Source organism: Taudactylus pleione, unplaced genomic scaffold (assembly GCF_031769625.1).
Source record: "Taudactylus pleione unplaced genomic scaffold, aTauple2 ptg000703l, whole genome shotgun sequence".
Taxonomy (NCBI): Eukaryota; Metazoa; Chordata; class Amphibia; order Anura; family Myobatrachidae; genus Taudactylus; species Taudactylus pleione.
Window position 1 is genome coordinate 4,968,040 of NW_028285105.1, and position 54,487 is coordinate 5,022,526.

Below are 54,487 nucleotides of genomic sequence, written 5' to 3' on the forward strand. Positions count from 1 at the left end.
ATTGCCACACAGTAATGGGGCCTCTTACCCATTATACTATAATGTGTAAGGGGCATTACTGTGTGGCATAATATATAAGGGGCACTACTACTACATGAAATAATGTGTTACAAGCGGCACTACTATTGTGTGGCATATTGTGTATGAGGGGTACCACAGTGTGGTACAGTAAACTTATGAAGAGGGGGCGTGTAATTTTGAGTGTCCACGTCCCTTTTGTCTGGAGTATAAGTACGACCTTAACTTTTCCATACCTCCAATTCAAAGTTCCCACATTGACCACTTTATATATGAACATGCTTTAGGTATGTGTATGGCTTTTCCCACGAGACCATGCCCCATTATCTTTTTTCGGTCGCAAGCCTTCGGTGCGTGCAACAGTACCCCTGGGGGTAGCAAAAAAATATTTGCTTACCTAAAAAATAGGGCTCAGGCCGGCCCTGGTGGGTGTCCTGGAAGTACAGTATGTGCCTGCTGGAGATGACTTAGAGATGTCCCGGATGTGCAGTTGTGCTAGGCCACATGTGGGTGTGTCTAACGTGTATCGGCACTGGGTTGGCTGTATTTCCCCTTCGTGCTAGGGACCTGGAAGTGACGTGAGTGAGGGCGGAAGTGCAGTTCCTGCCCATGACAGCCAGCTAAAGAAGTACTTTGTCCCCACTTAAGCAAGTTTGCTGTCCCCTCACGGGCTCGCTGCGCTCGCCTTGCTTCGGGCACGGTGGCTCGCTATGCTCACCACATGGTTATATTCCCCATCTATGCCCACTTGGATGGCAGGGAATGACGCTGGACACTGGCTGATGATGTCAGGGTCCTCTCCGTGAAGGGGATATAGACATTACCATCAGCACTGTGGGCCTTCCTCTTCATGCGTGCACATTGCGCAGTTCCGCTGTCTTTCATCCACTAACACATTCATCATCACAAGTATCGTCACTTACACCTACCTCTGAAATACTGTAAGCATCTCATAGGCATATGCATGACTCAGAATAGGATGCAACTCTATATGCCTACAATACTCCCATGACACTCGACATGAGACCATTCTCATCCTTGTTAATGGCCAGATAACACCTGGTTGACACGCTGAAATGATCATTTCCCTGTGTGGAGAGAAATGAGCGAGATTGGTCCTTCGCACGGAGATACACAAAGATGTGTGAGTTTGCTATGGTGCATGCACAGTTTGCTCAAATATGTTAGACGCATGCAATTCTGAATCAGGCTGATAATGTCAATTCATTAATACTAGCAACATTTTTCACTTTCACACTGGTGTAAGTACATGAAGAATTTCTCATTTCTGCAATTATCAAATTATTTATAAGCAGCACAGTGGTGACCACGCCTATAGGCAGTTTGGAGAACTTGAATATGGCATAAGGATAGGGCACTATGAAACCTGTGTATTACTGCCAAAAGCCAATAATCGTGAGAGGAGTCTGAAGAAACTACTCGACAGCCAAGTGAAGGGCTGAGGCAGGAATGGACTGGGGCAAAAGTTCATCCTGGGCATTCTTTCCACATGGAAAAGGGGGCATTGCCCTGTGTCATGGGGGTGTATACACATGTCATAGGGGTGAGAGAGAAAAGGAAATACAGAGATTACATTCACTTTAATCTAGGTAAGTGCATGAACAGTATTTGTTTTTATAAATTACTATTAGAACTAAATTATTGGTATTTTATAGGAATAAATATACTTTCAGGTGCAAAATATTTAAAATATGGATAATATAAAAGTTCTACTGTATTATATATTTTTAAACTTATTTAAAGTTGTTTTTCTTTTGTTAATTATACAGATACAACTGTAACTCTTCAGCACAGCGCCATTTCTTCCATTTGAATATTTTTTTTTTCGTATCACCCGCTGAAGGTCACATGTCCTCACAGTCATTCGGTGTAAAATTTGAAAACAGCAGCTCAAGTGGAAGAAGCAGTGCAGGGCTGGCGGGCTAGAGTGGCGTCCGTATAATTAACAAAAGAAAAGAAAACTTTATTAATTTAAATAAACATAATTTTTTAAATTATAATTTCTATATTCTCTATTTAAAATATTTTGCACATGTAAAGCTATTTTTAATCCTAAAAAATAAACTTATTTATTTATAATAATGGTAAAATATACAAATACTGCGCAAATACTTACCTAGATCTAAGAGAATGCAAAAACCTTCTTTCTCTTCTCTGAAAGCGGTACAGGGTGACCTGCTAGGGGAAGACAAAATGCAGCGAGTCCACTAGTAGAGGCTAAATGATGTGATTCTTGTCACCCGCCAATTCCCATATGGACTAGTGATTTCTGGCATTATCTCTCCATCCTGCCCACTTCACTACGAAGTGAGCAGGATGCAGGAGATCCACCCATTCTTCTAGGGGTGCCAAGAACTACCCAAAAATACAGAAGTCTCCCACACCTTCCGGGGGAGAAGGTAAGTATGATTTACTGATATGTTCAGTGTGGCAGATGATGGCCTGGTAGCAGGGAAAAGGAGTGTGGAAGATGGGGTGTCATGTAGCAGAAAGTTGGAGTGTGCAGTGTCGGACTAGGGCATTAAGGGCCCACCAGGGGAATTCAGTGGTAGCATTCCATACTTAAGGGGTTTGGCCAGCTACCACAGGGGGTGTGGCCAGCCCCCACTAAGACTTTCCAAGCCTTTAGAGACTATGGGCTCTATTTATTAACATTATTTTTACTTAAATAAAGTGAAAAAGGGTGTTTTCACTCCCTTTTCACATTATTATAGTTTCACCTAAATTTACTACAGGGCAATTGGAGTAGAATAAGTTAAATTCTACTCCAAGCCCTAATTATCACATATTTTTAGTAAGATCGCATTTCTCATAATTGTAATGGGAAATGCGATCTTCCTGAGATTTACTAAAAATAAAATGTGAAAAAATACCGGGGGTCCTGTGATAATACCACCTGGAGGTGGCATTATCCAGGCTTCCCCAAGTTCCCCAACTCCTGCTCTGCCCTAACAGGCAGATCAGAGCCTGGAGCTAGAACCAATGATCAGCTGTGTGGTCTAAACAGACCACAAGCTGATCACTGCTAAAATGAAAAACTTACCTGAGTCCAGGGCCAGTGATCAGTGCTCCGGTGATGTCCTCCGGCGCTCCAGTCAGCTGGTCACAGTGCAGGATGGGAGACTAGCTGACCGGAGCCCTGGAGGGAGGACATCAACTGACCAGCGATGACCACAGGTAAGTGAAATTAAGGAGGTCGCATGGGGGGATCCGGGGGCTCCCGGGGGGGGGGGCTGGCACGATGGGGATGTAGCGGTGGCCGGCGCATGTGCGGCAACTTGTCACTATATTTTTTCTGCTGAATATAGTGATAAAGCTGCGGAGGGGATTCGCAGGGACAGAGCGTTATTGCAAGCTCTGTCCCTGCAAGAGATTTTTAATAAATCCCTGTAATATTGCCAAAATTCAAAATTCTGAATTCAGTTGGAAATATCACACTACAATCTCCATTCTAATGCGGATTGTAGTAAATAGGGCCCTATGAAATTAACCCTCTTATATGAGACTTATAGATTAACAATGTTTAATATGAGTGCACATTAGAAGAAGGGGTGGGGCAATGAGGTCCACCAGGGATTTCCCCTGTACCCCTGTGGGTAAGTCCAGCCCTGGGAGTGTGACAAACCAACTTGTGTGCAAACTATACCTCCCAACATCAGGTAGAGTGCCTATCACATTGGAGCACACCGATTTAAATGATTCTGTGGCCATAAAGTAGATAATAATTGTGCCACACAGAACGTGCATTTGAGAAATGCAGTTAAAGCCTACATAAACAACATACAATTTGAACAATGTCGCTAATCATAAGTCTAAACTACGTATATTAATTTTTACTTGCAGTTTTATGGGTAGTTTTACAAACACATTGCACTGTCACAGACCGGCATTGCAGTTTTAGTTCTGAAATAATGCAGTTTGCGGTTCATGGATGGCAAACTGCACATCAAACCTCAAAATGGTGGTTGTACATCCCGGTCAATGTATTCTGTGAAGATGAGAACCACATGGCTAAAGTGAGTAATATTGGCTGAAAAAAATTATTAATACCAAGCAATGTCACTTTTTAATTGTTTGAAGATAAATTGGCGTATACAATACGGAGATAAAATGAAGGGCTTTTCAGCTATTGCAAACTGAATAATATGAGATAAATTTTGAGCCCAACATTAGTTTTTGGTCCAAGTCACGTTATGTTTTATCATAAAATAGGGTGAAAATCATGATATATTTAGGAAGCTGTGGGAAGAATATAAAGGGAAGCTGAATTATGAGAAGATCCTGTTACAGTTCTCCAAATATTATACAGCCATGACTAAAGGAAATGTGGGCAATGTGTCAAAGTTCCATAACTTAATTAAATTTTATGCAGGGCTGAAATTTAGGGAACTTTACTCTACATAACTCAGTTTTTAACTCCTTTAATGTTCAGAAAGAGCATAAGGCAATTTAGTACAAAATATCATACCATAGGTATGCAGCAGCCTGATCATCCTCAACTAAATTGAGGCATAGATTTATCTTGCTAAACAATATATAGTCTTTAACAATCAAAGGCAGTCATATTTATGCAGAAGATATATTTAACATATAAATTCTAACACTCCACAAGTCATTTATCGTCAGCCAAGCACGGTCCAGTAAGATTAATAGACATGAATCACACTCTCCTTTCCAGGTAGTAAATGAAATACCGGAACTGATTTACTACTTCAAAAAGTAATAAAATAAACAAGGACATCATACTGTAGACACTTAGGGCATGATTTGGAGATGTACGTTAACCCGACATCAGGATGCGGCCTGGGATCGGCCGCTACTCACCACCGCGCCGACATCCTTGGGCTTAGGTGTTCAGTCGTTGGGAGTGGAGTTGAGTGATGACTGAGTATTCTCCCCGGGGTCTGCTAGGGCTTCTGTGCGTGCGTCCTGGTGCAGGGCATGGGCGCAGCCATGTTGGTCCATATCACCTGACTAAGTCTGACTCCAGGAATAGGAAACTGCTGTTTATCTTCGCTTTCCCTGTGACTACGATGCCAGTACTGTTTCAGACTCAAGGTTACTTTCACAGTGCATCCCACAGCTAGTCTGTGTCTGGCTCTTCAACACCATTGGAGCCATCTCGCGTCTCTGTCTCCTGTGCCTTCCTGAGCATTTCCACGTTTGAATTTGTAGTGTCTTATTTTGTTTAAACCTCAAGCCTTGCCTCAGTTTATCCTCCTGTGTTTACCCAGATCTGCCTAATTTGCTAAGTTTCCTGTGTCTCCACCTGTACTGTTCTTAAGCACTAGCTTTGGTGGCTTTCCCTGTGTATGCTGGCCATACACCTGCATGACCAGCTTAAAGATAAGATTCACATATGACTCCCCGGAGCTCCCTGGCAGTCCCGGCGGTACGATTTGTTGTTTTCCATTGCACGTGATCTGTCATACGATCGATCGTGTGCCTCATGCGCTCATCAGGGAAAAGTCATTGAATTGACATGAATGGACGCACGATGCATCGCATGCACAAAATAAACAGTACGATCTGCACATGATACGATGCATAATATGGGCTGCACATCTGATCATACGATCCGTTTTAGGAGCTGCAGGAGCGCGCATCGGATCATATCCTACTTTAAAAATGCATGATTTCCACACGATCCATCGTACAGTGCGTCGAAAGTCGGGTACTTGGCCCGAAATCGCGTAGGTGTATGGCTAGCATTAGAGTACCCTGCACAGCTACTGTATCCTGAAACTATCTCCAGTGTAACAAGTACATTCACCAGCGACTGTGTTCCCTGCACTGTATCCTGAAACCATCTACAGTGTAATAAATTCATCAGTACATCATTTCACCCAATATTGCAGTGACATTTTCTAGTCTCCTCGTCTCTCCCAGGTACCTAGCTCTTGGGGAGGTTAGGTTGAGGAAGGGGGGGGGGTCGGGATAGGGTACTTACCTGCCCTTTCGGAAACTTCTCCCTTCAGGCTGCTGGCATTGGGGTATAATCCGGCAGCTATTCAGCCACCGGGACTTCATACCCATTCCTTAACACTGCACTAATGCCTGGGCATACAGGGGCATGCAGCATTAGGAGATGGCATGAAGTACTTGCCCGGTCCTGGCATGGGACTAGACAGTAAAACTTTCATATTCCAGAGAGTCCGTAAGGCATCAGTATATAGTTGTAGATACAAAATAAACATTTCTTTGGCGTACAGTAAGTTACTCCCGTTTTATTTCCAGCTCTACATTGGCACCAATGTGTCTAGATCCAATAGCTTTGTGTGACAGTAACTTTGCTTTTGTTTTATCTTTATCTGGTTCAACACAGCTACAATTTAGTAAGGTTGAACTTCATGAACTATATAAAGACCTATCGTCCATGATTACACTTCAGACCACTCACTCTGCTCTGTTATGAAGAAAATGCAGTCATTAGCAGTGGTGTCTCCGGAGGAGGGGCTGGAGCGCAATACAAAATTCAAATAAAGAAGCCACACCAACTGCCACTGCAAACGCTGCCAAGCATCACCGGGCAGTTGGTGTGGCTCCCCTATTTGAATTTTGGACTGCGCTGGAGCCCCACCTCTGTAGATTGTCAGTCTTTCCTCCACCATCTTCTCCAACTCAAAACTGGTTTCGATGTCATTGCATTGACTACAAAACATTTGTTGTGTACTTTGTATTGTCCTGTTCCACTGGAGACATAGGGCGGTATTCAATTAGTTTCGCACCTGCGAAAAAGTTTCACCTGACCGACTTTTCACCGTCATCGCGGGTTTTGGCCGCGCAAACTTATCGTGCAAGTCCCCGCTTTCCGCCGTATTCAGTTCCAAAACAGGCGAAACCAGCAAGCGGCGAATGCAGAACAGGCGGAAAGTACTGTCAGACTTGGGGAAATCAGCCTTACCCCCAAAAAAGATGCAATAACATTGGGGATCAATGTAGAAGTGTTCCAATAGCCCTAGTAAAACTAATTGGGGTACTGAAGTTGTTTAAAATCTTTGTTATTAGCGTCCTTGCAAAAGTGGTGAAGAATGGCATTAAGCAGTATTTTTTGGTGAAAGTAAGTAGTTCCATCAAATGTGGGGTGCATGAAAATGGGTGTTAGCATATTTGAATGTCTCTAAAGTGAAGTTTTAGAAAAGTAAAATTCCTCCATCATACAAGCACATGCAATACCAAAAACACTTGGCCCCTTCTTGAGGCACCCCCAGAAGCTTATTTCGCTATTTTTTTAAGTTGTCCCCCCATTTTTGCCCTCAATTTCAAAGATGTTTTTTGGGGGGGTTCCTGGATTTTTTATATTCTTTTTTGAGTGAATTGTCCTTTGGCGGGTGTACCAAGGGTTCGGAGTGGTTTCCCAACATCTACACCCCAAAATATAGATTTTACACTTTTTTTCACCTGCTATTCTGTGGAGAAAAAGTATTGCCTATTTCAGTGCCTTGACTTTCCGCATTAGGTGAAAACGGAATGGAATTGAATTCGGAGTAAAAAAAAAACGTGAAATTATCGCTAAAAAACACGCAAAAACGGCTTTTCGCTTCTAATTGAATAAGGCCCATAGACTGACATCAAAACATCAGTTTAAAAAATGGCCTTTTATTTGTATAAGCAGTAAGAAACAATTTCAAAGCTGATCACATAACAATATTAACAATAATAGATATGAAAGTCAGGATCTAGTCTGTATAGAAGTATACAAAATAAAGACAAAAAAATAATAAAAATAATAATACATCATTTGACATCTTTGAAATGAAAAATTGTGATTTTTATTTACCAATATACTGTAATATGGGCTTAGTGACAATATTATTTAGATATTCCAGACCCTCCAACATGACCAGTCCAGTCACCTGTGTTGAAACACCTGTCTCATCAATTACCTAGTTCAACACAGATGACAGCAATCATATATTATGTGGAAAGTCCAGGAGCAGAGCATTTTTTACCTAATGGAAGGGGTCATATGTTGGAGGGTGGGATATTCCAATATGCTACAATGCAAAGTCCAATGATGTGGTCACTACAACTCTGATGATCAAGGGTATAATATAAACCACAGGTTCTCAAACTCAGACTTCAGGACCCCAAACAGTGCATGTTTTCCATGTCTCTTCACAGAATCACAAGTGAACTAATTAGCTCCATCAGTGGAACTTTTAAAATGTGTCAGGGAGTAATGACTACACCTGTGCACCTGCTGGGTGACCTGCAAAATGTGAACTGTGTGGGATCCTGAGGACAGAGTTTGTGAACCTCTGATATAAACCAAAACAGATGTGCCCTCTAACCAACATGATCCACTCCATTAGGTACAAAATGCTCCTGGACTTACCTCTTAATTTATGATAGCAGTCACCTGTGCTTAAAACACCTGTCTCATCAATTACCTAGTTCACACAGGTGACTGCAATCATACATTAGGTGGGAAGTCCAGGAGCAGAGTGATTTGTACCTAAGGAACCGGGTCATATTGGAGGGTAGGCAACAACTATTCCCTGTGAAATTGCAAGCAGCATACTCCATCTGCCCAATATGTCTCAAGCTTCAAAAATATGTCTCTGAAAAATTTGTGCTTAGTGAGAAATTCAATTGTTTTTTTTGTGGCCGAAGCTAAACTGCCAGGAGCTATTCAATTGATTGTGCTGCTGGGCGTGAATGCCAAAGGCACCCATTATTTATTGCAGATTTCTGCTTGCAGTCTCCTGAGGTGTGAGGAAAAATCCCACCAAAGTAGGGCTATTGTTCTCCTTAACCTTCCTGAGCCTGGCTTTAGGGTCTCTTTAGATGGCTTTAGTCACTTTACACAACTAATCTTCTGCATTTATGGCGAGACATCTGCGATAAATGATGGGCAATTACGGCACAAACAATTGAATAGTTTAGATGGGAGCAGCAGCCACAAAAAAAAACTATTGAATTCCCTCCCTTAAAAGTTGACCAACTGCACAATAAATTCCTTTTTCCACCTGCAAGTTAGATGCAATTCTCACAGTCAGTTCTTGCTCTCTAGGATATGTTATTTATTTGGAGAACTCAAGATACAGTACACTTATCATCCAGCACACCATGTAGCCACCAACTACAGTACGTCTCTATAGTAACCTGGTCGATATCGACCATACGTGCCCGTGCATCGCAGGTCGTTGGCGGGCGAAAAATGCACGATATGAACGATAACGCTATGATCGATATCGTTATCGTTCATATCGTCCATTTTAATTGTACCGTGTGTACGCACCATAAGATCCACTCAGACTCCAGTCAGACTGTATTGTGGATACTTTCCTTCGATGCCAGGGGCATATCCATAATGGGTGTAGGGTGTGCAGGGCACACAGGCCCCTGGGTCCAGGGGTGCCCCGCACCGCACACCCTGCACCCATAGTATTACCTACCTCTCCGGAGTCCCACGTCGGCGCGGGGGTCCGGCACTGTGAAAACGATGGGAAAATGACCGCCGCGGACATTTTCCCGGTGACCTGCGCATACTCTGTAGACTTTAGGCGCACTTTAATGCCCAGAGGCTATAACTCTGGCGCTGGCTGCGCACAGCTCAGTGCGCTGCCAGCCGCCGGACAGAGAGGAGGGGACCCTTGTCGGAGACTGCACACAGGCCTCCTCCTCTTTAGAAACGGCCCTGTTCGATGCACTTATGCACTGGCTTAGTGATAATGCACTGTCTATGATATTAATAATAATAATACCTATAGTATAAAATAAGTATTCCAACTTTGCTACTGTGCAGGGAAGCCTAACTCTAGTTTTTTCTCTTAAAGCCACCTGTCACTTTCCAGATGGAATACAATAAAAAAAGAAAGTGTGACTACATTAGATGTATTATTTAGGGCTCTGAGTTTGTTCTCCGTGACATGCCTGACGTTGGACAATAACTGATGACGTCAGGGTCCTCTCCGTGAAGGGGATTTAGACATTACCATGCCGGTATGTGACAGAGTACAGTACAGTGTGAGTGTGTGGTGTGATGTGCATGGTTCTTGTACAAAGTTGTATGCTCCTCCCTCCCTGGGGCCTGGGTCAGCTGCTCTGCGCCTCCTCAGTCACTTTGTAACTAGTACATAGCGCTGGCCTTGCGTACACACACAACACACTCCTTCCCCACCACCGGTGTCACTACGTCTCCTGCTGTCACTGACATGGCTTGGCTGCCGTGCATGCTCCTCCTGCTCCTGGGCTCCTGCCCGCAATCCTCCGATGCCCGGGATTACGCTGCACCCCGCTATAACATCAGCCTGGATCTGCCACCTGAGCAGCGCTGGGAGCCGGTCCTGAGACACTACAACTACACATACCTGCGGCAGGCTATGGATCATTTCTTTCTGTGAGTGTCTGAAACACATTGGTAGCTGTCAGAGTGATTTCATTACATTATTACAGTAACTAAAGTGCTGATAAATGTTATACACAAGTGCATGAACAAATATAAATTATTGTAACCCACTAAGAGCTAGATTCAAATAATAACAGTTTTGTTATGTGCAGGATAAGCAGCAATAACTATTTTATTAATGTATCAGAGCGAGGCAATTTTTAATATATTTTTGGCAGCATTTTTTTTATAAATAGTATTTTACTGTATATGGATATAAAAGTCAGTGATGAAAACAGAAAAATAAAATCTTTATTCTCATGAATATTTTTAAGCACTTAGTTTGCCCCTGAAATATATTCTATGGGGTATATTTACTAAAGTGAGAGTTTTTGAAATAGAGATGTTGCTCATAGCACCCAATCATATTCTAATTAACATTTGACTAGCACCTGTCTAGAAGATAATAGCTAGAATCTGATTGGTTGCTGTGGGCAACATCTCCCACTTCTAAAAACTCTCACGTTAGTAATTATTGTTCCTTTATTTTTCTTGTTTATTTTGATACCTAATATCTGTTCCCTCCAGTTCTAGGAAAGTTATTGGGCTGGAAATTACTGTGGGCAAATGTAAAAGCCCACGAGTTGTGGCAAGTGCCAAGGTCTCAGAGATTTCGCCGTAAGATTTAAAGTGGCACTTTACTTTTAAAGGCAAAAACCAGGTTTTAAATCTCACGGCTAAATCGCCAAAACCTTGGCATTTACCACAACTTGTGAGCTATTACATATGGCCCACTACGTGTTTTTTGTTCTTTTTTTTTAATTTTCTTTCCAATTGGCAGCATGTGGCTGCAGTCCCTATGCACTTTAAAACACGGTGTATCATTTTAACGGGATGTAGTTACCATCCCAGCGGTTGGGATGCTGGCGCTCAGAATACCAGCGCCGGAATCCCAACAGCAGATGGAATCCCGGCTCCAGAATCCCGACCGAAGGCACCCCAACGATAAGTATTAGGGTCAGAGGGAGGATTAGGTTTAGGCACTAGGTGGAGGGTTAGGTTTAGGTTGCAGGAAAGGTGGGATAGGGTAAGGGTTAGGGGTTAGGGTACTTACGTTCAGGCATCGGGATTCTGACTGTTGGGATTCCGCTGTTGGTATTCTGATAGTCGGCATCCCGACCGCCAGGATCTTATACCCAATCCATTTTAACAACCTAGTCTGTCTGCCATAAAAAGGTTGATAGTTATTAAGGGGTTAAAAACCTTTTGTAAGCAGCCAATCAGAAGTTTTATTTCATTTATCTTAGTGAAAAAGCAAACTGACAGTCAAATCAGAGAGATTGCTATATATAGTTACAGTAAGTGTACACCACTTTTTAGTGTCAGGCACATCATCTAGTGTGTACCCGCTACGTCGCTGACTATGTGCGTTCCCGTGCATCGCTAGTGTCATCGTCCAACGGGCAACATCCATAGCGAGGGCCATGCTGCCGGATGCAGCATGACCCCGCCGTCGCTTTGTTGCTTCCAGCATCAGCAAGTGTATACGTACTTGCCAATGCCGGCACCCCACCGGGTCCCGTCGCTAACGAGGTCGGTACACACTAGACGGCCTTAATGTCGGGTACACACTAGAGGATTTGTTGTCCAATCCGGCCGGATCGTACGACCTATTGGGCACATCGTACCTGCTATGCTGCTGACGATGCTCGCTCCCACGTGTCATCAGCAGCATTGCCCAGGTAAGACAGGCGACATTGTTAGCAAGGGCCATGCTGCCGAATGTAGCATGGCCCCCGCCCTCGCTTTGTCGCTGCTGGCATCGGCAAGTGTGTACCGGCCTTAACAGTTACTTTATGTAGGTGGGTGACTGGTTCAACACTGCAGGACATTCTTTTTTCCTTATTTTTTCCTCATTAATTTTATTGGACTTATTTACAGCGTAGGGAGAGGGATAAAAAAATAAATAAAAGGGGCAGGTATGGGTACTAAGTCATACTCCAGCCCTATACATGTAGAAACTGTCATAAGTACATAGCTAGGAAGGGTATACTTTCATTGTCAAGACAAGAATCCGTAAGGTAATAGTCAACCAGTATCCAGTACCAGGTCTTCCATAGGGGTTTCATTAAGGTAAGCCCGGCAGTTTTGCACCATTGGTTTTGCCCATGCATGTTCAACAGAACTACTCTTAACCCAAATTAATTTCTTGACATATCTCCACTCAATGTTATTATGTTATTATTGTTCCACTTAATTTTATTATCTTTATTTATCCTTCTCAGCATTGATTTATCTTCTTTATTACATTTTCCATTTTGAAAGTTCAGCTCTGAATTAATATTAATATTAATATTACATGAGGCATGCGTCTATAGCACAGGTTCTCAAACTCGCTCCTCAGGACCCCAAACAGTGCATGTTTTGCAGGTCTCCTCACATAATTACTAGTGAAATAGTTAGCTGCACCTGTAGATCTTTTAAAATGTGTCAGTGAGTAATGAATACACCTGTGCACCTGCTGGGTGACCTGCAAAAAGTGAACTGTGTGGGGTCCTGAGGACCGAGTTTGAGAACCACTGGTCTATAGGATAAATGATAGGATAAAGGTACCTTGGCAATGATGGCTTCACCCATTCTATCACTAGCTCCACACATATACCAGCAAATCATGAGATTTCAATAAAATTTGAACTTAACATCTTTCAAACATCTAGTACCTACCTACACCATTCACTGTACTGTGTCCTCCCCATCACAACTATAGCCTGCTTGCTTTTTCCAACTATAGCGAGTCGCTCTACCCCATCTTCACTTCCCTCATACTCCACCCTGCCTTTGGTTGTTTCTTTGTGTCTAATTGTTATCCTTTGTTATCCGAAGTACTGATGTATAATTGTGTGCTGCGGAGACCTTGTGATTTCATATAAAGAAAAGATATAACATGTCAAACATTAGTTGCCTAATGGTACATATAGTGCAAATGGGATGTAGTTATTATCCCAGCGCCAGCATCCTGACTGCTGACATCCCGACGGTAAGTATTGGGGTTCGGTTAAGGTCCTAGGGAGAGGGCTAGGGTTAGGCTGCGAGTTGGGGAGAGTTAGGGTTAGGCTATTAGATTTAGGCTGCGGGGGAGAGGGTTAGGTTTAGGCTGCAAGGAGGATGGGGTAGGGATAGGGTTAGTATACTTACGTAGTTGTGTCAGGATTGTAACCAAGTCAGGATGCCAGCGTTGGGATTCTGAGTGCCGGCATCCTGAGCGCCAGGATCCTGTACCCAACCCGTGCAAGTATATTCCATCTACTAACACACGAATCCATTCAACTGTGCCTTTGACCTATATTATTCCACTTTTATTTACGTTAGATGAACTCCAAGGCAAGCATACACACCCAGGCATAACTGGAATAGACCCTCATAAATTGTTGTTGGGCACAAACAAGTCATCTCTAATCTACGTTGATATGTATTTTCTTCATGAGTTTGTGGTCTCTGCATAAAACCTATCCAATTAAATAGTTGAGTACACTAAGTATGTGTACATCTGTTTTACAGCACAACGTTACCTAAATGGGTCCATGCTATCATCCGTCCGCTGGCAGAGGCGGACTTGGTATTTCTAGTTCATGAACCGTATGCTGGAGAAATAAAGAGTATATCCAGAACACTTGGAGTTTGTGTTGGTGATATAGTTGCCTTAAACCTTTGCTATGAAGCTACAGCGTAAGTACACCTACAAATTTCTGGAATAAATTGAATTTTTTTAATGTGTGACTAATAATATTATACTGTAGCTGTAAAATGCTGTTTTGTGAAGGTTGTGCTGTTGGTAGTTCTTTTTAAAGAATGGTGATGCTTTATTTTATAGTGTGTAGACATGCTTTAAATTTGATTTGGCACATTTGTTTATATCCTGTTAAGTTCAATGACATTTCTAGTTTACCTAATATAGCATGTCATTGCAGTTCAGCAGTTCTAAGACACTAAGGGGTCTTTTTACTGTATACAATCAGGAAACTGGCTGCCTTAATACCGACAGCCGGCTTCCCGATTGTCATATCCCGGCGAGGGTGAAATGCCGGGCGTCTAGATGTAGACGCCTGACATGTTCCCGACGCTGGGAGACCGGCGCCCGGCATCCCGATTGAAGGGACGCCGGGCGCCGCGAGTGGACAGCCGCTTTGGGGGAGGGTTAGGTTTAGGGCACCTGGGGTGGACTTAGGGTTAGGCACCCCCCTGGGAGGGTTAAGGTAAGGCTAGGGGGAGGGAGGGTTAGGGTTAGGCACCCCCATGGGGAACTTAGGGTTAGGCACCCCCCCGGGGGACATTTTAGGCAGCGGGGAAGGGGGGGTTAGGGGTAGGCACTTAGAGGGGGATGAGGGTTAGGCACTTGGGGGGGAGGTTAGGGTTAGGCACCCCTAAGGAGGGTTAGGGGGTTAGGTTAGTTTATACTTACCTTAGCGACGATCGGGATTTCCAGCGCTGCCGGGCTCTGCTCATCTGTCAGCCAGGCGTTGCCGGGATTCCCTTTTTACTAAGCAGTGTTAAGAGACAGAGTGAAAAGTAATAAGGTGCCAGCTAATAAGCTCCTTACTGCCATCTCACAGGCTGTGTTTGAAAAATGACAGTTGGGAGCTGATTGGCTGGCACCTTATCACTTTTCACTCTGTCTCCTAACACTGCTTAGTAAATAGACCCCTAAGCCCCATTTATCAAGGATCGCTTTTGCAATGCGATCAGGGCATGCCAGTAACGCCCCTGATCGCATTGCAAAATGTGATCCTATCTACTGTATTATCCGGTACATGCAGGGAGACGGGCTCCGAAAGGAGTCCATCCTTGAGATGTCTCCGGAGGGCAGTCGGGGCTGCTGTGCATGTTATGTAAAGTCACACCCATTACTCTAATAACCCAGGTACCTGTAATGCTAAGATAGTATAGCCTATCACCCATTGTTTCCGCACCCATACTTCAGTCAGTTGGATGTATATCTATGAGCGATAATGATATCGTTCAACGATATATCGTTAATTTTTCTGCAGTGAACTACCAACGATGTGCGTTCCTGCATGAATGATAACGATATCTATGATCGTCCGTACATGCAAGCCAACTTGCACAATATTGTCAACTTTGCCTGTTCAGAGATGTGGCAGGATGACTTCACTGAAAGATATCTTTCAAGCGGTTGGTGGTACAGATCGTACCGTGTGTATGCAGCTTTTTACACATGCCCACCAGGATCACAATGCAGAATTTGGCAGCATTGGCTAATTGCTGCAACAATAACTACAATGATATCTGTGACATTTCAGATAACTGTCACTTTTAAGCATTACGTTGCAAACAGATCTATTATATCTATTGTATAATGCTGCTGTTGTCTGTCTAGAGCAGACTCAGTAGAGAGCTCCAGTGAGGCCCACCTACTCCCTCCCCTCACTGCTTTCACTGGCTGAGAGACAGGACACAGGCCTCCCGCACAACACGTACACACACACCACATCATCCCACTTCAAGTGCCGAGGCCTCAGTGTGTGTGTGCTCAGTGTCGGCAATTGAGGTACAGTGGGACACCGGCAAGTGGAGGGATGACAATGCGATTCACCGGTTTACAGATACAAGAGAAGAGACAGAGGGGTGAGTATAGTGGGATAGAGAGGAAAGAGACAGAGAGAGGGAATAGGGGGAGACAGAGAGGGAAAGATTGGGCGAAAGAGAATATGAAGAGTTGGGTAGAGGGGGACAGGAGAGGGGGAGGTTTCAGGGAAAGAGAGAATAGGGGGAGACGGGGAGAGTGATAGGCAGGTAGAGAAAATTAAAACCTTGCGCAAAAGCTAGCAACCCGCCGAAGGACAGTTCCAAAATACTAGTTAATACACAAATACATTAATGCCAACAAAGGTATGTAATGGTGTCATTCCGAGCTACAAAATATTAATGACTAATCCACAAGTGCATTTTTTGATTTGCTGTTATTGAAACATTTTGCACACATCTAATGCAGGTAAACCTGATTCACTTCCCAAGGCAGTTCATTAGAATATGAAAACAAGCACCAGGCATACATGTGACGTTCTGTTATACATGCCGTGTCATCCGTCCCTTACTGTGTGACATGTGATTGCACATGGCATCAATTCTATTTAACAGTTCATCTAGGGGTCTATTCATTATGTTAATTATCTGGGTCCGAACGGACCCCGATAAGTAACATACTAACTCCCCGCGAGCTCCGGAGCAAATAACCATTGCTCCGGCATGGAAAAAGCTGATCCGATAATCATCTGTCTCCGCGAGCGGCTTTACTGCGCAAGCTCCGTTCATGTCAATAACACAGTCACAATAGCTTTGGAATGTCTGTGTCATTACTTGTTCAGACTACAGTACAGTATGCTTCTTACCATTCCTATCTTATTCAAGGTTATTTTCTGGACGTAATCAGGATCATCCCAACAATGGTGCTAATCTTCAGCTTTTATCACATCTTTGGCAGTCATCTTTAAAGATAGTGTTAATAATATGCAAGTTAAAGAAAGTTACTAATAGAACAGTTTAAAGGGCAACTTTTTATTTTTATATTCTATCCAGATAATGCATTGTAATAGTTCCAATGTCCTTAGGACCTGATTCATGCCCACTCGCTCACTGTGTATCGATTTTTCGTCCATCTGCGCATGCGTATAATTCGCAGTGCGCAAGCCATTCATTGTGATCTGATTTTGGTTGCTCGTAAGCCACTATCAAGTCGCTAGTTTGAGTGACAGTGCCGTTTGTGGGTGATAACAGCGGAAGGTGCTTGTGAACGGGGGAGTGGTGTTGCAAATACAGGCGTGTCAGGCCGGTAAAATGCCATTTAAAGGGCGTGCATAATTAGCAAAGTAGCATCATTGTACACGTCACATGCATGTATTTCAGCCCGCACTGATCGCAGTGCTTCCAGCGGGGAAACGCAACCCCAGGGGCTGCGAGCAGCTCCGATAGCCCCGATTAATCATACATTTCATGGAGATGACGTGTTGCGAGTGGCAAGGGGGCATCTTCAGACACTTGCGAACGCACTTTGCCGTAGCTCGCAAACACATAGTGGGATCCTTACGTGACGCAGTGCGATCGCTTAATTTAAATATCCGGCCCCTTTTTGCCAGCGAGCGATCGCATCTTGCGAGTGGGTCTGAATGAGCTCCATAGTGTTTATATTTAAGCCTTTATGTGCCAGAGCTAACATTATATGTAACATGCGGAAATCTATGGTTGCACCAAAGAGAAAGGGCTTACTCATATGGAGAATTTAACAATGTTCTTAGATTTATCTTCTAGACCTCTAAAACACTAGTAAAAAACATCTGAATTTCTTTCCACAAGTCTTTAGCGAATTATATGAAGTGTACCTAAACATTTAAAATACATAAGAAAAATCATTAAACTACAAGTACAGCCCAAGAACACAGCGGTAACAGGGTCTCCAATTGGTAATTTTTGGTATATATGTAGTCAGATTACCGCCGTCCGGAATCCCGACAATGGAGTCCCAACCCGGGACTAAAGATAGGCGTCGAAATCCCGACGCCTATCTTTACCCCCACATCGAAATCCTGACGCCCGGCATCCTGAATGAAGGTAAGTGAAGCTTTGTAGCTGTTAGCCGCGGGGGGGAGGGGAGGGTTACGTTTAGGCACCACCAGGGGGACTTAGGGTTAGACACCCCCCGGGGAGGGTTAGGACTAGGTTATGGGAAGCGTGGTTAGGGTCAGGGACCCCCCCCCCGGGAGGGATAGGTTCAGGGTGCAGGAAGGGGGGTTAGAGTTAGGCATCACCGGGGGGAGGTTAGGGTTAGGCACCCCGAAAGGAGGGTTAGGGGGGTACAGGGGAGAGTTAGGGCACTTACCAGACCCAGTCAGGACGTAGACCCTTCAGGCTTCCGGTGTCGGTATTTCATCCAGAGGCTAATGAGCCGCTGGCATTACATACCGATTCTGTATATATAATTATTATCTTTATGTATATGGAGCCACAAGAGTTCCGGAGCACCTAACAAAGTACATAAACAAATAAGCAAAAACAAGAAAACAGTGACTTACAGTACAACAGCACTGCTCATGAAAGCCCTATTCTCTTATAGAAATAAATAATTCCCCTTTGTTCCTCTAAATCAGTTTCTGATTTCCTTAACACTGTCTTTCCCCATCTCAGATCATCAGCTGCAAGCTCTTCTCCATTAGTTAAACTTATTTGCTGTCATAAAGCCTCTACTTACCCGCAGAATTCTCAGTTCTTTTAATTGTCACCAACCTTGCACTTTTTGCATCAAATTCTCAACCCAAATTTTACAATCTTCTTACCATGGACAGACTGGGGCTTCAGACCAGCCCTGGCATGAATACATGTGAGCACGCCGAAAGTGTGCACTTGTGAAAAGGAGGCGTGACTTCGCCAGACGCGGTTTTTTCGCCTTGCCACGCACCTCCGTCTCTAAGTATCCCGACCAAGCAATGCGCCAGAAGGTGTAGCCAGGGTTTCAGCCCGGACCAGCCCATCAAGGCCATCGGCCCTTCTGGCATTTGCCAGAAGTTCCAGATGGCCAGTCCGGCCCTGCTTCTCCCCTGATCTGGCAGCACTACATCTTAACCAAATTCTATGAACAGCCCTTAATAACTTGACTTTAGCTTCTCTTTCCTCTCCACATCAACCACAATGTCATCTGTGGCACACTAAAGAAACACAATGCCATAGAAAACTTTCTAAGCAGAATAACATTGGAGAGCATCTTGTACTTCTAATGACTGTCATATATACTGTATCTACGATTCATATTGAAATGCTCTGGACACAGCCAAACAGACATACTTCCACTTTCATCTCTGTTAACCCGAGCAAATTTTAAATATCTTCTCAATACTCCCAAACTAACCTTTGTGACTAAAATCAGTGCTCAAGATCTTGCGTCATATTTTCTGGTCAATATAGATTTGATCTAATTGGATCATGCTTCCTCGATCGACAATTTATTCAATTCATTCTCTATACCCTCTTGCACCTTCTCTTCCTTTTATCCCCACACATGAAGATGAAGTCACTTCTCTCATTTAACTACTCTACTAGCTGTCCACTTAACCCTATACCATTACAGTTGATCCTTGGCTTCTGGGCTCATCCCAGCCTTAACTAAAATCTGTAATCTCTCGCACCCTGAACACTTAGGTGCAAATATCCTCTCTTGTGTATATCACACTTCATTACGTTACTATATAGTGTACAAATAGGGTAATGCCACTGCTGTACAAACTAGCATATGCTTCAGGTGTATGTCAGGAGTACCTATTCTGTATACCTTTCTCCATGTTAATGTAGAGAAAGCTTAGAGATATGCTTTCAGTGTTAGAGGTAAATGCCAAGTGACATTATGATCTCATGTTTTCAGGATTTCATGCATAGGTGACATGGCTGGGGAAGTATTTATCCTACAACATACAGTAAACTGTACACAATATAATAATGTAATAACATTTCATATATACAGTACTGTCTGGCTAATGGGCTGATTCGAAGGTGGGGCAGTGCTAATGGTTGTGTGATTGTTTGCTAAGCATCAAAAGTCTAGGAAACCAATGTGTGTGATGGCGTATGCATTTACATACGGCATCGCCATGACTTGAGACGGCATCTGCGATCCATTAGAGTTTCAGGGTGGAGACTGGGAAGTGTCCTGAAGTGATCGCAGGTGTTACGGGAGTGTCCATGGTCGTGTTACGGGAGTGTCCATGGTCGTGTTACGGGAGTGTCATGGGCGTGTTTTTAGGGGGTGTTATGGGCGTGTTTTGGGGGCTTGTTATGGGAGTGTCATGAGCCTGTTTAGCGCAGTTGAGCATTGCTCAGATATGCGAAGTGGGCGTTACAGGGTTCGCTCAGTCCGTCGCACAGAAGTACACAATAGGAGTGCTCAAAGTTTTGCACATGATTTGCGTCCAACTCTAAATCAGGCCCAATGTTAGCAATAAATGCAAAGTAGTATGTTACTTGTAAAATATAATTAAATAGAAACACAGAGTTAATATGAACATGTGCTGTATTTCTCCTTTTATGCTGTAGTCAAAATGGAAATATCAAGTATTTGTTTTGCATAAATAAATGTCTGTCTGCCTATGAACTGCTTCTGTGTGTTAAAATAAGGAAGTATTTGAGCTTATATTTAAAGTAAGAATCAGATGTACAGTTTATACAGCACTGAGTACACTCCTCTTCTCTAGGTGAGCATTTTGCACATTCCATTCATTTCGTTGAAACAAATGAAAATCATTTTACTTCTTTCTGGAAAGAAGAAGTGACTTATTTATTTTTTCTAGAAGAGGATGTGAAACTCCAGAGTTCAGTTTTACAACCTTGAACATTATACATATGAAAAAACAGTTATTCATATGAGGCAATTCTCACATCTAGGTGTGTTGATTTGAAATAAATGGGAGGAACCTGTTTATTATGTCCATGCAGGAAGGATCAGTCAAGCTGGCCATACACCTACACGACCAGCATAAGATCCGATTCATCATACGATTTCCCTACAATTCCCCAGAGCTCCCTGGCAGTCCCGGCAGCATGTTTGTTGTTTTTCTTAGCACAGGATCTGTCGTATGATCGATCCTGTGTTCATTAGGGAAACAGTCATTGAAATTACTTGAATTGCTACACGATGGATCGCATAAACAAAATAAACGGCACGATCTGCACACGATATGATGGAACATATGTGCTGTACATCTGATCATAAGATCTGATTATAGAAGCTGCGGGAGCGCGCATCGTATCTGATCTTACTAAACAAATACACGATTTTCACAAAATCCATCTTATGACTCATCGAAAATCGGGCAATCGGCCCGAAATCATGCAGGTGTATGGCTAGCATCACAATACAGAAATAGATCTGTAGATCTGCCACAGTTACAGCCCCCCGCCCTCTACTAAATATTCTCCTTACTAGCTGCAATAGGGACATGTTTTGAAATGGTTCTACTGAACTGAAGCAGCACGAGTGAAAGCAGTTCTAGTTAATGAGCAAGTTGAGCTGTCTGATAAATTACTTTAATACAGGCAGAGGTGAGTTAAGACTCTATGGAGCCCTAGGCAACATACTGGTTTGGGCCCCCTTACACCATTTGCTTGTAAAAATAAGGCTAGGGTTTTCCAGGTCTCTCATTGCCCATTTGGCTCCACTAGAGATTAGGGTGCTGAATGGATGATCCCATTTATATTTTAATATATAGACTGTTTTTAGCTAGAAACCAATAGAAATAAAAGCTATGGAAGCTGGTGCTAAGTAACAAAAATAACTGTATCAAAGTTAATATTCATTACTGTTCATTCATTACATGCATACTGTTAAGTGGCTTCTGTTTAAAATAAAGAAAATCACCTTATATAGATCACATCAGGTATGCCCTGATTTTCTGTGCATAAAATATTAGTAAAAGTGTGATAAAGCCACCAATTATAATAATCTGAATTTATGAGCCTACACAAGTAAGCTCATACATACCTAAGTGCTGAAATGCATATACAGTACCACAGCCACTGTTGACCATATGACAACTGAAATGCAGACAAGGCCTTATTTCAGTGGTTCCCAAACTTTTTCAGTTCAAGGCACCCTTAGGGTCTCCTTTATTTTTTCAAGGCACCCCTACACCATATTAATTACCTGTAGTACTTCCCTTTTATGTAGTACCCCCAATAGTACTGCCCATTATGCAATGCCCCCAGTAGTAGTGCCCATTATACAATGTCCCCAGTAGTAGTGCCCCTTATGCAAAGCCCCCTCAGTAGTAGTGCCCATTATGCAATGCCCACTATAGTAGTGCCACTTATTCAATGCCTCCAGTAGTAGTGCCCTTTATGCATTGCTCCTTGTAGTAGTGCCCCTTATGTAAAGACCCCTGTAGTACTGCCCTTCATGTAGTGCCCCCTGTAGTACTGCCCATTATACAATGCCCCCTGTAGTAATGCCCCTTATGTAAAGTACCCTGTAGTTGTGCCCTTATGCAGTACCCCTTGTAGTGCATCTTAGGCAGTGCCCCCACTAGTAACCCCCACAACCCTGGGCAGAACTAAACTGACCGAAGTTCACTCTGGGGACCGTTCCTCCTGCTGTCATGACTGCTGCCGCTGCGCTGACTGGATCAAGTAGGATGGGGAGATTTTCAGAGAAATTTTCGGGTCTGTAGATAGGAGATGGGGCTAAATGACATGAATCACGACATTTAGTTGGTAAATATGGTTTCAATACATCTTTTCATTTCTACAGTAACTCGTGGAGGATAATTTGTTTAAATCTAAGCTGTATTATACTGTATAATATATATGTGCCATCTCAATAGATATGTTTTGTCTGAATCTCTGTTAATATGACTCTGTTATATACTAAAAGTTTATGTTAATACTCTATGGGGGGGAATGCAATTAACCATTAAAAGTTTTGACAGGTGAAAAAGGGAGGTAGGTATTCAACTGCACTCTTTTTTTTTCACCCGACACCTTTGGTAACACCCGTTAAATGAACATGCTAAAGGGCGTTAACGCGGTTTAATGGGCGATGACATACAGAATCCGTGAAAAGTTCACAGATTCGTACGTTAGCAGGGTCGTGGCACCCGTTAACCACCTAGTTACCTGGGATTTTTTTTCCACTGTTTGTGCAGTGCTGAAAAAAAAATCCCTGATAAGAGCTGCACTTCTGGGCTAATTGAATAGCTTTGGGGGATCAATTAGATCGCAGTAAATTACCAAGGCTAATTAATTTCCTCCTTATGTAAGCAATATCCATGTGATTATTTTTGTATTGTAACACAGGTTTTGCACTAGTATAATTGCACAAGATGAAGAAGGAAATATTTACCATGGAAGAAATTTGGACTATCCCTTTTCTGATCTATTAAAAAACCTAACTATCGATTTGGATTTCATAAGGGATGGAAAGGTAATGTGCTCAGGTCCTAAGCTCTCTTTGTACACTGTTGTATGGAGAAGCTAGTTTGTAGCCTTATATTACTCAGTATAGAGAATCTACATATCTCACATATTATCGGAGTATTGAAATGTTATCACTTCTTTTCTAGTTTGCTTATACAGGAACCACCTTTTTAGGCTATGTTGGACTGTGGACTGGTCAAAGCCCCTACAAGTTTACTGTGTCTGGAGATGCAAGAGGTATATAGCAATGATCAAATTATTTGAATTTAGAAATAGCACAAATGTATATTTCTTGTTTTGAAAGGAGATGTGCTAAAATCAGTATATACATTAAAAAAATAGTGGTTTGAAAAGTTGCATTTAAATGTTTAAATATAGAATAAAAAAAAAAAAAAAAAACAGAAACTAAAACAGACAAGTTAAAACTGTTCTTTGTATTCATTTGTTCTCTACTTTCCTTTGCCCTACATTGATTAATATGCCACTTTTATTTGATTCTGAAATGTGGCTTATACAGTACTTGGATGTTTATGAATCATGAAATAAATCATTTAAATACACTTTCTAGGTCCAAATTTATTATTTTAGCCCTAACAAAATAATTCGACCCTTTCTACTTCAGGGTCCATAGGGGGTCCACAGGGTTGACCTTGGGGGTATAGCTTGGATCTGGATCCACGGGCACCATACAGTTAAAGCTTTAGCTCCCAGGATGCACTTGGGTCCTCCTCTATACCCCGCCCCCAAGCCACAGGCACCTCAGTTTCAGTTTGGTGCCGGCCGAAGTCGGTTGCACTGTGCAGTGGGGCTGCAGCAGCCCCATAGCTTTATTTTTACAGAAGAAAAGTTTTTTATTTTTTCTCTCGTGTTTTACACTTAATGCGGCAGCATAGGACTGTCCTTCTGGACGTCCACGCTGCCGCTCCAACACCCCGCTGGCGCTGCGACGCCAGTATTGCTCTGGGGATCGCAGCGGGACCCCGGAGTTAGTCCTAGCATGGCTCCGGGACCTCCCTCTGACTGCTGCCGGACTCTACGGGGAACAGGCAAGCCGCGAGCAGCGCTCTTAGTGCCGCTCGCGGGGATAAATGCAGTCAGTTGCCGCCGCTCTCTGGGGACAGACCGGCGGCGCTAGTAGCGGCGGCGGGCTCCCCCTCATGCAGGCATACCCCGCGCTCCGCTGGACCACCAGGGTATAAGTTCCGGGGGGGGACCGGCATCCCTGGGGTTAAATACTAGCCAGGGGAGGCAGCCTTCCCTGGTTTAGCGGCTCCTCCCCTCAGCTCAGCGCGCCTTTTCTCATGTGTACTGGCGTCGCTGAGCTGCTCCTCTGCTGGCCACTCCTCCTCAGAGCTCTCCGGCTATAACGCAGGCTCCCAGGCAGGTGCATGGTCAGGTCCCCCTGTGTACCTCTCCCCACCAAAAGGACAGTGTACACGGCGCTATAACTCCCCCCAGACACTGAATCTGGGTGGTTGAGGGTAGTGATTGGTGCAGTAAGTGCAATCTTCCTGCATTGTATGTGACTTTGCTAGTGCTGCTGTCTGTACTTATTTTCTAATTGCTGTCAGCTTATGTCTATCCCTCTGCTTCTCCTACAGCCCGAAGGTGTGTGGGGGAGGGGCGTTTTTCTATTAAGCTCACTTTTATAAATCATGTATTTGTGAGGTCAGTCACATACTGTTGTGTGCTACACAGTACCATATTTTTGGGCCTGTTTGTGTTGCATGCTGGTGAGTGCGGGGGTGTTAACACCGTATGTCCTCTGCTGATAAGTATTTATTGCATAATTACTGTATCATGTCTGATGAGGAGACTGAGCACTCCGGGGCTCCTGTGTTGCTTTCCTGCAGACGCTGTTCTGCTGGTGTTAATGGGGGGGATTTATCTCAGGATGGTCTTTGCGGGCAGTGCCAGCTGGCACCAGGCCCCTCTATACCCCCTATGCAGCAGGACCCCCTTGGGCGATGTTTTCACAAGTGCTGACATCTATTGCAGATGTCGATCCCTACAGTGACCCCTTCTGGGGCATTGTCCCAGCACTCTATCTCCCATTCCCCGGATATTCCGCAGGTATTGCGGTCTCCCTCCGGGGCCCAGACTGTGAGACAGTATTCGGGGCTGCCTGTGTATGTCCAGCCTCCCCCTGTATCACAACAGTCTGTAGTGCCTTTTCATCTCTCCAACTCGGTACAGAGTTTGGCGGCCTCATCCTCAGCTTTTCAGTCATTTTTGCAGGGTGATGTGCCACAGAAGGCGACCTAGCGGCCTGTTGTGAGTTTACTCACTGCGCAGGTATCAGAATCGGATGGAGAGGTCCATGAGGATTCTGATTTGGGTGCTGTGGGACAGGAGGTTGAGCCTAGGTCCTCCATTAATGTTCCAGCATTAGTTAGGGCGGTGCGGGCTATTCTCAATATAGAAGAGGAGGCACCAGTCCCTAAGTCGAAGTTTCCTGACTTCAAGAAAGCAAAGGTTACTTCTAATGTGTCTGTCCGATCAGTTGGCGGATCATATGTCGGCGGCCTGGCAATTACCTAGCAAGAGATTCCAACCGCAGAAAAGGTTGGCTTCTCCTTATCCCTTTCCTGAGGATCATTGCAGGAAATGGGAGACTCCACCGGCGGTGGATTCACATGTCACTCGCTTGGTTAAAACCGCTACGCTACCATTGCCGTCTATTTCCTCTTTAAAGGATCCAACATACAGGAAAGTGGAGATTTGTTTGAAGTCCATTTACTCGCTCTCCGGAGCGGTGGTGCGCCCGTCCATGGCCATTTCCTGGGTGGCTAAAGCCATTGAGAACTGGGCCAATGCCTTGGAGGATTCTCTTACAGACGATGTTCCGGATGTTCAGAGAGCATTAGTGGCACAAATGAGGGATGCCGCTTCCTATATTGGGGAAGCGTCATTGGACGCAAGCATGTTAACCTATAGAGTTTCGGCTGCGGCTGTGTCTGCTCGGAGATCCTTGTGGCTGCGGTCCTGGAGGGCTGATGCGGACTCTAAAAAGGGTCTGGAGGTTTGCTATTTGGTCCAGATTTGGACAAAATAGTGGATACCTTGGCTAAGTCCAAGTCTGCTTTCCTCCCTTCGGCTTCTGCGCCGGCTAGGGTGAGGAGCACTGCCGTTCGATCCTTTCGGGTTCAGGGTAAGGCCATGGGCCAGTCCTTCCCGAGACATTCAGCGACCAAAGCCTCATCCAAACCCAAGAAGCATATGGAATGCTTGGCGCCCCTCTTCCAAACAGGAGGATAAACCTGCTGCCTGACGGGACGGGCCTCTCCCTGGGGGACCCCAGAGTGGGAGGCCGACTTCTCAGATTCGCCCAGTGTTAGTTCAGTACCACCATGGATGCTTGGGTTCGAGAAGTAGTCTCTCAGGGGTACGCCCTGTCGTTTCGGTGCAGGCCGCCCCACCAATTTTTTTGCACGAGTCCTTCGCTGGACGAGTCCAAAGCTTCGCCTCTCTGTTTCTGGTGCAGAGACCCAATGGGTCTCATCGCCCTATTCTGAATTTAAGGTCTCTGAATAAGTACCTCAGAGTTCCCAGGTTCAGGATGGAAACATTGCGGTCCATCATCCTGGCGATGGAACCAGGGGACTTCATGGTCTCCCTCGATATCCAGGACGCCTATCTCCATGTGCCCGTGGCACCGGGACATCAGCGGTACCATCACTACCAATTTTGGGCATTGCCTTTCGTTCTTTGCACGGCTCCGAGGGTTTTCACCAAGGTGATGGCAGTCATGGCTGCCCACCTTCGGGGTCAGGGTATACGGCTGCTGCCGTACCTGGACGATCTGCTGCTGCTGGCGAGTTCCCCGGAGGTGCTTCTTCATCATCTACACCTGACAATTGCTTGTCTTCAAGCACATGGGTGGTTAATAAATTGTTAGAAGTCGTCTCTGATCCCATCTCAACGGATGGTCCATCTGGGAGCACTTCTGGACTCCAGTCAACAAAGGATTTTCTTGACTCTGGAAAAGGTATCCTCCCTACAACTGAGGATACACGGTTGCCTAAGCAGTGGCAGGGTGTCAATACATTCGGCAATGAGTCCTGGGGTCCATGGTGTCGGCATTCGACATGGTGGAGTTCGCCCAGTTCCATTACAAACCCCTGCAGGGGCAGATTCTTGTGGAATGGAACGGGTTGTCCCGCCGGATCCGATCCCAGATGCTGGTATTGTCCCCGGAAGTGCGCCGGTCCTTGGCGTGGTGGCTGCAGTCAGCTCATCTTAGCCAGGGTCGCCCCTTTTGGATTCTGGACTGGGTTCTGCTCACGACAGATGCCAGTCTCCGGGGCTGAGGGGCAGTGACCGGCTCGTTGTCTCTTCAGGGCCATTGGTCGGCGGAGGAGGCCGTCCTTCCCATAAACATTCTAGAGCTACGGGCAGTGTACCGTGCTCTTCTGGCGTCAGGCACCGTTCTCGGAAGAGCAGTTCAGGTGCGATCAGAAAACGCCACCACCATGGCATACATAAATCACCAGGGAGGAACTCGCAGTTGAGCTGCGATGTCGGAAGTGTCCCAAATCCTGACTTGGGCGGAGTGCCACCTTCCAGCAATATCGGCAGTCTTCATCCCAGGAGTCCTCAATTGGGAGGCAGACTTCCTCAGCCGTCACGACGTGCATCCCGGGGAATGGTTGCTTCAACCAGAGGTGTTTCAACTTCTCGTGGACAAGTGGGGACTGCCGGAATTGGACCTGATGGCCTCTCGTCACAAAAGTTACCCATATACGGCTCCAGGACAAGGGACGCGGGCGCAAGCCTAGTGGATGCGTTGTCAGTGAAATGGTCGTTTCACCTAGCGTATCTGTTTCCTCCAATCTCCCTGCTCCCTCGGGTACTCAGAAAGATCAAACGGGACGGAGGCACGTTTCTGCTGGTGGCTCCAACTTGGCCCGGATGTCCTTGGTACTCCGTTCTCAGGGGCCTGTCTGTAGACGCTCCGTACCTTCTGCTTCAACGTTGGGATCTGCTGTCTCAGGATCCCTGCCTTTACCCGGATCTGGGTCGACTGTCTTTGATGGCATGGCTCTTAAGACAGCCGTCTTAAGGTCCCGGGGCTTTTCAAGCTCTGTCAACAGTACCATGCTTAGGGCATGTAAACCTGCCTCTGCACGGATTTACCACAGAGTGTGGCACACTTACTTTCAATGGTACGAGTCTAGAAGCTATGACCCTCAGGTGTTCAGAGTTTCTAGGATATTGGGATTTCTGCAGTCAGGTCTTGACCTGGGCTTACGGCTTGCTTCCCTAAAAGTTCATGTATCGGCCCTGTCAGTGTGGTTCCAACGAAGGATTGCCTCACTGCCTGACGTTCACACCTTGTTCCAAGGTGTGCTGAGGTTCCAGCCTCCAGTGGCTCCGTGGGACTTGGCGGTGATTCTTCGGGTCCTGCAGGGACCTCCTTTTGAGCCTGTTGAGTCGGTTGACCTCAAGTGGTTAACACTTAAGACTGTGTTTCTCCTGGCTCTTGCTTCGGCCAGGAGGGTATCCGAGTTGGGGGCACTTTCCTGTAACCCCCCCTTCCTGATTTTTCATCAGGACAGGGCTGTGCTTCGCACCCGTCCTGAGTTTTTGCCTAAAGTAGTCTCTAAGTTCCACATAAATCAGGAACTTGTGGTACCAGCTTTTCAGGCTCCGGGTCTTACGGCTGGTGAGGCTTCGCCGGACGTGGTCCGGGCTCTCAGAATTTATGTTGAACAGACGGCCTGTGTTAGGAAGTCCGATTCGTTGTTCATCCTCTTTGTTGGCAGGCCAACCCCTCTTATGGAAACCAAACAAACTTTAGCCCGTTGGCTTTGTTCTGTTATTGGGGAGGCTTATATACAGGAACCTTTGCCTGTTTCAGTCTCGGTTAAGGCTCATTCCACTCGGTCTGTAGGCCCTTCTTGGGCTGCTAGACGTGGTGCCTCCGCTGTTCAGCTGTGTAAGACGGCCACTTGGTCTTCAATTCAGACATTTTTGAGGTTTTATGCGTTTGACACCTTTGCCTCTCAGGATGCATCCTTCGGGCGCAGGATTCTCCTTTCTGCTCAGGAGCATCCCCGCCATTAGTTGAACTGCTTTGGGACATCCCCAAGGTCAACCCTGTGGACCCCCTATGGAACCTGAAGTAGAAAACAAGAGATATGGTAAGAACTTACCTTTGTTATCTCTGTTTCTACGAAGTCCATAGGGTCCACAGGGCGCCCGCCCTGACGCACCTGGCTTCAAATGGGCTGTGGTACTGGTCACCGGTGTTTCCGTCTCCCATTTCTGTGAGTATGGTTTCTTGTGTGTTCCAGTCTTCCTTCTCTCTGTTTAGTCTCCTCCTTCGGCCTAGGCTACTTACCAACTGAGGTGCCTGTGGCTCGGGGGCGGGGTATAGAGGAGGACCCAAGTGCATCCTGGGAGCTAAAGCTTTAACTGTATGGTGCCCGTGGATCCAGATCCAAGCTATACCCCCAAGGTCAACCCTGTGGACCCTATGGACTTCGTAGAAACAGAGATAACAAAGGTAAGTTCTTACCATATCTCTTGTTTTTCTTCTTTGCACGCTGAAATGCCCAAGACAAGTAGAGACACATGTACAATGTTTGTCAATCACTGCATGAATGATGCCTAACTGTGTAAGAACCTGATTGGTCCATCACAGGCCCCATTTTAAGGATGCTTGAAGAAAGTGCACCGATATCAAAAGGACGTCTAGGACCACTAAATCCCAAAATAGAAGTTTTACAGGTTTGTTATGTCCCTTACGACAGGAGACTGCAAAACCTCCCACATCCTTAGGTCAGAGAACTGATCGCATCTGAGGTCAGAGCTGAGACTGAGTTGCTCTGACATCAATGGCCCTGCACCTGTTTGCAGGGATTCAGAGAGGGTGGTTGTGTGGGTACAGGGCATCTTTACAGGCCGAGGGTACAAGGGAGGCGTAACAACACTACCCAAGATGCCATACGCCCCTCAGAACCGGGTTGCGCACACTATACTCACTAAGTTCAAGACAGGACATGGCAGCGTCCCACCTACCAGAGCCTGCCCAATGTCCAAGAGGGCTGCCTATTTGTGAATGAAGCAAACAACTCTACAGTGTATCAACAAAGTAAGTCTGCATAGCTGGAAATCACTATCAAGATCACTAATAACACTTGTTATTATCATCCTTTATTTGTCTAGGAAGGGATCCACAGCACCACACAAAGTGCATACAAAAGTACAATACAAACATTAACAGGACAAAAACAATATATTCATGGCAGTCCCTAATACACATCTATTCAAATATAGTCACTATTACTCTAAATCCAGCACTGGCATAACCTTCACTCCAGTTGATGGGTGCTTGGGATACTGGTGGTCAGAATCCTGATGCTGGCATCCCAACGGGGTTAGAATTCCAACACTTGTCGGCCAGTATTCTAACCCCCCGCCCTCTCCCTACCCTAACCTACCTCTCTCTCTATCCTAACCCTCCCCGGTGCCTGACCCTAACCTCCCCACACCCTAAACAAAACCCTCCCCCTTAGTGGCTAATCCTCTCCCCAACCCCGCTACTTACCTTTTGGGATTGTGACAAGTGTCGGAATTCCGGCGCTGGCATTCTGAGCACCAGAATCCCCGCGGTCGGGATATTGACCGCATCCTGCAGCAAACAGGTTCAGAGCCACCGATTACATAAACAATACCAAGGGAAGTGAGATGATAGCCTACAGTATATTTGGTGCTGCCAGATATGGATGACACAGAGGTGTTAGTCATTGTGTAGTGATAAAAGGGGTGGGTTAGGAGGAAGCCAGTAGGCATTGACAAAGTAATGGGTTTCTAGAGCCTGTTTGAAGCTTTGAAAAGAGGAGGAGAGTCTAATAGGGAGATCGAGTGAGTTCCAGTGGTGAGGAGCAGCACTGTTCCAAAGGCAGGAATGGGAACAGGTGATCCTTTAGGAAGAGAGGCGACGGTCATTGGCAGAGCAAAGTTGGTAGCCAAGTTGGGAAGGGAGATGAGGTACAGTGCATCCGGAAAGTATTCACAACGCTTCACTTTTTTCCACATTTTGTTATGTTACAGCCTTATAACAAAATGGAATAAATTCATTTTTGTCCTCAAAATTCTACACACAATACCCCATAATGACAACATGTAAAAAGGTTTTTATGAGATTTTTGCAAATTTAATTAAAGAAAAAACAATAAGAAATCACATGTACATAAGTATTCACAGCCTTTGCTATGAAGCTCAATATTAAGTTCAGGTGCACCCTGTTTCCACTGATCATCCTTGAGATGTTCCTACAGCTTAATTGGAGTCCAACTGTGGAAAATTCAGTTGATTGGACATGATTTTGAAAGGCATACACCTGTCTATATAAGGTCCCACACTTGACAGTGCATGTCAGAGCACAAACCAAGCATGAAGTCCAAGAAATTGTCTGCAGACCTCCTAGACAGGATTGTCTCGAGGCACAAATCTGGGGAAGGGTACAAAAAAATCTGCTGCTTTGAAGGTCCCAATAAGCACAGTGGCCTCCATCATCCGTAAATGGAAGAAGTTTGGAACCACCAGGACTCTTCCTAGAGTTGGCCGGCCATCTAAACTGAGCGATCGGGGGAGAAGGGCCCTAGTCAGGGAGACGATCAAGAACCCGATGGTCTCTCTGTCAGAGCTACAGCATTCCTCTGTGGAGAGAGGTGAACCTCCCGAAGGACAACCATCTCTGCAGCAATCCACCAATCAGCCCTGTATGGTAGAGTGGCCAGACGGAAGCCACGCCTTAGTAATAAGCACATGGTAGCCCATCTGGAGTTTGCCAAAATGCACCTTAAGGACTCTCAAACCATGAAAGACAAAGATTGAACTCTTTGGCGTAAATGCCAGGCGTTATGTTTGGAGGAAACCAGGCACCGTTCATCACCAGGCCAATACCATCCCAACAGTGAAGCATGGTGGTGGCAGCATCATGCTGTGGGGATGTTTTTCAGTGGCAGGAACTGGGAGACTAGTCAGGATTAAAAAAAAAGAATACAGCAATGTACAGAGACATCCCCGATGAAAACCTGCTCCAGAGCGCTCTTGACCTCAGACTGGGCCGACGGTTCATCTTTCAGAAGGACAACGACCCTAAGCACACAGCCAAGATATCAAAGGAGTGGCTTCAGGACAACTCTGTGAATGTCCTTGAGTGGCCCAGCCAGAACCCAGACTTTAATCCAATTGAACATCTCTGGAGAGATCTGAAAATGACTGTGCACTGACGCTTCCCATCCAACCTAATGGAGCTTGAGAGGTGCTGCAAAGAGGAATAGGCAAAACTGCCCAAAGATAGGTGTGCCAAGCTTGTGGCATCATATTCAAAAAGACTTGAGGCTGTAATTGTTGCCAAAGGTGCATCAACAAAGTATTGAGCAAAGGCTGTGAATACTTATGTACATGTGATTTCGTAGGTTTTTTTTTTATTAAATTTGCAAATATTGCAAAAAAACTTTTTACACGTTGTCAATATGGGGTATTGTGTGTAGAATTTTGAGGACAAAAATTTATTTATTCCATTTTGGAATAAGGCTGTAACATAACAAAATGTGGAAAAAGTGAAGCGTTGTGAATACTTTCCGGATGCACTGTAGATGGGGACAGGATTGGTTGAAGGCTATTTTGTTAGAGAAACGTTTCCACTTCTAAAATGAGTTAAATTGAAAGCAGGATATATTTAGTTAAGTATAAAGGCCCTCATTCAGACCCACTCGCAAGCGGGCGCACGTACGTTAGGCGTACGTACAAAAATATTTAAATTCAATGGCTCGCTCGTATTTTCGTTCGCATCTAAAATTCCTCCCTAAACTCTGACGACCCCTCCTCTAACTAACGAGCGTGCGAAATAGCGAGCGTACATCCCCGAAATGGCTTGAAAGGAACGCACGCACACGTATAAACAGGAAGTGGCCTTGTCAGATGTCGATTACCTGCTCCTTTATTCTGCCTACCTCCATCAATCGTATCATGCCAATCAATGTATCAATTAGCTTAATTGTTTGTTTTTTTTCAACACAATGCAAGAAACTTTACTCTTGTCCGTGTTTGTGTTTACCCGCAGAATACGTACGGATGAAACATTCGCTTTTATTGTTCAAAAAACATGTGAACCACAATTAAACAATTGTACTATTGCTGTGGATCCCCGCATATTTCCCTGGGTTCATTTCTTTATTTAAATTTGCTTACGCATGTCACTGCATCAAGCCTATCCTAACTCTCCAGAGATTTCTGGCCCTGTCGAACACATGACTCATACACTAACCAATAAAATTGCTCCTGTTAATTTCCAAAATACATTAGCCAATCAGAAAATTTTTACACACTTTATCAAAAATGATTTTTAAGAAAAACACCATTGCCATCATGAGAGCCTCCGCATTCACCAGGCGTGAGCTGCTGGTGCTTACGGAGGTCATGGATCGCCGGATCACCAGCCAGCCTCAACCCATGACCAACCGGCAGAAGCGCTCCGCGTATGCGGAGGTACGGTCCCGCCTGCGGTCCTTCGGCTCACGCCGCAACATCGGGCAGCTGGAGCGCAGGTGGTCCGACCTGCAACGGCGAACGCCCCGCTTGCTGGCATGCTTTCGCATGCAGATCCTGGCAAGTAAGTGTTATGTATTGTGGTTTTAATGTTTGTGTTTGTGGGGCAAACTGCGTGTGCATGTTTTCCTGTCTGTTCTATTTATTATTTGTACTCATATCTGCGTGTGCATGTTTTCCTGTCTGTTCTATTTATTATTTGTACTCATATCTGCGTCTGCATGTTTTCCTGTCTGTTCTATTTATTATTTGTACTCATATCTGCGTGTGCATGTTTTCCTGTCTGTTCTATTTATTATTTGTACTCATATCTGCGTCTGCATGTTTTCCTGTCTGTTCTATTTATTATTTGTACTCATATCTGCGTCTGCATGTTTTCCTGTCTGTTCTATTTATTATTTGTACTCATATCTGCGTCTGCATGTTTTCCTGTCTGTTCTATTTAATATTTGTACTCATATCTGCGTCTGCATGTTTTCCTGTCTGTTCTATTTATTATTTGTACTCATATCTGCGTCTGCATGTTTTCCTGTCTGTTCTATTTATTATTTGTACTCATATCTGCGTCTGCATGTTTTCCTGTCTGTTCTATTTATTATTTGTACTCATATCTGCGTCTGCATGTTTTCCTGTCTGTTCTATTTATTATTTGTACTCATATCTGCGTCTGCATGTTTTCCTGTCTGTTCTATTTATTATTTGTACTCATATCTGCGTCTGCATGTTTTCCTGTCTGTTCTATTTATTATTTGTACTCATATCTGCGTCTGCATGTTTTCCTGTCTGTTCTATTTATTATTTGTACTCATATCTGCGTCTGCATGTTTTCCTGTCTGTTCTATTTATTATTTGTACTCATATCTGCGTCTGCATGTTTTCCTGTCTGTTCTATTTATTATTTGTACTCATATCTGCGTCTGCATGTTTTCCTGTCTGTTCTATTTATTATTTGTACTCATATCTGCGTCTGCATGTTTCCCCTCTATTTCTGATTTTTTAATTCTACTGCTATTTTTTTTTGTTTTTTTTTTTGTTTGGTTGCCCGGATTTGTCCATAAACTAAACGCAATTTCTTTGACATATTTTAGGGGGACAGCCAAGACTCCGCCGTCAACGTCCGTCCAGACGGCGTTCCCGCCCACTCTCCCCAACCCCCAGCCAACACTCCATCCGAAATCTTTCCCCTATTCCCCACTCCTCCCCAGACCCTCTCCCGGAAATGTCGGGCCTCCTTCCCCTCCGTCCCACTTCCCCCTCTCCTCCACCCACCCCTCTTCCAATTACCCCCTCCCCGGAGTCCAGCATAACTCCGCCCCATTCTTTGGGGAATGACGGATCCTCCGAGGAGGATCATGGAGGTTTGGCCGGAGCTCCCGATTTGTCTCCCGGTATGTTTTTTTAATTTTTTTTTTAAAGCACAAACTGTTTGTATGTAATCATGTGTCGTGCCTTTCTTCGTGTTTTTGTGGCTTGACTTTTGTTGATTGTGAAGGTTTGCCTTTACCTCTTCCTGGTGATTTAAGCATACACATATCATACCTGTGGGAATTTGTACCTAGGCCTTGTATTTTTGCCAGCCCACCCTTTTTATTTCTGTTTTTGGGTTTAGGAGTGATTTGGTTTTTTTTTTTAATTTTTCTGTGGATTCCCTATTGTTGTATTAACCCACACACTTTTCTCACCCACAGAGGAACAGAGGCGTCGGCAAGAGGTGGCGGATGTTGTGGGGCAGATGCGCCAACATGTAATCGGCCTTCTGGTGGCCCTCGACCGGCTGTCTGGCCTCCTTCGGCATTAGATTTTTTTTTTTGGTTCTATTTTCCAAATAAATTTATTAAGACAAATATACGTTGTGGCTCATTTTTAAAAACCAAAACCAAGATAGTTTAGCCTGACATAAGTAGACTGTTCCTGCAAGGATTTCCCTTTTTTAAAAGTTAGATTGTGTTTTGTCTTTGTATGTCAAACAGACACCAGAAACACATAACAGTAACAATGTCATTTCCCTTTTTGGGTGTAGTGTCAATTACAGATTTCTACATTTTCCAGGTTCCTACTTGGTGCGCAAGCTGCTTAGGCCAATCTTACAAATCCCAAGGTTGGGCCAGGCTTCCTTTTGGTGTGGATTGGGAAGCTGAAAACATATTTCAGTTTTGCTCAACTGGCGTCAGTACTGGTTTACCCCTTAGTCAAATGTAACTTGTGTTAACCTGGTTACACTTGCTGTTAACGTCCCAAAAAAGGAAGACCATTTCACTCTTCAAACATTTATTCACAACATAACAGAGAAAACAAAGTGGTCACTCCCAAAAAAAATACACAGTGATAAATTCAAATACAACACATACCAAGAAATAATTAAATAAAAACACAAAATCAAGAACTGGTTGACGAAGGACCATGCCAACATGATTCCACAAACATGGCGTTGCGATATGGGTTCCAGAATATATGCCCAAAAGGACCAGATCCAGGTTTGGTAAGGGTAGCAGGAAGTAGTGAGCGTTGGAGTGCCAAAGATTATGTGAACAAACAGAAGATGGTGAGAAAAATAAAAATAAATTAGATGTTCGCCAAAAAACACAAACACATTAGGTATAAACACTGGAGTTTTGTTCAAACTTACCTAAAAAATCTGGCCACCACATCATCGCGTATGGCCCCCCCACATACTGACCTTCGACCAACCTCGGGGGGCCATCCTCAGGTAAGGCATCCTCTGGCTGCATTGGGACACCACTCCTTATGGCAATGTTGTGAAATATCCCACACAGGACCACAATTTTCGACACCATATCCGGCACATACATGAGCTCGCCACCAGAGCGGTGGAGGCATCTGAATCGGCCTTTTAAAAGGCCGATACAGCGCTCCACCACTTGCCTGGTGGCTGTAAGTGCGGAATTTTACGCACTTTGTGGCCCTGGTGTGGGAGCCAAATAAGGAGTGAGCAGCCAGGACATGCAAGGGTATCCACTGTCTCCTGTGAACAAAAATAGACCACATCAGGAACACTGTGTATCAAGCTTAACATTGTTATGTACTAAAGGTCTCCACTTACCCAGAAGCCACGCATCACCAGCTTGTAGGTTGGTTAATTTCTGCCATATCCCTGATTGCCGGATGACGAAGGAGTCATGAGCACTTCCGGGTAATTTAGCATTCAGGGACAGGATCTGGAGGGAGGCATCACATACCACCATTACATTCAGGGAGTGATAGTGTTTCCTGTTTCTAAATATTGCCTCCAGCCGTGCTGGAGGCTGAAGTGGTATGTGAGTACCATCCACAACCCCTATGATGTGTGGGAAGCCAGCTATTTGGTAAAAATTGGCCTTGGCCACACTAAGGGCACCCATATCCAAAGGCATTTTAATAAAATGATGGAGGTGCTTTAAAAGTGCCTCCATCACTGCCCTCAGGATCCTGGAAAAGGAGGATTGGGAGATGCCCGCCACTATTCCCACCGTTGTTTGAAACGATCCTGAGGCACAGAAATGTAACACCGCCATAAATTGCGTCAGTGGTGGTATTGCTGTTGGACTGTCAATTTGCCGCTCAAGATCACTTTCTATTAATGAGAGAGTGTCTATGATGATTTTGGGAGGTAGACGGTAGCGTCTTAAAACCTCATCATCGGGCATTCCAAAAAGGGTGACACGTGTTCGAAATATCTGGGGCCTTGCATGCCTACGATGCCTACGCCTGGGACGAGTTTGAGGTTGGTCGTCTTCCGGGAGCAGGGCCAGAACAATTCACCCCAGATCTACTTGAAATTCAAAGTTTACAATGTAAGGCTTTTGACCCACCCCAAAAGTAAGAAAAAACAACTTAGCTTTCTGATACCATCCATAGCTGCTTACATGCCGGGGTATTGTCATGATACGTATAAACTGTAAAAAAGCCAACAATGAGACTTCAAAAATTTAGAGGGTGTTTTTTTTGTTTAAAAATTGTTGCAAGCCAACACAGAAAATAGCGGAAAAACACATTTGGCCATCGATGAAAACGACATTGCACACCGTACGTCAAATAGGGTTCAAATGGACCCAAAAAATGGAAAAGGGAAAAGCAAAACTGGATTATATGATGAATAAGCCGTCAAAAATGCGGTAATTAAATCGCAAATGCAAGTCGCTACACCAACAGTCAAAAATGCGGTAATTAATTCGCAAATGCAAGTCACTACACCAACAGTCAAAAATGCGGTAATTAATTCGCAAATGCAAGTCGCTACACCAACAGTCAAAAATGCGGTAATTAATTCGCAAATGCAAGTCGCTACACCAACAGTCAAAAATGCGGTAATTAATTCGCAAATGCAAGTCACTACACCAACAGTCAAAAATGCGGTAATTAATTCGCAAATGCAAGTCGCTACACCAACAGTCAAAAATGCGGTAATTAATTCGCAAATGCAAGTCACTACACCAACAGTCAAAAATGCGGTAATTAATTCGCAAATGCAAGTCACTACACCAACAGTCAAAAATGCGGTAATTAATTCGCAAATGCAAGTCGCTATACCAACATTCAAAAATGCGGTAATTAATTCGCAAATGCAAGTCACTACACCAACAGTCAAAAATGCGGTAATTAATTCGCAAATGCAAGACAAAAAATGGACTTACCCAACTCGAATATATAAGATTTCCACAAAAAACTTCTTTGGGTCCGAAAACCAAAAAAAACTAAAAAAGATGAAATGAGTGTTAAACAAATTAACGAACCACAAAACAGAAGAATACACCAATTGGCCACAAATTTGAATGCACAAAACTTACCAAATCAGGAAAGGATGTGGAAAAAATGAAAAAAATGCGAACGGAAAAACCAAAGAAATGTAGCAAAAACAAACAAAAAACCAACTCTGCCAAATCCTCCAACCGCAAACAACCAAATCCAAACCACTTAACCGACAACACTCCAACAACCCCACCTCGACTCCACACACACCAAGCCATAAATAGTGTTTATTTTCCCGCACAAATTAAGGATGAATCATAGGGACGCACAATCAATGATGCGGCCGCAAACTAAGGACGCATGTATAAATACGTCACGAAATCACATAGAATTTCTGGATGATTTCATGCTGGAAGCAGAGACATGGCTTCAAACCAGGGAAACAATGGTCAAAATTGCGGCGGTAAGGCCTTCATGCATTTTGTGTCAATGATTCTTTTAAAACATAATATTGTGCAAGTTGTGAAGTGGCTAAATCTGCATATTTACCCAAATAGGTGAGGAGGATGACATGGAAGAGACTGCTGGCCCCAGTCAACCCGCCAAAGCTGGCAAAAAAAAAAGGCAGCCACATTTCACAAGCAAGGAGATGGAGGTTTTGATCCAGAAGTGCGTTGACATCCTGCCCCAGGCAGCCAGGAATATGAGCCAAAGCCAGAAGTGGAGAATGTGGGAGGAGGTCGCCGTTGCTGTCAATAGGGTGGGTGATTATGTCCGTCTAGCCCGGGATGTCAAACGGCGGTAAGTAAACACTTTCCCATCCTATAAACAAACCCCATTGTAAAAAAAAGGATAATGGTTCCAAATTCATTCCACAGATGGGCAGACTTCAAATATCGTCTCAAACAAAAACTTGCCGACAGGGCTAGGCATGCAAGGGGGACAGGTGGGGGTCCCACCCCTGTGTCATTGGAGTTGACAGACTTAGAAGAGATGGCACAGGGGTGTGTGCAGGCTGTGGAGGTGTTTGGCGTGTCCAACATGGATACGGACATGCCAGACTTTGCGGCTCCTCATGTTGGCCAAGGTAAGTCTTGTGATGTCACCAACTCAGAAATGCTATTGTGCCAATATGTAGATTCTAATGTGAGTCTTTTCTCCAATTTCCTAACAGAGACAGAGGCGGATGAGTCTGCTCCAGAGGGGAGCCTTGGGCGCAGAATTTCTGCTGGCTCTGCAGGGGAGGAACCAGTACATCCGGCTGAGGACCCTGCAGAAGCCAGTCCAGGGCGTGCCCCCTCGCAGGCAGTGGGCCTCCTCACAGAACTCAATTTTAAATCGGATTGCCATACGGAGATTCTGCAGAGGATGGACGCCAGTCTGATACGGGTGGCTGAGGCCCTGGAGCAAAATGCTGCGGCCAACGTGACCATTGGTCAGGCCCTGGCGGAAAATACCAGGGCCAACATCCGCATCGCCGATGCCCTGGAGCAGCTCGTTCGCCAGCACATGGTGGAGCCGACCTCCCTTCCTGCCGGAACATCCGGATCCTCCACCTCTGGCACAACATCAGCCAATCCTCCAAATGTGCCTAGCCCTGTGCCTAGTCCAGAGGCCACAACATCTGCCTCTGGACAGGCCAGCCCGATGGCATCCCGGACCCGGTCTGGCGCCCACCCTCACCCAGCCAAACGGGCGAGAAAACGGTGACAGCAATGGCGACTTTTCCCACACTCCTTCTGTGCTTGGCTCATATTCCTTTCTGGTCAAAACTTCCCTCTCCTTTCTTGTGAAATGTTTTTAAATTTTGTATTTACGCTTATGTTAGTAGTTATGTTATATTTTTTTTTGGATCAAATATCTTGGCCACAAAAAAAGGCAATACAATATTAGGCCAATTTGTTTGTGTGTAAACAATAAATTAAAAACAAAATACTGACATTGTATTGTGACATTATTGTACAAATGGGTTACATTTAATCCTGGCCTTAAACGCAAAAACTGACCCTCTTTAAAAAAAAAAAAGGCCTCTTTAAGGAACGTTTAAAAAATCACATAGCGATGCAAATTCCACAGTAAACCAAAAAAAAGGGGAGCTAATTAAAAGATGATGACATTATTGTTACAATAGGCCATAACCACCAAATTGTGGCCAAAATAAAACCCCAAAAATGTACGCTAATTGATTGTGTAATCATGACATTAGCAGCTCTGATTTCCACCTGCGTACGCTTTTGTGCTATCCCAATAAACTGCTTTCCAAACACATACCAAGCCGGATTTCAATCCAACACTAATTACTTTACTGACCAGCCGCGATTAATCGCTGCACCATCGTGGAGTCCCGGGACGGAGGAGAAGGCCATCGCCAATGTGGTCGAGTAATCCTGACCCTAAGCTGTGCGAGCATTTTGAAGGGAAAGCGGATGTTTCAGTGACGTATGAGACGGTCCGAACACATTTGACGTTCGCATCTGCTAATGTATGTACGCCCCAAAAACGCCTCGCCACGCCTGCGTTTTTTCATCTCCACCCCCGTCAACACCCAAAAACGCCCTGTTCTGTCAATCACATTTGACATGTCACTTCCTGTACGCTATTTTAGGAACGAGAGAAAAAAAGCTCGCAATCTGCCGTACGCACATGCGCAGTGTAACACCGACGCATGCGCGGTTAGTCAACATCGGAACGCAACGAGCGTACTGTTGTTAACGTGCGGCTCTGAATGAGGGCCAAAGACTCCAGTTATTTCATGTATAGTATATTATTCAGTTCAATAATACCCTTGCGTAATATTTAATATTCTGTATATAATCTATTATTAATGAAAATTAGTGGCTTTGTTCACTATTTAAAATACAACATAATCAAAGCAATTTCTTTTACCTAGAAACAAATTAAGGTAAATAATTTAATGTTTACTTTACGAAAGCACGCAAGAGGGAACCCCAGATATTTGGGAATGTATATACTTGATGATTGCACGTAAAGCCATTATATGCCTTTATAGGAAATTTGCATATATGAAATTGTATTTTATTCTTGATGTACAAAGCTTAAGGGGTTTTACCCTTTTAAAATGGGGTGTGGTTTTTATCTCAATAACCACATCCATTTACTTATGTTCTCCATGCTTCATGTTTTTGCTGATAATGGCCTTTTTTAACCAGTTTTTAATATTTGTTCTCTCCATTGATTAGAGCTGCCTAGATAGAAGACTTTAATTAGTGTCTTTTTTCCAGTAATATGTGGTAAAGTTGCAGAAATTCTTCTATAATATTAAGTGGGAAATTGTGTACGCACAATATATCACTGCACATTTACATTTCCTTCATTGCAGTTTAAGTTACGTACAACCTTTAATCTAGCTTATAAATGCATCGCAAGCAGTCATTAACCCAAACTGCACCTGTTTTGTGTAGGCGCTGAATTTATTGTTGATAACACACGTATTTGAAAAATAGATGTAACCCTAATTAAGCTGCATCTCAGAGGCGCATGCATAACTTGTGTCTGCATTTGCATGTGAGCAACTCTGATTCGCCTCTGCAAGTGCAAGGGGCCACTAGTGTCAGATACGTACGCCTCATAAAAGTGGTGCAGGTTATGTAGAGTGCACCTAATGTAATGAAAGTGCTATATTACGCCGCGGAAATGGTGCATCTTGAGTGCATCTTTAAAACATCCCCTACAGCGCACCCTGTGCTTCTGCAGTCCTCTTTATAGGTCTTATCTTTTCCACAGAGGATATTGGGATTCTTCTACGGAAAAAACATTTGGTATACTTCCATATTAATTACATAGCATTCAGCATCGTGCACTGCATGCAATGCTATAGTACCGGGGCAGTTGTGTAGATTGATTTCTCTATGTATCATTTTTTATGAAAGCAACTGTAACTGTCAGCAATTAATTTGGCCACAGAGCGTGGGGAGTGGTGGGAGAATGCCATTTCTGCTTTTTTCAAGAGAAGTTCTCCTGTCAGCTGGTTAATCAGAGATGTAAGTATACTGTGAGCTAACTGTCTAAAAATATGTTCCACTTTCAAGTAATGTAATGTATTATTTGTAGAAGAAATTATAAAAATACCTGGTTGTGTCTTTGAAGGTACATACTGTATGTCAGATGGATCACTTACCAGTCTTTGTCCAACTGAATGAATACAATTACTGTAAATGCATTGCTATTTATGCAATATCAATGTTTATGTTTATATCAAGGTGTAGATTTACCAAAGCTTCTATAAATGAAGATTGACAATGTTACCCAGAGCAACCAACTACATTCTAGCTTATCATTTATGAAGTACATTCTATAACAGGGATAGGCAACTCGTGGCACTTCAGCTACTGTGAAACTACACATCCCAGAATGCCCTGCCACAGTTTTAGCATGCCTTAACAGCAAAACTGTAGTAGGACAGGCTGGTATGTGTAGTTCCAAAGCAGCTGGTCGGGCCACATATTGCCTACCCCTGTTCTATAAAGTGATTGCTTTTCCTTTTAAGAAGCTTTTCTAAATATACCGTCATTGGATTTAAAGCGGCAAAATAAATAAATGCTAAACCAGGCTGCTTTAGCATATGCTTCTTTTGCTGCTTTAAATCCATCGGCAAAGCCACACTCATCAGCAGTTTTAACAAACTAACAGGAAATTCTCAAAGACAAAACCCTGTTACTTGGGCTAGCCACTGAGGGTTCACAGTAGGTACTCATGCAGCCCTTCCATACTGAATTTAGTTTTAATACAAATACCTTTAGTAAGTTTTACTGAACTACTCAATGTACATCCAGCTTATACAAGTGATTTCCTTTTCTAATTAGTGCAAATTATTGTTCAATTCTAATTATTCATCCATAGAGGACTTGCTTTTTGTTTCATTGTAGCTGAAGGGTTGCCCACTCTTGGTATATGTGCCGTACACGCAGTACTTTCCTTACTACTTCAGGAAATCTTTGTGCAGAACATAATTCTATTGTATACATCTCTCCATGCCAGGCATTGAATGATGCCAGAGATTTTCAGGCTGCCGCTCTACAGCTCTCCAAGACCCCTATTATTGCTGAGACATATTACATCATGGGCGGCACACAGCCAAGGGAGGGCTTGGTGATCACTAGAAACAGGGATGGACCTGCCGATCTCTGGCCTTTGGATACCTTAGAAGGAGAGTGAGTGACATTTGGCTACAATCTAATCAAGGAAGTGACATCAATATTGTAATTTATTTTCCTGTATACAAATCTACATTTTTTCCTTTGTCATTCTGTTTTGTATGTTAGGCATAACTTGTACTCCTCCATGACCTAGAGAATATAAGGACCGACACAATTTTCACCTTTTCCTGTTGCCAAAAGTAATTTGTTTTAATTGTGTAGTCTACCCAACCAAATCTCTTTCCATGAGCATTAAAAAGGGAAAAACAGACAAAGACCCACAAAAGAAAATAACCTTCCCATCTGCACATGCTTTCCCCTAGTTCTCATAGGGCCTGATTCAGCATGGATCGCAGCTGCGATAACGCACGTAGTTCTGCTTCGAAAATCTGATAATGTTTGTAACTGCTCAGCCAGCATAGAGACGCCCACTACCGCTTTCTCACATCCTTAAGAACTCGTTAACATCGAGTAACATCGGACCCTCATGTAGAATTACAGCAGCCCTAACCTGTCTCAGAAATTGCAAGTCTCGTCGCACGCAGTGAGTACCGAAGCTGCGTATGCCATCTCACTGGCTAATTTATGCATGCCCATGCAACGGCGTTCAAACGGACAGGTACGCCTGCATCTTTCCTACCACTCCCCCATCACCACTCCCAAACGCTGACATTTAGTCACTCATTCTGCAATGGCTTTCTATCTGCATGCGTGATTGCAGTGCCAACGCAATGCTGTCCTGCACGCGCGCACTGAGATGCATACGCATGTGCAGTACGCACCATCGGCCGATCTGCCTATACGCGGTTGCAATTGCGATCCATGCTGAATCAGGCCCATAGTTTGCTAGAGTTTTGATCACTTTGCACTGCAGTCAGCTGAAGGTGAATGTAGCATCAGCAGACCTCAGTAGTAATCAAGAGGTATTTGCTAAGGGATGCAGTCGAGATGCCGACGGTCTAAGGGCCTTATTCAGAGCCGGACGCTATTAGCGCTCGCTCGTTCAGAAAATGGGGGTGGCTATTCAAATGAACCGTTCGCTCTTTGCGGTCTGTTGCCGCCTCTATGTCTGAACGAGCGAACAAAAAATGCGGTCATTTAATTGAAAAATACGCCCCCTGGCTGCTCGCATCATACGTCATGTCCGCTATTTATTAGATTAATCGAGTACATCAATCAGCGTATGAACTGCTCGCTATTCTTGTGGCTGGTTTTTCCTACCACTATATTGCGAGCAGTTCTGTCTATAAAACAACCAAGTGACGTGGTCAATGACGCTGCTGTATTAATTATGCACACCCATAAAACGTCCGTTTTGACCTTTAAGCACGCCTGCGTTCTGAATTCCACTCCCCGTTTTCAAGCACCTTCCCCTGTTACCACCCACATACGCCTCCTCCTGTCACTAAAAATAGCAGGCATTCGCTATATAGCGAACAAACGATTTCTGGCCGCACTGACTGGTTCGCGCATGCATATTACAAACCGTACGCATGCGCAGATGGGCGAACACCGCTTACGAGTGGCTCTGAATCAGGCCCTAAATCCCGATCGTCGGCATCCCGACTGTTTAATCCCGGCAATTGTCTAATGACCGGCGTCAATGTCCCGACGCCTGTCATCAGCCAGCAGGGGGGGAGGGTTAGGTTAGAGCCTCCCGAGGGGGACTTAGGGTAAGGCACCTTCCCCGGGAAGTTAGGGTTAGGCTAGGGGAAAGGGGGATTAGGGTTAGGCACCCCCGGGGGGAGGTTAGGGTTAGGAACCCCCCCCCCCCCCCGGGAGACTTAGCGTTAGGCAGCGGGGAAGGGGGGGTTAGGTTTAGGCACTTAGAGGGGAGTTAGGGTTAGGAACAAGGGAGGGTTAGGGGGGGGAGGTTAGGTTTATAAATAGAAAAAAATACTTCCCCGTCGGGATCTCACTGCCAGGCTTCCGCTAACGGCCATGCGGTACTGCTATTGCTCATAGTACTGGCTTCAAACATTTGGAAGCACTTGATGCATTGTTCCATATTTTGTTTCCAACCAGTAATCTGAGTAATGACAGTGAATTAATAACCAGTAATGAAAGCAGGAACAGCCCATGTAGTGGATTAAGGAATCATAGGTTTTGGTGAAATAAAATCTTAAACAGAAAAATATTAAAATATTTATATATTTTGTATTTATTTGCACTGTATAAAAAGAGCACAGGGCCTGATTCAGACCTGGTCGCAAGCGCTAAGCGCTCGCATCCGGGTCGATGGTGGCCCACAGCACATGCGCACGCCGGTGCCGGCTCCGTCGTGCGCATGCGTGAGACCCGGCTTGCGACGGGCAATCCGTCGCTCCGGGTCTCGCACCAAAGGGAACGAGCTGTCGATGTTGAGTGACAGCTCGCCCTCTATGGTGGGCGGGCCGGGGGGGGGGGGTGGCTGCCCAAACGGAGGCGTTCCCATGAGAACGCATGCTGTTTGGGGGCGGCCCCACTGACATCACGAGTGATGTAAGTGGAGAAATTCCGGCTCTGTTAGAGCCGAAATCTTTCTGGGGCTTGCGGCCACGAGACCCTACCACAAGGGTCTCGTCGCAAGCCCAATGGTCGCGATAGTCTTGACCATCGCGACCATCATCATGGCCAGTCGCAATAGCTGTGGGTGGTCACCCACAGCTATGCGAGCGCCCAAGAGGCCGATCCAAAAAAAAAAATCCTGGCCCTGATTCAGAGCGAGCACTCTGTCAGAGCGAGCGGCTCTGAATCAGGCCCACTGTTTGCTGTGCTAGATGTACTGTATACACCTTGTCATATTGGCTGGAAATAAAAATGCTTTGAGGTGTTGTACACTTATGCTTTATCTCTCTATGTATTCTTACAAGATGGTTCCATGTGGAGACAAATTATGATCACTGGACCACCCCACCTCCCTCTGATGACCGAAGGTATCCAGTTTTCTGCTTGTGTCTAAGAATCCTTCTGCATCTTAAAATGTTGAAATCCTGCAGTACCTTATTGCAATGTGTTCTTGCACGACTGTCTTACTTTCTTGTCTGCTGCTTGTGTCCAAACCTAAAATGAAAATGCCGGCAAAAATCCAAAAACTGCAGTTTGCGCATTTTTTCGCATATTTCTATAGAAGCCTGTGGGCTCCATTATCGCGTCCTGCACTGAGGGGGATCCCAAAGATCCCTCCCAGTGTCCCCTGTGGCGTGCGCGTCATTCTGAGCATGCACTGAAGGACACCAGAGGGACTTCTGGGTCATAAACCAAGAATTCTCTCTCGGGAGAGCTGTCCTTTGCAATTTTAATCGCATTTCTAGGTACATTCCGGCGTAATTAATGCCGGTATGTTCCCGATAAATGGCAGAATGTACCGCATTGCGGATACGATGCTTAGTACATCCCGTCCTATTTCTATAATTCTAGGTTGTAAACTTGCAAGGAGGGCACTCCTACCCCTTTGTCTATTTGTTATTACCCAGTCTCATTTTATTACTGTTTTGTTCCCAATTGCAAAGCGAAACAGAATATTATGATGCTACTGTATATAATTAACTGCTAATAATAATTTGGAGCAGCATTTCTAATATCTACTAGAATATACTTAAGTCTCCATCTTCCTTCACACTACCCTTGGCATAACTTCTCTTCATTAAAATAATATGCTTAAGAATTGACTTAGTTAGTACTGAGAACCTGCATATTAAATAGTAAGTTATCTTACTGTATAAAATATTGATGTTTACACTTATTATTTATGTTGCAGGACTCCAGCTATTAAAGCTCTAAATGCAACTGGACAAGCAAACATCAATACAGACTCTTTATATAAGGTTGGACGACTTATAACTTATATTTCATTGTTTCACTTGTAAATAGAGAAAGTTAATTATGGTAATCTGAATTATTGCAAGATGATCACAAAATGTAATACTTTACAGACAAACCAGCAGGAAAGGCCATAAAATCTGCCAGAGTTCCATAAATTGATAAGTATCCTATTAAATAATAATTTTCGTCTATAAAGAATTAATTTAATATATATTGTCCAATGTCACTCTCTGGCATTTCACTGCAGCAATGTTAAGATGAAAAGTTGAATATGATATTGATATGATATTGCCTCCACATGTAATTACAAGCAGCTTATGTTGCATCCCACTTCTGATTTAGACATGGTCGCTAGATGCCTTCACACGCAGCCGTCAGCTGCCAAACTATGCAATTCACGCGATCGCACGGCAAGACATTAGCACGCCCACTATGTCTTGGCGTGCAATCGCGGTGTGTATTTAGACGCCCACCAGCCTGTCACAAGACGCCCACTTTCCCTTAGTAACACCACGTCATCTCCAGGAAGTGTATGTAACATCGGACCCATACGCAGCACGTGGTTGACCATACCCTAGCGCAAGCACTGCGAGTGCTGCAGTGTGTAATACAGCCATGTGACGTGTACTATGATGCTGCGTCTTAATTATGCACGCCCCTGAAATTACGTTTTGACGCTCAGGCACACCTGCGTTTGCACCACCAAAGCCCTGTTTCCATCTACCTCCCCCTGTCACCACCCACAAACGGCACATCCTCATACTCGCGGAGCATCTGTGTACTCGCTGCGGTCGCTTCCCCATCGCAGTGTCTGGTTCATGCAGGCATACTGCATCTTATACGCATGCGTAGATTGCGAAAATCTGCCAGCTACGTGCGAACGCAGGGTTGCGCCCAGGTCTGAATCTGGCCCTGTCCTAATAATGATAGCTGATACAGGTCAAAACTTCTAAAATATTTGCCAGCTAAGCAGCTGTTGATCCACCAGTCCATACAGTCTGTTATTGAAACAAAAGTTTGTTGAGCTGTCAGTAACTCTGACCTGAATTGGCAGCCTACTGTAAAGGAGCTAAAAAGAGATGTATAAACATAGTTAGATAAAAATACTTTAAATACTTCTATTTTTCATTGCATATTATTCAGCTCAGTAATATACAACCTTTAATAAATAATGTCTTTATTTACTCTTTAAAAAGAATAATACAGGTAGTCCGACTATTTTCATGTTTAAGAAATACAGTTTGATTGCAACAATCTGTGGACCTCATTCAGAGGTGCTCACAAAATGCGAGCGCTCGCTCTGAATGAGGGCGGCCGCATCTAAAAAATGATCCGGCCTCCTGGCCGCTCGCCACAGCTTTAACGAGCGGCCAGGATGATGGTCGCGATGGTCTTGCAACGAGACCCTTGTGGTAGGGTCTCGTCTGCCGCAAGCCCCAGTGAGCTTTCGGCTCTATTAGAGCCGGAAGCTCACCACTGACATCACTCGTGATGTCAGTGGGTCCGCCCCCAAACGCCTCCGTTTGTGAAGCCACCTTCCCCGCCATGCCTACAAGACGGGGCGAGCTGTCGATCAACATTGACAGCCGCCCTTTTGTAGTGAGACCTGGAGCGAGAGAATTTCTCTTTTGCTCCGGGGCTTGTGCACGCGCAGTGCGGCCGCTGCGCGTGCGCAGGGACTGACATCGACCCGCTTGCGAGCGGGTCTGAATGAGACCCTGTGTTCACAATGCTGCATAATAAAATGGACTTACACACGTTGCTGAAAATGATGGAGGATGTATATCAAATCACTCAAAGGGGTATATTTACTAAGTGTTAGGATTTCAAATCCGTTAGTTTTCTGTGGTTTTGTCTTCCGGATTTAAAAGGACAATAATATTTAATATGCAGGAAAGAGGTTTTTTTCTCCGTGGATTGCTGAAGCAGTGAATGAAACCTCATACCCTTTTACACCAAAGTGCCAGGTATGACCAAGGATTTGGTACACTTTTCCAACCCGGATCAGACCTGGGACAGACCCTTTTTCTACTGCTGTGCCAACCCGGAGTATGCCCAGGTCAGCATCGTTCACACCGGAGCCGAGTCTGCAATGACCCGGTGTTGAAGTTGACGCTTGGAGATGATGTAATCTCCAAGTACCACTGAAGCAAGCCAATAAGGTAGCATGCGGCATGACCCATGTCATCGTGACCATTTACACTGCAGGGTGACACGGGTACGACCCATGGCCAACCCTGCAAGCTACCTGAGCTGGATCCCCGGGTCCCTGGACCCGGGTGGATCCATTTACACTGACAAAAATCCCGGGTTGATGCGCGTTCACGTGCAACAACCCAGGATTTTCATGTCGGTGTAAAAGAGGTAATAGTTAGTTAGAGGTCAAACCAATTATTTTCTCATTACTTCCTTAAATAAGCCTAACACATTGGAATGTCCATCCAGTACTGATAATAACATCTGTCTATTTGTAAGTAAAACAGTGTTATATGTTAAGGATACAATCCATATATATAAAACATCTTGAAGAAGTCTCTCTCACAATTATGGAAATTAAAAATATAGCTTCACAGTATGACCAAAAAAAAAATAGCAGAGGTACAGAACACAACATCAATAAAACAAAATCAAACATAAAATAAGTGTAAGTGAATAGTCTCATAGGACATTGTACCAACTTAAGTAAATGAAAAAACAAATGTATATATACTCATTTCTTTATTTTTATTTTTTTGTGTGTGTGTTGATTCACTATTATTGCTATGTTACATTTAGAAATTAAAGAGCATGTTTCATTACAAATTACGTATTTCTATTAATATACAGGTCTTGTCTGTAAAGCCAGTGCTAAATGAGTAAGTTCTACAGTATATTACTATTTATGTTGGTTTGAATATTATGTACTTTCAGAGAGCTTCTTTACCCGAAAGACATTTAGCAGCTAATCAATGTAACCTCTTCACAAATGTATTAAATTCAGAATGTTTGAACTGCAGTACTTATTTTTGCTCACGAACTAGCTAAGCAGCCACAAGACATGTTGGGACCCGACTCCAGACGACAGTGCTCCCTCATGTTAACGCTGACCCCTGCTGCTTACTCTAACAGGCATGAGGGAAGGGGGAGGGGGGGTGGCAGCCTCTCCTCGTAACACTGACAGTGAGGATGGCAGCCTCTGCTCCTGGGACTGAGAGTGGGGCTGGCAGCCTCTCCTCCTGGGACTGAGAGTGGGGCTGGCAGCCTCTCCTCCTGGGACTGAGAGTGGGGCTGGCAGCCTCTCCTCCTGGGACTGAGAGTGGGGCTGGCAGCCTCTCCTCCTGGGACGGAGAGTGGGGCTGGCAGCCTCTCCTCCTGGGACGGAGAGTGGGGCTGGCAGCCTCTCCTCCTGGGACGGAGAGTGGGGCTGGCAGCCTCTCCTCCTGGGACGGAGAGTGGGGCTGGCAGCCTCTCCTCCTGGGACGGAGAGTGGGGCTGGCAGCCTCTCCTCCTGGGACGGAGAGTGGGGCTGGCAGCCTCTCCTCCTGGGACGGAGAGTGCAGTTCTTGGCTGTGACATCATAGCCAAGGGCCACACTCCCCAGATAATATGTTCATGGAGGAGCAGCAGCCAGAAATTTCATCTGTAAGAAGCTGCTGGCTTCATGTCAGCGGACAGCACACAGTGTGGGGTCCCCACAGTGGATCAGTTAAAATTGGTTGAATGAGATTAAGTCACTCATTCAGTGTTTTTTGGTGGCCCCAAATCATTGACATCATAGGCAGCCACCTAGATTCACCAAATGGTAGCGCCAGTCCAGTATCTCACGTGTTTTTTTTTATTATTTTTTATTTTAGTATGACCATCTACACAACAGTGATGAGTGCTGCTTTTCCAGAGAAATACACAACTCAGATCAGAAATGAAAACTGAAATAAAGGTTTGTGTCTGATTTCTCAATGTGTTTTCTCTCCATTTTAAGGAATCAAGATGAGCAAACTAAGAAAGCGACATTTTGGAAACGCGGTGGGTTACCCAATTGAAGCCTATGGGCTTCTTTTCAGGATGCTCTCTCTGAGAGAGATCCAATCAGATAACTCCCCCCCCCCCCCCCCCCGCGCAGCCTTCTGTGAATGCGCAGAAGGACGCCAGAGGGACTACAGCTCTTATCGGGAGAGCTGTCCTTTGCGATTTTCTAAGTACATACCACGGTAATCAACCGTGGTATGTACCCGATGAGAGGCAGGATGTACTTGATGAGAGGCGGGATGTACATGATGAGAGGCGGGGTGTACCACATCCTGGATGCGATTCTTAGTACCTGTCACCCCACCTTCTCTGCCAGCAGCTCACCACATGCTCTCCTCCTTTTCTCAGACCACCTACGGAGGCATGAGCAGAGATCAGTATTAACTGCTGCCTCAGGGCTATTAGTGGGTTGATCATGGGTCTTTAATTGAATAGCTCCAGGCACTTTACCTGTGACAAGAGACTGCACAACGTAACCCAGCGGGTCATTGAATCTGCCCCCTAAATGTGTATTTGGAACTGTATATGACTGTATGTATTTACAGATTATTTTTTTTTTCTCTCTGCCCATTTTTTTCCAGAAACCAGAGAAACTAAATAAATATAGATTTCTGAAGATCTTCCCAAATTGAATACTCTGACATCTGTAGAAAATGAGCTCTCTGAAAATAATGGGAAAGAATAGTTGCTCTGAAATAACTGTGAAAAAATAATCAGTTTTTAACTGCTTGTAGCTACTGAAAAGCCACACATTACTATGCATTGAGTATAAGCTTTTTTGTAATTATTATTATTTAAATGACCAATGAACCCCAAGATGGGTACTTTGAGATATGATGTACCATGAAGGTAAAATATGTAATCGCACGCAATGAATCTGCGAAAATATGCTAATGTCTGCCACCGCTCAGCCAGCATAGAGACACCCACTACTACTTTCTCACATCCGTAATACCTCACAGTCCTGCGTATACATCGGTAATATCGGACCCTCACGGACAATTACAGTAGGTCTGACTTACTCAGAATTTGCAATTATTGTTTCATGCAGTGAGTACTCAAGCTGCGTAGGCAATCGCAGCAATTTATGCACGCCCATGCAACGGCGTTCAAACGGACAGGCACACCTGCGATTCTGCTACCCCTCACCTGTCAGCTCACCAAACTCTCATGACCGGTCACTCAATCTGCAATGGTTTCCACAGTGCGTTCACCGCGCATGGGCAGTGCGGTGTATGCGCAGTACGCAACAATCGGACGATCTGCGTACACAGTTGAAATTGCAATCCGTGCTGAATCTGGCCCAATGTCTTAAAAGCAGAGAATTCAGTCATTTGTGCTAGTGTAACATCACTGGTCATGTCCTGTGTACTAATCAACAAGTTTACACAATTTCTGCAAAGTGAGTTTGCAAAGCTGCCAGTCGTACTGTGTCTCCTTTGTTAGATAAATACATCCTTCCTAGCAATGTAACCCACTACAAAGAAGATGGTAGATTTAACAAGTTAAATATAAACAGTCCAGTTATTTTATGTATTCTGTGTAGTTTAGTAGTACAGAGCCCAAAATTTTATAATTTCCTAATATTGTGTAGATGGCACAAATGTACTCTTATCAAGGGCAACCAATCAGGTTTCCCCTCATCTGTGAAAGCTAAGCTAATGATTAGGTTGCTGTGTGACAAAATGTGTTGTTTGACCTAAGTGTTAAAAATCACCCTGCCCTGATTTACTTAGGGATTCAGCTCAAGGTCCATCCACATCTCAAGGGCTGTAAGTAAATTTGATATTTAGCTAAATCTTTTCTCAAAGGATTCACTATTCAGCTCGGACCCAAAATATTAATATACATCTGATTCTATTATTATGTTTTATAAGTTATTATACCTCTCAACCATTGTTTTCATTGAGTAGAAACTACATTTATTTCATTTTTTTATTATTACTTCATTAAATCAGTATTTGACCATTAACGTTGAATAAAACTCATCCAGCTCATTTCAAAGATAGCAAAGAGAATCAGCTCTTCTAATGACATGAAAATAGGATCTATACCATACCTCCCGACATCTTCAGTGTTGAAATCGGGATTCTGTGCATGTCGGATAAGGGGTGTAGCCTCACGAGGAGGAGTTAGGTATCGCAACACGCCCCTGTTTTCATCACTCTGGGGGCGTGACCAGCACTCCTGGAGATGATGGGCTGCCCCCACAGAATCTATTCACCAGCTGCTCTGCTGTGGTGACAGTGCTCCCCCCCCCCCCAACTTCCTGCCATTCCACCCTGTGGTTCCGCGCATTGACTGGTGGGGCAGTCCCTGACACGTGGGACAGTCCTTTATAAATGGTGATAACCTCTAACTATAGACTACTTCTTATTGATACTTATTTTACAGTCCTGACTTTTTATCACATACAAATATTGATGTTTCATTGAATCTTTGCTCTGTGACAGTGGTTCCAAGAAAAATTTGTGAACCAATTGTGACATTCATTTTTTGTATAACAACAATGTTAAATTGTCATACAAATTGTAGAATTATGAATAAATGGAAATGTTAAACATAACAATTGCATTTTTGTTTTTATTTACAAATATAGTTCATAATAATTGTAAATTCCAATCTTCAACTTATTATAAGAGCTTTTCCCTGTTACTATTAAATTCCTGTGACATAGCCAGCCTGGTGGTGTGAACGACAGCTAGTGACACAGGAGAGGGCAGGGGAGGATACGTATATTTAGATGTGACCAGTGTCATCAGGGTATAGGTGAGACTGGATACCAAATGAGCTAATGTGATTTTCAAGGAATTGAATGTAAAAGGAGAGTTGAAGGGGGCCAAGAACACACATTTATAGAAATACATAGAAATAAATGCATAGAAATAAAAACAATGTGAAATGTGTAGTTTACTCTTATTACACAAAAAGCAGA

The 54,487-nt window shown here is 44.4% G+C and overlaps 1 protein-coding gene across 1 annotated transcript; it reads left to right on the forward strand.

Moving 5' to 3' along the window:
* The first annotated feature begins 10,089 nt into the window (after positions 1 to 10,089).
* On the forward strand, positions 10,090 to 54,088 carry LOC148477657 (N-acylethanolamine-hydrolyzing acid amidase-like). Its single transcript, XM_088456413.1, has 11 exons — positions 10,090 to 10,384; positions 13,931 to 14,098; positions 23,219 to 23,345; positions 23,485 to 23,575; positions 42,512 to 42,588; positions 43,586 to 43,758; positions 46,596 to 46,658; positions 47,483 to 47,549; positions 50,374 to 50,402; positions 51,381 to 51,463; positions 52,134 to 54,088. The coding sequence occupies exons 1-10, from the start codon at positions 10,200 to 10,202 to the stop codon at positions 51,454 to 51,456; spliced, it is 1,056 nt and encodes a 351-aa protein (XP_088312539.1). The 5' UTR covers positions 10,090 to 10,199; the 3' UTR covers positions 51,457 to 51,463; positions 52,134 to 54,088.
* Positions 54,089 to 54,487: the final 399 nt, after the last annotated feature.

Coding starts and splice junctions, on each gene's coding strand:
- LOC148477657 (XM_088456413.1), top strand. CDS start 10,200: ATGGCTTGGCTGCCGTGCATGCTCCTCCTGCTCCTGGGCTCCTGCCCG. Junction 42,589..43,585: donor TCAGCTGGTTAATCAGAGAT/GTAAGTATACTG, acceptor TCTCCATGCCAG/GCATTGAATGATGCCAGAGA. Junction 50,403..51,380: donor GTAAAGCCAGTGCTAAATGA/GTAAGTTCTACA, acceptor TTTTTATTTTAG/TATGACCATCTACACAACAG.